Source organism: Homo sapiens, chromosome 1 (assembly GCF_000001405.40).
Source record: "Homo sapiens chromosome 1, GRCh38.p14 Primary Assembly".
NCBI lineage: Eukaryota > Metazoa > Chordata > Mammalia > Primates > Hominidae > Homo > Homo sapiens.
Window position 1 is genome coordinate 13,145,853 of NC_000001.11, and position 70,558 is coordinate 13,216,410.

Below are 70,558 nucleotides of genomic sequence, written 5' to 3' on the forward strand. Positions count from 1 at the left end.
GAAATGATTATTGTTCAGTGTCTTTAAAATTAGTTTTTAAAATCTCATTTGTTTTGACATTTCAAACCAAGTTAAGTATTCTTTTTCTCACCCTCCTTGAGACGGAGTCTTCCTCTTTCACCCAGGCTGGAGTGCAGTGGTGCATTCTCGGCTCACTGCAACCTTTGCCTCCCAGGTTCAAGCGATTCTCTTGCCTCAGCCTCCTGACTATCTGGGATTACAGGCGCCTGTCACCACGCCAGGCTAATTTTTTGTATTTTTCGTAGAGACGGGGTTTCATCATGTTGGCCAGGCTGGTCTGGAACTCCTGACCTCGTGATCTGCCCACCTCGGCCTCCCAAAGTGCCAGGAATACAGGCATGAACCACCACACCTGGCCATTAACCATTCTTAACATATCACGTTGCATTCTTTAAAAGTTCTAATCTTTCATGTACATAAATTACAACACAAATATTTGTACTCTAATAGTATTCACATTATAGTAAATTTTTTTTCATGCTCTGTCACCCAGGCTGGAGTGCAGTGGCGCGATCTTGTCTCATTGCAACCTTCGCCTCCCGGGTTCAAGTGATTGTCCTGCCCCAGCCTCCTGAATACCTGGGATTACAGGCGAATGCCACCACTCCCAGCAAATTTTGTGTATTTTTAGTAGAGACGGGGTTTCACCATGTTGGCAAGGCTGGTCTCAAAATCCCGAGGCTGCCTTGGCCTCCCAAAGTGCTGGGATTAGAAGTGTGAGACACCATGCCCGGCCATAATAATAAATTTTATTTTATCTTTTTTTTTTTGAGACGGACTTTTGCTACTGTTGCCCAGGCTGGAGTGCAATGGCTCAGTCTGAGCTCACCGCAACCTCCACCTCCCAGGTTCAAACGATTCTCCCGCCTCAGCCTATCGAGTAGCTGCAATTACAGACGTGCGCCACCACGCCTGGCTAATTTTTTGTATTTTAAGTAGAGAAGGGGTTTCTTCATGTTGCTCAGGCTGGTCTCAAACTCCCAACCTCAGGTGATCCACCTGCCTCAGCCTCCCAAAGTGCTGGAATTACAGGCGTGAGCCACTGCACCTGGCTCATAATAGTACATTTTTAAAAACACCATAAAATATAATCCTTGCAACACTCAATTATACCATCTGGTCGGATCTATCAGCAGATGGCACCCGAGACATACGGATTGGAAATTTTGATCTTATTATGAATGAATCCAGTCCAGAAATGCCCACCCTGCCCCCTGCTGGCTCCTGGGGCTCTGCTCTTTGGGGGAATCATGATGAAATTGTGGCAGAGAGTAGAAGTTGAGCCCCATTGCATGCCCTGAGTTCTTGTTGCCTCTCTATTATCAGGAAAAGGAGGTGAGATTGAAAGATGAAAAATGCTGGGACTTCTGCTGAGAAGAGAAAAAAGAACAAGATGTATTGATCTTACTGTATGCCAGACCCCATGCCAAGCCCTAAACATGAACCATCTCATTGGATCCTACCTAGGTCCCATAAGCTGTTGGACATCATCATCCTCATTTTACAGGAAGCTGAGGCTCTTGGCTAACATCCCTGACAGCAACACCAGCCCCTGAGTACTCAGCAGGATCCTTCACTTGGATGCCCGCTATGCAGGCTTCCTCAGCACAGGGAAGGTCACTCATCACCCACAGGCCCTTGATCGTTATCCACCCTTTGATGCTGTCAGATTCCAGAACACGCTGCACTAGTCTCTTCCTTCATAGGGAGAGAGGGAAAGTGTTATGAGAAAATCTCTCATCAATCTGACCTAGCTCCCCAAAAAGATGTAACTTTTAAAATGTCAGATGGAAATATTTAAAAAGTGTTACATGCCTGTATAGTTTTAGTATTTTACTTAAAGGGAATGTGGCTGTCTTTACTGGCTACAACCAGTTTAATTCAAGAAGGGCTGCTGGTCATCAGGGGAACAAGCAAGGTTTGGTGCTGCCCAGAGTCTCCAGCTAATACACAATATGGACATACCCTTCCAGGGCAGCGAGAAGAGAGTGGGTCCTTGTGCAGTGCAGCTGACATCCACCAACTAAGGCTTCTGGAAGCATGTGGAGACTCACAGGGAGTGGGCAGGGTCTCAGCATCTGGCTAGCGGTGAAAGACCCTGAGAAGAAGGTGCTTTCCGTGTGGATTGGCTCACTGTTCTTGCCCAGTAATGTTCCAGGCCTTTGGTGTCCACCTGGTGTGTATTAACCCACTGAACAGCCACAGAAACTAACAAGGATTTAACAGACATCTAAAGAAGTGAAGAACTGGAGGAGGCCAAGCCAAGCGTGGTGGTCCACGCCTATACTCCCTGCATTTTGGGAGGCCAAGGCAGGAGAATCACAAGCTCAGGAGTTCCAGATCAGCCTGGGGAAGACAGCGAGGCCTTGTTTCTACTAAAAAAAAGTATCCAGGTGTGGTGGCTCACACAGCTGTAGTCCTAGCTACTCAGGAGGCTGAGGTGGGAAGATCGCCTGAACCCAGGAAATTGAGGCTGCAGTGAGGTATGATTGTGCCACTGCACTGTAGCCTGAGTGACAGAAGACCTTTAAAAAACAAAAACAAAAGCAAAAGCCTGACACAGTGGCTCACACCTGTAATCCCAGCATTTTGGTAGGCCTACTTGCATGAATCACCCAAAGTCAGGAGTTTGAGACCAGCCTGACCAACATAGTGAGGAAACCCTGTCTCTACTAAACATACACAAATTAGCTGGGCACGGTGGTGCATGCCAGTAATCCCAGCTACTTGGGAGGCTGAGGCAGGAGAATCATTTAAACCCCAGGTGGAGGTTGCAGTCAGCTGAGATGGCACCATTGCACTCTAAACTCCAGCCTGGGCAACAAGAGTGAAACTCTGTCTCCAATAAAAGAATGGGAGGAAACTGATTACAATAACCAAATTTCATTTAAATGCCTTGATTTTCTTGGGCTGCATCTTATTGATTGGACAACTCAGTCAGTGCCTTTTGTTTTTTCCATCAATAACTGAAGATTCCTGAGGCTTAAACTGGAAAACAGGTTACTTAATAATAGAGGGCACCAGACAGATTCTGCTCAGTTTTCCTTTATTTCTGATTGTTTCTTTACAACCATCCATGCAAGAGTAACTCCCTCATGTATTCTCAAGCCTGAATTCCACTCTAGACATTCAGATTCCCATTTTCGACTCTACAGGATACACGTTCCCAAAGTCCCATCGAATCCATGGCAACATTTCCCCCAAGTCCTGCCCCTGCTTGATCAGCATTCCTTTCCCACTTTCAGAGCCCATGTGTGAAACGATGGGTTCTGTGCTCCCTTTAGGATGTACCTAAGACCTAGGTTTTAGTTTCCAAGTGTCCAGAAGAAAGCGTTTGACATACCCATCCAAATAGGCAGGCATTCAACAGCAGTATTGATCTGCCTCCAGGTCATAAAATGACCTGTTGCCACAGTCAGGGCAGTAGTCAGTACCGAACAAGATCCTCTTGGGGTGCCTTAAGTCCCTAACTCTCTTCATCAGCTCAGCCCTAATCTGAGTAAATCTGCTCCAGCAGAGAGTACCATCAGCACCATAACTCTCCCGTGGGGCAGGATACAGCTCCAGGCATAAGTTTTTGAGTATGATTGTGTGGCTCAGCAGGTTCTCCAGGGTGGCCATGGAGATGGGATTTCCACAGAAGCTGAAGGTGTTGAGCTCAAAGCAGCGGCTCAGGGCAGGCAGGATGGCGTTGACTTGGGAGTCTATGATGCCACAGTCATCTAAATCCAGGTACTCAAGGGTGGCTGCAACTTTTTCTAGGAGAATTTGGAGAGGCACAAGACTGTAATTGGTCAGTCTGATGCCACTCAGGTCCAGGGTCTTTAGTTGACTGATACTCGGGCACTGGGATAGATGCTTCAAGTCTGATTCCAAAAGCACACAGTTAGTTATTGTGAGGACCTTTAACGAGGTCTTCAGACAGCTGTGGAGAGAGAGCAAGAAGTTAATTCTGGGGAATCATAGGGGTGAGTGGAGGGTGGTGGGGAATGGCTTCAAGGTAATGGATGGAGACCATTTTGCCCAAGTCCAGGATCATTCTCATGGCCGGATGGTCAACACTTCGGATGATGTGTGATGAAGAGCTTTGCCACCGAGGTCAATTCCACTTTAGGCCCGGCCCAGTAACTCACACCTGTAATCCCAGAACTTTGGGAGGCTGAGACTGGTGGATTCCTTGAGATCAGGAGTTTGAGACCAGCCTGCTGAACATGGCAAAACCTCCTCTCTACTAAAAATCCAAAAATTAGCCAGCTGTGGTGGCGGGAGCCTGCAATTCCAGCTACTTGGGAAGCTGAGGCAGAAGAATCGCTTGAACCCAGGAGGTGTAGGTTGCAGTGAGCAGAGATCATGCCACTACACTCCAGCCTGGGTGACAGAGAGAGACTCTGTATTAAAAAAAAAAAAGGAGAAAAAATAATTCCATTTGAGGCTGAGTCATTTCACCATCATTTATAGGAATGGATCAAGTTCACAGAATCCCTAAAGCTCCCTTTCCTCATCTGTCAGGCAGAAAACCACATCCCTGGGCCACAGAAGCCCAGTGGAGATGCAGGCATAAAGGACAAACCCAGACAGGATCCTGCAACATCAGCTGGGGTGGGCGGGCTGCAGGCGTCCCTGACACGCCTGTATCATCAGCAAACCATCTATCACTTTCACCATTCTTTGTGCCTGCTCCCTGACCCTCTGTTTCAGAATCATACATTTCCTAGGTAATTAATTTACCTGGAGCTCAAAAGAAACTTTTACAACAGGGAATTAGAGATGGGATCATTCATGTTCACGGAACTGTGGGGCACAAAGCTGATTTTCTGACATGTGCAGATTTGCTGAGCATTCCCCTCTTCAGTGACCACTTCACTTCCCTACTTCCCATCATCTTCTTAAAAATTATCTTGTTGGCTGGGCGTGGTAGCTCTCGCCTATAATCCCAGCACTTTGGGAGTCCAAGGTGGGCGGATCACCTGAAGTCAGGAGTTGGAGAATATCCTGGCCAACATGGTGAAACCCTGTCTCTACTTAAAATATAAAAATTAGCCAGGTGTGGTGGCCCACGCCTGTAATCCCAGGCACTGAGGAGGCTGAGGCAGGAGAATCGCTTGAACCTGGGAGGCAGAAGTTGCTGCGAGCTGAGATGTCACAACTGCACTCTAGCCTGGACGATCATAGTGAAAATCCATCTCAGAAAAAAAAAAAGTTATCTTGTTTGTTTTTACTTTTATTTCTTCATTTCTGACAGGGGTCTTGGGATGTTACCCAGACTGGTCTTAAACTCCTAGGCTCAAGCTATCCTCTTGCCTCAGACTCCCAAAGTGATAGGATTACAGGCATGAGCCACCGTCCCTGGCCTATTTTTCATCATCTTAACTTAGACACACGTCCTCAGGAAGAATTCAGAAAGGCACCCTCACTAGATCTGAACCCCCCAGTAGCTAGCTTCCTAGTATGGCAACCTCTCTATAGCATCTCCCCTAGCTGATCCCTCTGCCTCTATTGGGATGGTTGCATGATACCCATTTCAGGACAGGGCCGCCAACAGGACAATGTATGGACATTCTAGTGTCCCCTTCACTGTTTCATCCTCATAGGCTGGCTCACAGTAGATGCCCACTAGCGTTTAGTGAAACAGGCTCTGCTGTGGTCTGCAGAGAAAGCTCACCACCCTCCCTCACCTGAGCAGCTGGTCCAGGTGGCCTTCGAGGAAAGAAACAGAGTTCATATAAAGCTTTTGGAGGCAGTGCAGCTTGAGGAACTGAGTGGTGAACTGGGTAACAATCTCCTTCTTCTGCTCTGGGGAAACGTAGCGAGAGACATCCATGTGGGAGAGAACGAGCTTCTGAAGATTCCTCATGTGGCCCAGGTATGGGGTAAACTGTGTCAGGATGGGCAGTACCCACTTGCAATTCACTTCCACCTCCTGGATACAGTCTAGGTTCACCATTTTCAGGATGCTTCTGATATTGCGGAAGGGCATTCCCAAAATTTTCAGCTTCTTACAGCACAGGTGTAGTAAATCTTTCCTCTGCTTGACCCATAGAAGGAGGCAGGTGAGGTGTTCATCCAGAGTCCTGTTCTTGAGCCAAAGTTCTACGAACACAGTCAAGGGCTGCCGTCCTCTCATCCTTGGACAGTCCTGCACTGGTTTTTTGTTCCTCTTGGCATTGAGGAAGCACCCACGGGCCATAGCTTCAGACCAAACCATCCAGAAGTTCTCACAGACATCCTGTAAATCCAGCACTTGAAGTTTCCACCTCCTGTGGGAAAATAGAGGTGAGACTGAGAATTTCAGAACTCATTTCTGAACTTAAACTCCACATCCTGGATAGCAGCTCCTCCCCTCCCTGCTTCTTGTCCCTGTCTCTGACATTTCTCCACCCTGTTTTCCCCTTGGATCCTGCCCACTTTCACATTTTTTTTTTTTTTTTTTTTTTTGAGACCAAGTCTCCTTCTGTCACCCAGGCTGGAGTGCAGTGGTGTGATGTCACCTCACTGCAACCTCTGCTTCCCCGGTTCAAAGGATTCTCCTGCCTCAACCTTGCAAGTAGCTGGGATTACAGGAGCCCAGCACCATGCCCAGCTAATTTTAGTATTTTTAGTAGAGTTGGGGTTTACCATGTTGGACAGGCTGGCCTCCAACTCTTGACCTCGGCCTCCCAATGTGCTGGGAATACATTGTGAGCCACCGTGCCCGGCCCAGTTCTCACTTTTCATGCTGGCTTTCAGTGCCATTAGGGGAGAGGTTCCTGTTACCTCCATGGACCTGGCATGGTCAGCAGTGCTTTCCCTGAGGAGCTGGTGAATGGCCAAGGCCTCTCAGCTTCCTCACCACCACCATCGCCCCTTGGGCCTCCTCACTTCTCATGACCCAGCTGTTCCTTCGGTTGGACACCTGGGCCCTCCCCACCAGCCCACCTGGCCCACCTCACCTGGGACGAACCCCGTGGGTAAGCAGTGCATCAAGCCCATTGAGCACAGCTTGGAAGGTCTCCAGACAAGGCATCTTTATCAGAGGCCTCAGAGGGAGGCGGCGGAAGGGCCAGGCCTGTACCATCAGCTTCAGGGCCTCACAGCGTCTCCTGCTGAAGGCCTCCATGAACAGTGGGGGGAAAAGTTCTGTGGGCAGCTCCTCCAGGGTGGACATGGCCAAGGCTTGGTCCCTCAGCACGCTCCGCCCCGCCAGCTCCAGGAGTCTGGGTGGAGTCCGGATGCTCATCTTCATGAATCTGCAGGGAAAACTTCCAGAGGACAAACCCAGAGAAAAGGCATCACTCTCAGGACAAGCCCATGCAATCTCATCTTCTCCCAGGGCCAAAGTCACTGCTTTGGCAATGGTGAAACAGCCCTCAGTTTACTCCAATTCTACTCAGTACTCAGTGGCCATTAAGCCAGCATTCTGCCTCTGCTGCATCAGCATGAGCGTCTCCGAAGCAGTGAGGAGGCAGGGCCACAACTAGCCCTTCCTTTCTATCCAGTGCTCCATCCAGTGACTAGTGAGTGTGGAGGAACCTGAAAGCAAACCCCTCCGACCATTGGGGGAAATTACTAATTACTCAAGGTTCTAAAACAATGGGAAAGGGAGTGTCACAAGCCTACATGCCCACAATTTCAGTTCCTACAAATAAGCTTGTTGGGAACATTCATGGGGCATCCCTAGAACAGGTTCTATTTGTTTTCTTTTCTTTATTTAAGGTTTCCTTCTCTTTCTCTCTCTTCTTTCCTTCTTTCCCTCTCTCCCTCCCTTCTTTCTTTCTTCCCCCCTCTCTCTCCCTTCTTTCTTTCTTGTCTTCTTTCCCTGCATCCCTTCTCTCATTCTCTCTCTCCCTCCCTCTCTCCCTCACTCTTTCTGACAGGGTCTTGCTCTGTTACCCAGCCTGGAGTGCAGTGGTGGGATCTTGGCTCACTGCAGCCTTGACTTCCCAGCCTCCCAAGCCTCCTCAGCCTCCCAAGTAGCTGGGACCACAGTTATGCATCACCACACCCAGCTCATCTTTTATGTTTTGACTTTTTGTAAAGACAGTGGATTTCACTATGTTGTCCAAGCTGGTCTTGAACTCCTAGTCTCAAGCAATCCACCCCCCTTGGCCTCCCAAAGTACCGGGATTATAGTTGTGAGCCTCCACTCCAGCCTTATTATCGAATATTTCAGTGAGAAGCTTTGAAAGCTATGTGACACTGTTATGCATCATTCGCAAGATAGATGATTCCAATACACACCTCTCGCACATATTCAAAATCAACCACTTTGGCTGGGTGCAGTGACTCACCCGTAATCTGAGCATTTTGTGAGGCCAAGGCAGGTGGATCATCTGAGATCAGGAGTTCAAGACGAGCCTGGCCAACATGGTAAAACCCTACCTCTACTAAGCCAGCAAAAATTAGCCAGGTGCAGTGGTCTGCGCCTGTAGTCCAAGCTACTAGGGAGGCTGAGGCAGGAGGATCACTTGAACCCAGGAGGCAGAAGTTGCGGTGAGCTGACATTATACCACTCCACTCCAGCCTGGGAAATAGGCTAGATTCAAAAGAGAGACAGAGAGAGCTACATTTGATTAGACTTCTTAATCTCTACCCAGTTAATCCTGATTGGATTTTTGGCTTTCTTCCAGATTAACTGATTGAATTAGATATTCATCCATCAAAATGAAAGATTTAGGGATAGGGTGAAAGTCCAAGACTCATTCACTGATTCACTCCACAAACGTGGAGTTTTACTAATATGTGTCCTTCACAGTCCTGAGTGTGAGACAGGGAAGGGTTGAATCTCTTCCTGATATTAGACAGAAAGAAAGAAAACTTGAAAGTATCTGTAGAGGGATCCTTGGCCACATCAAATTTCTCAAAATATTTCAGAGTTAAAACAGTTTTACAAAGACAGAGATGACAGTTCCTAAGAAAACACAATAGTAATCTTCATATATCCAGTGATTACCTGGGTGGCATAATTCTTCTTGGTGTTGAGGGAGCTGAGTCTCACTTCGTTGCCCAGGCTGGAGTGCAGTGGTGCCATCTCGGCTCACTGTTACCTCAGCCTCCAAGATTCAAGCAATTCTCATGCTTCAGTCTTCCACGTAGCTGGGATTACAGGCATGCACCCCCACACTCATGTCTCCATTTGGGTGGAAGAGGATGTGATTGCTTTAAAATTAAGGTCAAAGATCCTTTTTTGTTAAGATGTTGCTTTTGTTTTTTGGACAGGGTCTCTCTCTTTTGCCCAGGCTGGAGTACAGCAGTGGTGTGAGCATGGCTCACTGCATCCTCAATCTTCTGGGCTAAAGTGATTCTCCCACACCAGCCACCCAAATAGCTGGGGCTACAGATGCATGCCACCATGCCCAGCTAATTAAAAAAAAAAAAAAAGTAGAGGCCAAGCACCAGTGGCTCATGGCTCTAATCCCAGCATTTTGGGAGGCCAAGGCAGGTGGATCACTTGAGGTCAGGCGTTTGAGACCAAACTGGCCAGCATGGTGAAACCCCCGCCCCTACTAAAAATACAAAAATTAGCCAGGCATGGTTTCAGATGACTGTTATACCAGCTTCTCTGTATGGAGACTGATGCATGAGAATTGCTTGAACCTGGGAGGTAAAGGTTACAGTGAGTTGAGATCGTGCCACTGCACTCCAGTCTGGGCAACACAGCGAGACTCCATCCCCATCCTCAAAAAAAAAAAAACGTTGTGTAGAGGAGGGTTTTTGTCATGTTGCCCAGGTTGGTATCAAACCCCTGGGCTGAAATGATCCTCCCACTTTGGCCTCCCAAAGTGTTGGGGTTAAAGGCATGAGTCACTGCTCCCTTCAAGAATTTTGAAATGACCTAAACCAAAGCACAATCAACTTTTTTGAAATAAAGACAGAACTCTATTTAGAGGAAAACATTCAAAGCTTCAAATTGTTCATATGAAAAAAAAAAGGACAGGATATAGCTCTGTGCCATCGTAGGCTGCACTGTCACCATCCCAGACCAGCTGACTGTAGGTCAGATGGGAGTGTCCTTACAGAAATTAATGACTTACCAGATCTGGATGTAGTTTAGAAGGTGCTCAGACCTCAGGAAGAACCAGGCAGGAACTCCAGGCTTGAAGACTTTGGGTCTCTCCTGTGGGTCTTTAGAAGCTTTTATTGACGTTTCTAGTCACAACTCCCACCCACGCCCCTCCACGTATCCGCTGCTAGCTTCCAATCAAAAAGTGATATCTGATTGCATTTCTGAAGCTCCAGCCAGTTAATCCTGATTGGGTTTTTGGCTCTCCCCAGATTAATGGATTGAATCAGATGTCCATTCATATCACATATCTATATTCACTTCACGAAGCAAGAAATTGACAGTGTTAGGGATAGGGTAGAAGTCAAGAATACATTCATTCAAGGCCAGGTGAGGTGGCTCACTCCTGTAATCCCAGCACTTTGGGAGGCAGAGGCAGGTGGATTATCTGAGGTCAGGAGTTTGAGAAAAGCCTGGCCGACATGGTAAAACCCTACCTCTACCAAAATTACAAAAATTAGCCAGGTGCGGTGGTCTGTGCCTATAGTCCAAGCTACCAGGGAGGTTGAGGCAGGAGGATCGCTTGAACCCAGGAGGCAGAGGTTGCAGTGAATTGACAATACACCACTGCACTCCAGCCTGGGAAATAGGCAAGATTCAAAAAAAAAAAAAAAAAAAAAAGAAAAAAGAGAGAGAGAGAACTACATTTGTACATTTGATTTGACTTCTTAAACTCTACCCAGTTAATCCTGATTGGATTTTTTGCTTTCTTCCAGATTTACTGATTGAGTTAGATATTCATCCATCGAAGTGAAAGAATTAGGGATAGGGTGAAAGTCCAGGACTCATTCAGTGATTCACTCCATAAACATGGAGTTTTACTAATATGTGTCCTTCAAAGTCCTGAGTGTGAGAGAGGGAAGGGTTGAATCTCTTCCTGACATTAGAGAAAAGAAAAAACTTGAAAGTACCTTTGTTGAGGGATCCTTGGCCACATCAAATTTATCGAAATATTTCAGAGTTAAAACGTTTTACAAAGACAGAGATGACAGTCCCCAAGAAAACACAATAGAAATCTTCATGTATCCAGTGATCACCTGGGTGGTATAATCTAATTTTTTTGGTGTGGGGGAAGCTGAGTCTAACTTTTTGCCCCATGCTGGAGTGCAGCGGCGCCATCTCAGCTCATTGTAACCTCCGCCTCTGAGATTCAAGCAATTCTCATGCTTCAGGCTTCCACGTAGCTGGGATTACAGGCATGCACCCCACACCCATGTCTCCATTCAGGTGGAAGAATTACCGAGAGGATGTGATTGGTTTAAAATTAAGGTCGAAGATCCTTTTTTGTTAAGATTTTGTTTTTGTTTTTTGGACAGGGTCTCTCTCTTTTGCCCAGGCTGGAGTACAGCAGTGGTGTGAGCATGGCTCACTGCAGCCTCAATCTTCTGGGCTAAAGTGATTCTCCCACACCAGTCACCCAAATAGCTGGGACTACAGATGCATGCCACCATGCCCGGCTAATTAAAAAAAAAAAAAGTAGAGGCCGAGCACCAGTGGCTCACGGCTCTAATCCCAGCAGTTTGGGAGGCCAAGGCAGGTGGATCACTTGAGGTCAGGTGTTGGAGACCAACCTGGCCAGCATGGTGAAACACCCGCTCTACTAAAAATGCAAAAATTAGCCAGGCATGGTGGCAGATGGCTGACACCAGCTTCTGAGGATGGAGACTGAGGCATGAGAATTGCTTGAACCTGGAAGGTAAAGGTTGCAGTGAGTTGAGATCGTGCCACTGCACTCCAGTCTGGGCAACACAGTGAGACTCCATCCCCGTCCTCACAAAAAAAATAACGTTGTGTAGAGGAGGGTTTCTGTCATGTTGCCCAGGTTGGTCTCAAACCCCTGGGCTGAAATGATCCTCCCACTTTGGCCTCCCAAAGTGTTGGGGTTAAAGGCATGAGTCACTGCTCCCTTCAAGAATTTTGAAACGACATCAACCAAAGAACGATCAACTTTTTTGAAATAAAGACAGAGCTGTATTTAGAGGAAAACATTCAAGCTTTAAATTGTTCATATAAAAAAAAAAAAGACAGGATACACTTCTGTGCCATCGTAGGCTGCACTGTCAACATCCCAGACCAGCTGACTGTAGGTCAGATGGGAGTGTCCTTACAGAAATTAGTGACTTACCAGATCTGGATGTAGTCTAGAAGGTGCTCAGACCTCAGGAAGAACCAGGCAGGTACTCCAGACTTGAAGACTTTGGGTCTCTCCTGTGGGTCTTTAGAAGCTTTTATTGACCTTTCTAATCACAACTCCCACCCACGCCCCTCCACGTATCCGCTGCTAGCTTCCAATCAAAAAGTGATATCTGATTGCATTTCTGAAGCTCCAGCCAGTTAATCCTGATTGGGTTTTTGGCTCTCCCCAGATTAATGGATTGCATCAGATGTCCATTCATATCACATATCTATATTCACTTCATGAAGCAAGAAATTGTCAGTGTTAGGGATAGGGTAGAAGTCAAGAATACATTCATTCAAGGCCAGGTGAGGTGGCTCATACCTGTAATCCCAGCACTTTGGAAGGACAAGGTGAGTAGATCACCTGATGTCAGGGGTTCAAGACCAGCCAGGACAAAAAGGTGAAACCCTGTCTCTACAAAAATACAAAAATACAAAAATTAGCCCGGCATGATGGCAGGTGCCTGAAACACAGCGACTCAGGAGGCTGAGGCAGGAGAATTGCTTGAACCCAGGAGGCAATGGTTGCAGTGAGCCAAAATTGTGCCACTGCACTCCAGTCTGGGTGACAGAGGGACATTCTGTCAAAAAATAAAAAAATTAATTCATTCATGAACTCCACAAACACTGATGGAACTTTACTAATATGTGAACTTCATAGTCTTGAGTGTGAGGCAGGGAAGGATTTGATCTGTTCCCGACATTAGACAGAAAAATAAAATCTGAAAGTAGTGTTGTTAGGAGATCTTTGGCCACATCAAAATATGAAAATGCTTTATACTTTAAAAAGCTTTATAAAAACAGAGGAGTCATCCCTACAAAATCAGAATAAAAATCTCAATTTATCGAATGGTCTTGGGGATTTTATATAACCTAAGGTAGCAGATTATATGCTCGTTCTGGTGGAGGAGAGGTGCCACTGAGGGCGTGAGTGGTCTCAGGGCTTAGGTTAAGGCTTCTTTGGAAGAAATTGAAACCACAACTATAAACTTCATCAATTTAATCAGTGAAGAAGGGAGGGGGAGAAACAAAAATAAACCAAGCTTGCAACACATTCAGCATTCATCAGGAGGTCAGCTTGCTCTCTGACCTGGTTCCTTATGGTTGCTGGCAGCCTACTGTTCCAAAATCATATAGACCTTAGATTACAGTTCCCCTTAACTTCCCTGCAGACAACAATTTAAGCATTGTGAAACATTAACTTTTTTCATTTGACATATTCTTTCAGATTCTGCATGTCAGTGAAACTACTGATGCCAGCTCATCTAAATGGGCCCTGCAAGGCACTAACGCAAAGAATGCAGTTTCTAGATCCTGTTGACTTCTTCCCTCTTACCGCTACCCCAACTTTCCAGTCCCTTGCTATCCAGGATCCACTGGAAATGCTCAGTACTCCTTGGGGTGATGAATTTGAGGATCTCCTCCTAACTTCTCATTCAGCCACCCTGTGATCATTAAACTCTCTGCTGCAAACCCTGCTGTCTCACAATATTGCTAAGCTACTGTGCAGCAGGCATAGGAACCTGATGGTCCTGTAATAAAGTCATGTCAAAATTACAAATGGAAGTGAGGGTGGAGCTGGTCAGGGTTGAGCTGGGTTTTTAATGGGAACCTGGGAGTGAACCAAGACTTGCTGAACATGTTGGGGGTTATTGAGTGGGTGGAGGATGAATCTATCCAACATTGCATGGATGCCCCTTTGGTTTTGATCCTTATGACCAAGTATGAGTCTTTCAAAACAATTTATATAATCCTCCTTATATTTCCTTTCAAAACCTTCAACTTCCTTTATCTCCCCGAATAATCTCACATCTATTCCCATTTCTTTGCTTACTTCATAATACATTTTTTTTTTTTTTTTTACAGAGTCCTCTTCTCTGTTAAGTAGACCATATATTTTGTTGCCACACAAGATGAGTAACCTGGTTCTATGGACAGAAAGGGTCAAAAGGATCCCATTCCTCAACAGCTGGGGGTGATGTAAAGGCCATGGTTATTCCTTGTCATATCTGCACCTGCATATTGCCAGTGAAAACTTGCAGGGCACATTGGGCAGGCTTCCAAATTAACCACCTGTGGGAAGGTCTTTCGATTGGCTTACATCCTGTCCCTGAGCAAAGTGTCTGATCATGAGTTCATGAGTGCCTCAAACCCCACAACTACTGATGAAGGCTTCACCCACTGACAGTGAGAAGGACGCTGATTTGATTCTGATCATGAAGTTTTGCTGGTTGTCTTGCAAGGAATACGTTTTATCCTGTTATGTTGTCATCTAAAGCCAATGATTGTAACCTCTGTCTTGTCCCGTCCAATGGAAAAAAACAAAAACAAAAACTCAATTCTATTTGAGCCTTGCCAGGTCAATAAGACAAAAGAAAATTTAAAAACAAACTGATAGGAGGAGTCCCATTCCCTTCTTTTAACCTTTCTTACAAAAGCATTCCAACTTGTAACAGACTTTGGAAAACACCCACTTTGTCAGTGTGTGTCTTCCAGGTCAATCCTCACATTTAGCTTCCAGTGAAGCTTTCGTTAATTATTTCTACCTCAACAGCCTTATCTTCTATTGACACAAGGTTGTATGGTAATGGTTTGAATTGGGGTGGGAAGAAAAAATATTTCTATGTCTTTTATAAAGTAATCCTTGCATGTCATCTCCATAGAAGAATGAGTAGGTTCCTCTCCAAATATGTCCTGAGTATTGATGCACCCAATAAACAAAACTAATATTTATTTCATATACTAGAGCTATAGATGCATTCTATTTCCCTCTAGAATCTCCAATGAACCAATATCTAGTTTCAGTAAGTTTCTCTGATTATATGGCAGAGGGTAACATGGTCATGTTCTGATTCTGTGTCTATGTCGATAACTATAGCGTTCCAGCCTTCATAATATGCATCAAACCAGAGTTTATTCTAGTGTGAGTCTGGCACACCATCTAGATTAGACCCAGTTACACTAATGTTTTCTATGCATAGAGATAAGTTACCAGTAATGAAATCAATAATAGTCATAGACCACTCATTTGCACCTATAGCTTCTTCTCAATGCCAAGTCATTTAATTATCAATATTAACCAACCTACCAAAGGAAGGATAACAAATCTTATCATGAATTTAGCATCCTCAATTGCTACCCAACTGTGTACGAAAGCAGGTTGTAGTATTAAGTGTGATCCTTCCCTTTCATCTAAATGACTCCATAGCCAGCAATTGCTTTGGTTAGTGAGAGTGGCTACATTTTGAACAGAAGATCTTAGAAAGTGTTTGGTTTGAGTGGTGAAAGTACCTAACAACATAAAATATAGGTTTGATAATTTTGTGTTAATACAAAACAAAACCAAGTCTCAGTCAATGGAAGAAGATCAAATGGAGTCTTGTTCCATTGTCTTGGAAAAGCTGTCTACCAGGTGATGATGTGTGCTTCTAGGGAAGGCTTTTCCTCAGATATCCTTAAGTTTAAGTCATCTGGTACAGTCCCATCCAATGCTGTTCATGGGCAGATTTCCCTTGGTGTCATTTCTAAAGGATGCAATCTCCAAATGCTAGGGCATGAAGGTCTAAGCATCACTGAAAGCCTCCTTCACCTAGTGGAAATAGTCTTTCAAATACTGCATCAAGGTCTTGCAGTATTGATTCATATTGTTACTGAACGATGGGCTCACTCTTCTAAGTGCATAGAACCCAATACTATGACACCATGCTTGAGAAAAGTAAAAAAGATTCAACCAGGCATGGTGGCTCACGCCTATAATCCCAGCACTTTAGGAGGCTGAGGCAGGCAGATCCCAAGGTCAGAGGTTTGAGACCAACCTGGCCAACATGGAGAAACCCCCTTTCTGCTAAAAATACAAAAGTTAGCTCAGTGTGGTGACATGTGCCTGTAATCCCAGCTACTCAGGAGGCTGAGGCAGGAGAACCACTTGAACCCAGGATGCAGAAGTTGCAGTGAGCCAAGGTAGCACCATTGTACTCCAGCCTGGGCAACAGAGACTCTGTCTCTAAACAAAAAATAAAAAGAATGCAGTCTCCTTTATTGGTTCAGCTAATTTTAGTTTCAAGATACAGTTTGTTCACTCAACCTTTGTAGAATACGAAGGATAATGAAGTTAATATTAGTGCCATTGGATCAGTAAAATCTTACCTGTGTGATAACCTGCCCAGTAACTGAGTTCTCCTCCCATTGGAGATTTCTCCAGAGATGCTCCAGAAAGGAAGCAAATTTTATAATCATTTTTTTTGACTATGACTGTGGCATCAGCCTTTCTAAAAAGGTAATCTACAACCCATCCTGAAAACGGACACACAATCACAAGAATTGTAGCCTTTTTACATGGCTCACTGACATCATTGGTCCACGACAACCCCGTTTCTTGCAGCTATATGTGTGTATGTCTACCTATTCATATCTGTATCTATTTCCATTTATTACCATGATTCACTTCCACTCTCCTTTCCATAGACAGCCACTCTACTCTTTGACCTAGCCTTGAATTTGCTTGTGACCTCATGGAACATAAGTATATGGAAAGCATATAGACTATATACTTGCATTTTGTATGTGTATTTATTTAAATCCACATATATGTTATAGCGTATGGTGCTACAGAAGAGGACCTCACAATTAATTGTCCAGTCCCAGACACTTTGGAGAGAATAGACATGCTGTTATAATAATTATTATTATTTTTGGAGATAGTGTCTGGCTCTGTGGCCAGGCTGGAGTGCAATGGCATGATCTCGGCTCACTGCAACCTCTACCTCTTGGGTTCAAGTGCCTCTCCTGCCTCGGCCTCCTGAGTACCTGGGATTACAGGTGCCCGCCACCACGCCTGGCTCTTTTTTGTATTTTTAGTAGGAATGGAGTTTCTCCATGTTGGCCAGGCTTGTCTTGAACTCCTGACCTCAGCTGATCCACCCGCCTCAGCCTCCCAAAGTGCTGGGAATACAGGCCTGAGCCACTGCACTCGGCCTCTCATGTGCCTTTTTAAATTGATGGGAAAATGACACCCAGGATAATTTATGGCCATTGTGGGAATTATTGGAAATCTTTAAGACTGTTTTTCTTACAAAACCACAATTGTAGGATTAAACAGTCTGAATGGGATGCTAGCACGTAGAGCCTTCTAAACTCTCTTTCTCTTCTTTTTTTGGGGAATTTGGGATCTGCCTACTGATTACAATTAATTGGTTTTCTTAAAAAACTGTTTGGTTAAGATTTTTTTTTTTGACAAGGTCTCACTCTGTTGCCCAGGCTGGAGTACAGCAGTGGTGTGAACATGGCTCACTGCAGCCTCAATCTTCTGAGCTCAAGGGATTCTCCCACCTCAGCCACCCAAGTAGCTGGGACTACAGATCCATGCCACCATGCCCGGCTAATTTTTTAAAAAAGAAGCAGGGCGTTGGTGGCTCACTGGTGTAATCCCAGCACATTGGGAGGCCAAGGCAGGTGGATCACTTGAGGTTAGGAGTTCAAGACCAGCCTGGCCAACATGGTGAAACCCTGTTTCTACCAAAAATATAAAAATTAGCCAGGCATGGTGGCGGGTGGCTATAATCGCAGCTACTCAGGAGGCTGAGGCATGAGAATCGCTTGAGCCTGGGAGGCAGAGGTTGGAGTGAGTTGAGATCATGCCACTGCACTCCAGCCTGGGTAACAGAGCCAGATACCATCCCCACCCCTCAAAACAAATGTTTTGTAGAGATAGGGTTTTGCCATGTTGCCCAGGTTGGTCTCGAGCCCCTGGGCTCAAATGATCCTCCTGCCTTGGCCTCCCAAAGTGTTGGAATTGTAGGCATGAGTCACTGCTCCCACCAAGAATTTTTTTCTTTAAATTCCTGGTTTAATAAGGACTTGTTTATTTTGAGGAAAAAAGGTCCCAAACATGGAGCTGTTCACAAAAATAACCCACAGTATCAACTTTAGAAAACACATTTTAAGAGTATAACACTAATTATTTTTCTGAGGATGCATTTGACATGCCAACTCTCATTCACAAAAATACATTGTTAGATTTTTGTTGAACTGCCCCACACAGCACACTGACATGGGGTGTAACACACATACTTCTAACTCCAAGCTGCTTTCAGGAGCTACTCAACTCAATGAGATTGCCTTTGCAGTTAGGGAAGCAACTATTGAACTTATGTATAAATGAAAAGAACTGTATTCCCTGCATAACAAGAGATTATTTTGGAGACAGTTGATAAAAACCATACATCCTTTTTACTGTTAAGTCATAAGGAGGTATCTAAATTAAAAGCAAAAATTGCAGGGTAAGACTTAAGAAAACTTCTAGGAGCATCAAGGGAAGTGAAAATGGAACTAGGTGCAGGGCAATATGAATTAATGAATGTGGGAAGGACAAGGATGGGGAGAACAGTAAGCATGTGCTGAAGATGCTAAGGGAGAGGATCTGGTGAAAAATTTGATGTTAGACAAGCACCTAGGTAAAGAAACAATGGGATAAGATTTCTCAACCCCACTATGTGCTTAAGAGTCATCCTGGCCATTCGCCCTGTCTCTGTCATCCTCTCCTTCCTCAGCCCCTTTTTCATCATCCTTGATCAACTCCAGCTGGTTGTCCCCCTGATCTTCATTATCATCATCACACAGTAGGTCCCCCTCCTCAACAGAGTCATCTGCACCCCCCTCAGACTCCATCTTCACGTGAGTCTTATCCTTCTTCGAGGAGCTGCTGGTCTGCTCCTCTTCAGACTTAGCATTCTTTACCTCTACTCCTTGCTTGCAATGTTCCTTTTCAATTTTTTCCAGGTTTTCCAGGAGAGAATCCACTTTCTGTTTTATCTGGGTCAACTCCTGCTTAATGGCCTGAAGGTCATCTCCTTTCAGCTTTCCAGACTTGGAAGATCCCCGCTTTCCACTCTTAGAATTGAAGCCACTTTTGCCCCTTCGTGAGGTGTTTCCTGATATGCGCTGGCGTTTCGAGGGCACTACAGCCAGAGCAATGGGAGGAGGAGGAGGTACACGTGCTGGGAAACTGTACATCCCACCATAATAATCCCGTTGCAGGTTATAGTCCAAGTCAAAAGAGGAGCCGTACATCTCTGCTGCTGATCGTTTCACACCTGCGTTTCCTCGGTTCACTTTTGGCTCTGCAGCCAGGTTAATATCTACAACCTGGCTAGCAATCATTCTGCCATCCTCTCCTGCTACAGCAGCCCGGGCATTTTTCTCCTTATCATATTGAACGAAGGCAAAGCCCTTATGAACAGAGCAGCCCGCAATTTTGCCATACTTGGAAAAGATCGCCTCCACATCCGATTTCTTGACAACAAGAGTGTTGAGATTCCCAATGAACACACGGGAGTTCATGGAGTGAGGATCCATCTTGTTGGTAACGTTGCTGGCCATTGTGTTGGATGATAAGGTTTCTCAAAAAGCCAAAAACAGGAGGCGGGAGGGAGAAGAGATTCGATTCTAAGTCTCCTACTGCCGGGTTCTACGTGGAGAAGCTGACTGCGGCTCGAGGCCAGAAATGCAGCCAAACCAGCTCAGTCTTCGTCTCTTCACAAAATGGCTCCCAACAAGAATTCTGAAATGACGTAAAGAAAAGCACAATCAACATTTTTGAAATAAAGACAAAACTGCATTTAGAAAAAAAAATCAAAGCTTCAAAGTGTTCATATGAAAAAAAGAAAAAAAAGACAGGATATAGCTCTGCTCTGTCGTAGGCTGCACTGTCACCATGCTACATCGGCTGACTGTAGGTCCCATGGGAGTGTCCTTACAGAAATTAGTGACTTACCAGATCTGGGCTCAGTTTGCAGGGTGTTCAGACCTCAGGAAGAACCAAGCAGGAACTCCAGGCTTGAAGACTTTGGGTCTCTCCTGTGGGTCTTTAGAAGCTTTTATTGACCTTTCTAATCACAACTCCCACCCACGCCCTTCCACGTATGCACTGCTAGCTTCCAATCAAAAAGCAATATCTCATTGCATTTCTGAAGTTCCACCCAGCTAATCCTGATTGGGTTTTTGGCTTTCCCCAGATTAATGGATTGAACCAAATATCCATTCATATCACATACCCATATTCATTTCATGAATCAAGAAATTGACAGCATTAGGGATAGAGTGGAAATCAAGAATTCATTCATTTAAGGCCAGCTGAGTTGGCTCATGCCTGTAATCCCAGCACTTTGGGAGGCCAAGACAGGCGGATCACCTGAGGTCAGGAGTTCAAGACAAGCTTGACCAATATGGTGAAACCCTGTCTCTACAAAAATACAAAATTAGCCGGGCATGATGGCGGCTGCCTGTAATCCGGATACTTGGGAGGCTGAGGTGGGAGAATTGCTTGAACCCAGGAGGCTGAGGTTGCAGTGAACCGAGATTGCACACTGCCCTCCAGACTGGGTGACAGAGGGAGACTCTGTCAACAACAACAACAACAACAACAACAACAACAGAATGCCTTCATTCACGAACTCCACAAGCACTGATGGAATTTTACTGATATGTCACCTTCATAGCCCTGGGTGTGAGGCAGGGAAGGGGTTGATCTGTTCTGGACATTAGACAGAAAAATAAAACCTGAGAATAGTGTTGTTGGGAGATCTTTGGCCACATCAATATTTTAAAAATGCTTTATAGTTAAAATAGCTTCCTGACCTTCCTTAACCTGAACTGCTTGGTTCCCTAGAAGCAGAAATTGATCATATTAGAACCCAAACTCATACCAACCTTGACCTTCATGAAGTACTCAAGTGTTTCTGCTCTTCTTCCTCATGTGATGTAGAAAGTATTAAAAGTGATGAGTTTAGGCCGGGCACGGTGGTTCACGCCTGTAATCTCAGCACTTTCAGAGGCCGAGGTGGGTGCATCACCTGTGGTCAGGAGTTCCAGACCAGCCTGGGCAACATGGTGAAACTCTGTCTCTACTAAAAATACAAAAACTAGTTGTGTGTGGTGGCCTGTGCCTGTAATTCCAGCTAACTGGGAGACTGAGGCAGGAGAATCACTTGAACCGGGAGGCAGAGGTTGCAGTGAGGCGAGATCGCACCATTGCACTCCAGCCTGGAAAGCAAGAGTGAAACTCCATCTCAAAAAAAAATTAATAAATAAATACATTATAAATAAATAAATTAATTAATGCTTTAAAGAAAAAAGAAATAAACTTTGCCTACAAATTTCATATGCAATTGAATACCTCTTAAATTTTGATGTGAACCGACCAGGCATGGTGGCTGAGGCCTGTAATCCCAGCACTTTGGGAGGCCGAGGCGGGCAGACCACGAAGTCAGGAGATTGAGACCATCCTAGTTAACATGGTGAAACCCCGTCTTTACTAAAAATACAAAAAATTAGCCAGGTGTAGTGGCATGCACCTGTAGTCCCGGCTATTTAGGAGGCTAAGGCAGGAAAATTGCTTGAACCGGGGAGGCAGAGGTCGAAGTGAGCTGAGATCGTGCCACTGCATTCCAGCCTGGTGACGGAGCGAGACTCCATCTCAAAAAATAAATGAATAAAATAAATAAATCAATAAAAATATTGTGACAGGAACCAACATTGCTCAACTTGTACACTAATGTCTTACAAAATCCTTTCCTTGTCACCTTCAAATCTCCATTTCAAATGCTACACTCTGCATAACTCTACCACTTTGTTGCCATTTTCTGATGATGGAGAAGACCATACGTGTGTGTGTGTGGCATCAGAACTATTGACTCCTCCTATTGACGTTTAAGATATTCCATTACACAAACCTGGGTTCATACTTTTTGTTGATAGATCTTATGCCAAAAATGTAGGCAAAAAATGCCAAGCAGGAAATGCTATCACTTCTGAAGATGAATTCATAGAGATGGAAATTCTTTCAGAATTTATTTTTCCAGCTTTTTTCTTTGTTTGTTTGTTCGTTTGTGTTTGTTTGTTTTGAGACGGAGTCTCGCTCTGTCACCAAGTTGGAGTGCAGTGGTGAAATCTTGGCTGACTGCAACCTCCTCCTCCTGAGTTCAAGCGACTCTCATGCCTCAGTCTCTCGAGTAGCTAGGACTATGGGTGGGCGCCACCATGCTCAGCTAATTTTTGTATTTTTAGCAGAGACAGGGTTTCACCATGTTGGCTAGGATGGTCTCAATTTTTTGGCATCGTGATCTACCTGCCTTGGCCTCCTGAAGTGCTGGGATTAGAGGTGTGAGCCACCACCGTGCCCGGCCTTTTTTTTTTTTTTCCTTTTGAGATGGAGTCTCACTCTATTGCCCGGGCTGGGAAAGGGACTCCTCCTATCAATTATTTTTTTAAATTTTCTTTTGTTTTATAGACCTGACAAGGCTCAAATAGAGTTGACTTTTTGTTTTTGTTTTTTCCATTGGAAGGGACAAACAGAGGTTACAATCATTGGCTTTAGATGACAAGATAAAAGAATAAAACATATTCCTTGCAAGACAACCAGCAGAACTTCATGATCACCATCAAATCAGTGCCTTCTCACTGTCAGTGGGTGGAAGCCTTCATCAATACTTGTAGAGTTTGAAGCACTCATGAACTCACGATCAGACTCTTTACTCAGAGACAGGATGTAAGCCAAGCGAAAGACCTTCCATAGGTGGTGAATTTGGAAGCCTGCCCAATGTGACCTGCAAGTCTTGCTTCACTCCCAGGTTCCCATTAAAAACCCAGCTCAACCCTGACCAGCTCCACCCTCACTTCCATTTGTAATTTTGACATGACTTTATTAAAGGACCATCAGGTTCCTATGCCTGCTGCACAGTAGTTTAGCAATATTCTGAGACAGCAGGGTTTGCAGCAGAGAGTTTAATGATCACAAGGTGGCTGAATGAGAAGCTAGGAGGAGATCCTCAAATTCATCTCCCCAAGGAGTACTGAAGGTTTCCAGTGGATCCTGGATAGCAAGGGGCCGGAAAGTTGGGGTAGCGGTAAGAGGGAAGAAGTCAACAGGATGTAGAAACTGCATTATTTGGTGAGTTGGTGCATTGCATGGCCCTTCAGATCAGCTGGCATCAGCAGTTTCACTGACATGCAGAACCTGAAAGAATATCTCAGATGAAAAAGTTAATGTTTTACAATGCTTAAATGGTTGTCTGCAGGGAAGTTAAGGGGAACTGTAATCTAAGGTCTATATGATTTTGGAACAGTAGGTTGCGGCAACCATGAGGAACCAGGTCAGAGAGCAAGAAGACCTCCTGATGAATGCTGAATGTGTTCCAAGCTTGGTTTATTTTTGTTTCTCTCCCTCCCTTCTTCACTGATTAAATTTATAAATTTTAGAGATGTGGTTTCAATTTCTTCCAAAGAAGCCTTAACCTAAGCCCTGAGACCACTCACGCCCTCAGTGGCACCTCTCCTCCACCAGAACGAGCATGTAATCTGCTACCTTAGGTTATACAAAATCCCAAAGACCATTCAGTATATTGAGATTTTTATTCTGATTTCGTAGGGACGACTCCTCTGTTTTTATAAAGCTTTTTAAAGTAGAAAGCATTTTTATATTTTGATGTGGCCAAAGATCTCCTAACAACACTACTTTCAGATTTTATTTTTCTGTCTAATGTCGTAAACAGATCAAATCCGTCCCTGTCTCACACTCAAGACTATGAAGTTCACATATTAATAAAAAAAAAATCAGTGTTTGTGGAGTTCATGAATGAATGATTTTTTTATTTTTTGACAGAATCTCCCTCCGTCACCCAGACTGGAGTGCAGTGGCACAATTCTGGCTCACTGCAACCATTGCCTCCTGGGTTCAAGCAATTCTCCTGCCTCAGCCTCCTGAGTCGCTGTGTTTCAGGCACCTGCCATCATGCCGGGCTAATTTTTGTATTTTTGTATTTTTGTGGAGACGGGGTTTCACCTTTTTGACCTGACTGGTCTTGAACCCCTGACATCAGGTGATCTACTCACCTTGTCCTTCCAAAGTGCTGGAATTACAGGTATGAGCCACCTTGCCCACCAGTGAATGAATGTATTCTTGACTTCTACCCTATCCCTAACACTGTCAATTTCTTGCTTCACGAACTGAATATAGATATGTGATATGAATGGATATCTGACTCAATCCATTAATCTGGGGAGAGCCAAAAACCCAATCAGGATTAACTGGGTGGAGCTTCAGAAATGCAATCAGATATGGCTTTTTGATTGGAAGCTAGCAGTGCACCCGTGGAAGGGCGTGGGTGGGAGTTGTGATTAGAAAGGTCAATAAAAGCTTCTAAAGACCCACAGGAGAGACCCAAAGTCTTCAAGCCTGGAGTTCCTGCCTGGTTCTTCCTGAGGTCTGAGCACCTTCTAAACTACATCCAGATCTGGTAAGTCACTAATTTCTCTAAGGACACTCCCATCTGACCTAGAGTCAGTCAGTCTGGGATGGTGACAGTGCAGCCTACGATGGCACAGAGCTATATCCTGTCCTTTTTTTTTTTCATATGAACAATTGGAGGCTTTGAATTTTTTCCTCTAAATGCAGTTCTGTCTTTATTTCAAAAAAGTTGATTGTGCTTTGGTTTAGGTCATTTCAAAATTCTTGAAGGGAGCCGTGACTTATGCCTTTAACCCCAACACTTTGGGAGGCCAAAGTGGGAGGATCATTTCAGCCCAGGGGTTTGAGACCAACCTGGGCAACATGACAAAAACCCTCCTCTACACAACGTTTTTTTTTTGAGGGTGGGGATGGAGTCTCACTGTGTTGCCCAGACTGGAGTGCAGTGGCACGATCTCAACTCACTGCAACCTTTACCTCCCGGGTTCAAGCAATTCTCATGCCTCAGTCTCCATCCTCAGAAGCTGGTGTCACAGACATCTGAAACCATGCCTGGCTAATTTTTGTATTTTTAGTAGAGGTGGGGTTTCACCACGCTGGCCAGGTTTGTCTCGAACACCTGACCTCAAGTGATCCACCTGCCTTGGCCTCCCAAAGTGCTGGGATTACAGCTGTGAGTCACTGGTGCTTGGCCTCTACTTTTTTTTATTTTAATTAGCCGAGCATGGTGACATGCATCTGTAGTCCCAGCTATTTGGGTGGCTGGTGTGGGAGAATCACTTGAGCCCAGAAGATTGAGGCTGCAGTGAGCCATGCTCACACCACTGCTGTACTCCAGCCTGGGCAAAAGAGAGAGACCCTGTCCAAAAAACAAAAACAATATCTTAACCAAAAAGAATCTATGACCTTAATTTTAAACCAATCACGTCCTCACTGTAATTCTTCCACCCGAATGGAGACATGGGTGTGGGGGTGCATGCCTGTAATCCCAGCTACGTGGAAGGCTGAAGCATGAGAATTGCTTGAATCTCAGAGGTGGAGGTTACAGTGAGCTGAGATGGCGCCGCTGCACTCCAGCCTGGGCGACAAAGTGAGACTCAGCTTCCCCCACACCAAAAACAATTAGATTATACCACCCAGGTGATCATTGGATACATGAGGATTTCTATTGTGTGTTCTTGGGGACTGTCAACTCTGTCTTTGAAAACTGTTTTAACTCTGAAATATTTTGATAAATTTGATGTGGCCGAGGATCCCTCAACAAAGATACTTTCAAGTTTTTTCTTTCTGTCTAATATCAGGAAGAGATTCAACCCTTCCCTATCTCACACTCAGGACTGTGAAGGACACATATTAGTAAAACCCCATGTTTGTGAAGGGAATCAGTGAATGAGTCCTGGACTTACACCCTATCCCTAAATCTTTCACTTTGATGGATGAATATCTAATTGCATCAGTAAATCTGGAAGAAAGCCAAAAATCCAATCAGGATTAACTCGGTAGAAGTGGAATCAAATGTAGTTCTCTCTCTCTCTTTTTTCTTTTTCTTTTTTTTTTTTTTTTTTTTTAAATCTAGCCTATTTCCCAGGCTGGAGTTCAGTGGTGTATTGTCAGCTCACTGCAACCTCTGCCTCCTGGGTTCAAGGGATCCTCCTGTCTCAGCCTCCCTAGTAGCCTGGACTATAGGCGCAGACCACCGCAACTGGCTAATTTTTGTAATTTTAGTAGAGGTAGGGTTTTACCATGTTGGCCAGGCTTGTCTCAAACTCCTGACCTCAGATAATCCACCTGCCTCTGCCTCCCACAGTGCTGGGATTACAGGTGTGAGCCACTTCGTCTGGCCTTGAATGAATGTATTCTTGACTTCTACCCTATCCCTAACACTGTCAATTTCTTGCTTCGTGAAGTGAATATAGATATGTGATATGAATGGACATCTGATTCAATCCATTAATCTGGGGAGAGCCAAAAACCCAATCAGGATTACCTGGGTGGAGTGGAGCTTCACAAATGCAATCAGATATCATTTTTTGATTGGAAGCTAGCAGCGGATACGTGGAGGGGCGTGGGTGGGAGTTATGATTAGAAAGGTCAATAAAAGCTTCTAAAGACCCACAGGAGAGACCCAAAGTCTTCAAGCCTGGAGTTCCTGCTTGGTTCTTCCTGAGGTCTGAGCACCTTCTAAACTACATCCAGATCTGGTAAGTCACTAATTTCTGTAAGGACACTCCCATCTGACCTACAGTCAGTCAGTCTGGGATGGTGACAGTGCAGCCTAAGATGGCAGAGAGCTATATCCTGTCCTTTTTTATATATATATATGAACAATTTGAAGCTTTGAATGTTTTCCTCTAAATGCAGTTCTGTCTTTATTTCAAAAAAGTTGATTGTGCTTTGGTTGATGCCATTTTAAAATTCTTGAAGGGAGCAGTGACTCATGCCTTTAACCCCAACACTTTGGGAGGCCAAAGTGGGAGGATCATTTCAGCCCAGGGGTTTGAGACCAACCTGGGCAACATGACAAAAACCCTCCTCTACACAACGTTTTTTTTGAGGGTGGGGATGGAGTCTCACTGTGTTGCCCAGACTGGAGTGCAGTGGCACGATCTCAACTCCCTGCAACCTTTAACTCCTGGGTTCAAGCAATTCTCATGCCTCAGTCTCCATCCTCAGAAGCTGGTGTCACAGACATCTGAAACCATGCCTGGCTAATTTTTGTATTTTTAGTAGAGGTGGGGTTTCACCACGCTGGCCAGGTTGGTCTCGAACACCTGACCTCAAGTGATCCACCTGCCTTGGCCTCCCAAAGTGCTGGGATTACAGCTGTGAGTCACCATGCATCTGTAGTCCCAGCTATTTGGGTGGCTGGTGTGGGAGAATCACTTGAGTCCAGAAGATTCAGGCTGCAGTGAGCCATGCTCACACCACTGCTGTACTCCAGCCTGGGCAAAAGAGAGACACTCTGTCCAAAAACAAAATCAATCAAAAAGGATCTTTGACCTTAATTTTAAACCAATCACATCCTCTTCCACCCAAATGGAGACATGGCTGTGGGGGGTGCCTGCCTGTAGTCCCAGCTACGTGGAAGGCTGAAGCATGCGAATTGCTTGAATCTTGGAGGCAATCTTGGAGGTAACAGTGAGCCAAGATGGTGCCACTGCACTCCAGCCTGGGCGACGAAGTGAGACTCAGCTCCCTCAGCACCAAAAAAAATTATATGACCCAGGTGATCATCGGATACATGAAGATTTCTATTGTGTTTTCTTAGGGACTGTCATCTCTGTCTTTGAAAACTGTTTTAACTCTGAAATATTTTGATAAATTTGATGTGGCCAAGGATCCCTCAACAAAGATACTTTCAAGTTTTCTTTCTTTCTGTCTAATATCAGGAAGAGATTCAACCCTTCCCTGTCTCACACTCAGGACTTTGAAGGACACATATTAGTGGAAGTCCATGTTTGTGAAGGGAATCGGTGAATGAGTCCTGGACTTTCACCCTATCCCTAAATCTTTCATTTTGATGGATTAATATCTAATTCGATCAGTTATTCTTTAAGAAAGCCAAAAATCCAATAAGGATTAACTGGGTAGAGATTAAGAAGTCTAGTCAAATGTAGCTCTCTCTGTCTCTCAGTTCAATCTAGCCTATTCCCCAGGCTGGAGTGGAGTAGTATAATGTCAGCTCACTGCAACTTCTGCCTCCTGGGTTCAAGTGATCCTCCTACCTCAGCCTCCCTAGTAGCTTGGACTACAGGCGCAGACCACTGCACCTGGCTAATTTTTGCTGTCTTAGTAGAGGCAGGGTTTTACCATGTTGGCCAGGCTCGTCTTGAACTCCTGATCTCAGATGATCCACCTGCCTCGGCCTCACAAAATGCTCAGATTACAGGTGTGAGTCACTGCACCCAGCCAAAGTGGTTCAGTTTGAATATGTGTAAGAGGTGTGCATTGGAAACATCTATCTTGAGAATGATGCATAACAGTGTCACATAGCTTTCAAAGCTTCTCACTGAAATTTTCAATAACGAGGCTGGGGCAGAGGCTCACACCTATAATCCCAGTATGTTGGGAGGCCAAGAGGGGTAGATTGCTTGAGACTAGGAGTTCAAGACCAGCTTGGACAACATAGCGAAATCCACTGTCTTTACAAAAAGTCAAAACATAAAAGATGAGCTGGGTGTGGTGATGCATAACTGTGGTCCCAGCTACTTGGGAGGCTGAGGGGGAAGAATCCTTTGAGCTGGGAGGTCAAGGCTGCACTGAGCTGAGATCCCACCACTACACTCCAGGCTGGGTGACAGAGCAAGACCCTGTCAGAAAGAGTGAGAGAGGGAGAGAGAGAAAGAGAGAGAGAATGAGAGAAGGGATGCAGGGAAAGAAGACAAGAAAGAAAGAAGGGAGAGAGAGGGGGAAAGAAAGAAAGAAGGGAGGGAGAGAGGGAAAGAAGGAAAGAAGAAAGAGAGAGAAAGAGAAAGCAAGCTTAAATAATGAAAAGAAAACAAATAGAACCTGTTCTAGGGATGTCCCATGAATGTTCCCAACAAACTTATTTGTAGGAACTGAAAATGTGGGCATGTAGGCTTGTGACACTCCCATTCCCATTGTTTTAGAACCTTGAGTAATCAGTAATTTCCCCCAATGGTAGGAGGGGTTCACTTTCAGGTTCCTCCACACTCACTAGTCACTGGATGGAGCACTGGATAGAAAGGAAGGGCTCGTGGTGACCCTGCTTCCTCACTGCTTCGGAGACGCTCATGCTGATGCAGCAGAGGCAGAATGCTGGCTTAATGGCCACTGAGTACAGAGTAGAATTGGAGTAAACTGAGGGCTGTTTCACCATTGCCAGAGCAGTGAGTTTGGCCATAGGAGAAGATGAGATTGCATGGGCTTGGCCTGAGAGTGATGCCTTTTCTCTGGGTTTGTCCTCTGGAAGTTTTCCCTGCAGATTCATGAAGATGAGCATCCGGACTCCACCCAGACTCCTGGAGCTGGCGGGGCGGAGCCTGCTGAGGGACCAAGCCTTGGCCATGTCCACCCTGGAGGAGCTGCCCACAGAACTTTTCCCCCCACTGTTCATGGAGGCCTTCAGCAGGAGACGCTGTGAGGCCCTGAAGCTGATGGTGCAGGCCTGGCCCTTCCGCCGCCTCCCTCTGAGGCCTCTGATAAAGATGCCTTGTCTGGAGGCCTTCCAAGCTGTGCTCGATGGGCTGGATGCACTGCTTACCCAAGGGGTTTGTCCCAGGTGAGGTGGCCCAGGTGGGCTGGTGGGGAGGGCCCAGGTGTCCAACTGAAGGAACAGCTGGGTCATGTGAAGTGAGGAGGCCCAAGGGGGATGGTGGTGGTGAGGAAGCCGAGAGGACTTGGCCATTCACCAGCTCCTCAGGGAAAGCACTGCTCACCACGCAAGGTCCATGGAGGTAACAGGAACCTCTCCTCTAATGGCACTGAAAGGCACCATGAAAAGTGAGAACTGGGCCGGGCACGGTGGCTCACAATGTAATCCCAGCACATTGGGAGGCTGAGGTCAAGAGTTGGAGGCCAGCCTGTCCAACATGGTAAACCCCAACTCTACTAAAAATACTAAAATTAGCTGGGCATGGTGGTGGGCTCCTGTAATCCCAGCTACTTGTGAGGTTGAGGCAGGAGAATCATTTGAACCCAGGAAGCAGAGGTTGCAGTGAGGTGACATCACACCACTGCACTCTAGCCTGGGCGACAGAGGGAGACTTGGTCTCAAAAAAAAAAACAAAAAAATGTGGAAGTGGGTAGGATCCAAGGGGAAAACAGAGTGAAGAAAAGTCAGAGAGAGGGACAAGAAGCAGGGAGGGGAGGAGCTGCTATCCAGGATGTGGAGTTTAAATTCAGAAATGAGTTCTTAAATTCTCAGTCTCACCTCTATTTTCCCACAGGAGGTGGAAACTTCAAGTGCTGGATTTACAGGATGTCTGTGAGAACTTCTGGATGGTTTGGTCTGAAGCTATGGCCCGTGGGTCCTTCCTCAATGCCAAGAGGAACAAAACACCAGTGCAGGACTGTCCAAGGATGAGAGGACAGCAGCCCTTGACTGTGTTCGTAGAACTTTGGCTCAAGAACAGGACTCTGGATGAATACCTCACCTACCTCCTTCTATGGGTCAAGCAGAGGAAAGATTTACTACACCTGTGCTGTAAGAAGCTGAAAATTTTGGGAATGCCCTTCCGCAATATCAGAAGCATCCTGAAAATGGTGAACCTAGACTGTATCCAGGAGGTGGAAGTGAATTGCAAGTGGGTACTGCCCATCCTGACACAGTTTACCCCATACCTGGGCCACATGAGGAATCTTCAGAAGCTCGTTCTCTCCCACATGGATGTCTCTCGCTACGTTTCCCCAGAGCAGAAGAAGGAGATTGTTACCCAGTTCACCACTCAGTTCCTCAAGCTGCACTGCCTCCAAAAGCTTTATATGAACTCTGTTTCTTTCCTCGAAGGCCACCTGGACCAGCTGCTCAGGTGAGGGAGGGTGGTGAGCTTTCTCTGCAGACCACAGCAGAGCCTGTTTCACTAAACGCTAGTGGGCATCTACTGTGAGCCAGCCTATGAGGATGAAACAGTGAAGGGGACACTAGAATGTCCATACATTGTCCTGTTGGCGGCCCTGTCCTGAAATGGGTATCATGCAACCATCCCAATAGAGGCAGCGGGATCAGCTAGGGGAGATGCTATAGAGAGGTTGTCATACTAGGAAGCTAGCTACTGGGGGGTTCAGATCTAGTGAGGGTGCCTTTCTGAATTCTTCCTGAGGACGTGTGTCTAAGTTAAGATGATGAAAAATAGGCCAGGGACGGTGGCTCATGCCTGTAATCCTATCACTTTGGGAGTCTGAGGCAAGAGGATAGCTTGAGCCTAGGAGTTTAAGACCAGTCTGGGTAACATCCCAAGACCCCTGTCAGAAGTGAAGAAATAAAAGTAAAAACAAACAAGATAACTTTTTTTTTTTCTGAGATGAATTTTCACTTTGATCATCCAGGGTAAAGTGCACTTGTGACATCTCAGCTCGCAGCAACTTCTGCCTCCCAGGTTCAAGCGATTCTCCTGCCTCAGCCTCTTGAGTGCCTGGGATTACAGGCATGAGTCAGCACACCTGGCTAATTTTTATATTTTAAGTAGAGACAGGGTTTCACCATGTTGGCCAGGATATTCTCCAACTCCTGACTTCAGGTGATCCGCCCACCTTGGACTCCCAAAGTGCTGGGATTATAGGCGAGAGCTACCACGCCCAGCCAACAAGATAATTTTTAAGCAGATGATGTAAAGTAGGGAAGTGAAGTGGGCACTGAAGAGGGGAATGCTCAGCAAACCTGCACATGTCAGAAAATCAGCTTTGTGCCCCATAGTTTGGTGAACATGAATGATCCCATCTCTAATTCCCTGTTGTAAAAGTGTTTTGAGCTCCAGGTAAATTAATTACCTAAGCAATGCATGATTCTGAAACAGAGGGTCAGGGAGCAGGCACAAAGAATGGTGAAAGTGATAGATGGTTTGCTGATGATACAGGCATGGCAGGGACGCCTACAGCCCGCCCACCCCAGCTGATGTTGCAGGATCCTGTCTGGGTTTGTCCTTTATGCCTGAATCTCCACTGGGCTTCTGTGGCCCAGGGATGTGGTTTTCTGCCTGACAGATGAGGAAAGGGAGCTTTAGGGATTCTGTGAACTTGATCCATTCCTATAAATGATGGTGAAATGACTCAGCCTCAAATGGAATTATTTTTTTTCCTTCTTTTTTTTTAATACAGAGTCTCTCTCTGTCACCCAGGCTGGAGTGTAGTGGCATGATCTCTGCTCACTGCAACCTACACCTCCTGGGTTCAAACGATTCTTCTGCCTCAGCTTCCCAAGTAGCTGGAATTGCAGGCTCCCCCCACCACACCTGGCTAATTTTTGGATTTTTAGTAGAGACGAGGTTTTGCCATGTTCAGCAGGCTGGTCTCAAACTCCTGATCTCAAGGAATCCACCAGTCTCAGCCTCCCAAAGTTCTGGGATTACAGGTGTGAGTTACTGGGCCGGCTCTAAGGTGGAATTGACCTCGGTGGCAAAGCTCTTCATCACACATCATCCTAAGTGTTGACCATCAGGCCATCAGAATGACCCTGGACTTGGGCAAAATGGTCTCCATCCATTACCATGAAGCCATTCCCCACCACCCTCCACTCACCCCTATGATTCCCCAGAATTAACTTCTTGCTCTCTCTCCCCAGCTGTCTGAAGACCTCGTTAAAGGTCCTCACAATAACTAACTGTGTGCTTTTGGAATCAGACTTGAAGCATCTATCCCAGTGCCCGAGTATCAGTCAACTAAAGACCCTGGACCTGAGTGGCATCAGACTGACCAATTACAGTCTTGTGCCTCTCCAAATTCTCCTAGAAAAAGTTGCAGCCACCCTTGAGTACTTGGATTTAGATGACTGTGGCATCATAGACTCCCAAGTCAACGCCATCCTGCCTGCCCTGAGCCGCTGCTTTGAGCTCAATGCCTTCAGCTTCTGTGGAAATCCCATCTCCATGGCCACCCTGGAGAACCTGCTGAGCCACACAATCATACTCAAAAACTTATGCGTGGAGGTGTATCCTGCCCCGCGGGAGAGTTATGGTGCTGATGGTACTCTCTGCTGGAGCAGATTTGCTCAAATTAGGGCTGAGCTGATGAACAGAGTGAGGGACTTAAGGCACCCCAAGAGGATCTTTTTCTGTATTGACAACTGCCCTGACTGTGGCAACAGGTCATTTTATGACCTGGAGGCAGATCAATACTGCTGTTGAATGCCTGCCTATTTGGATGGGTATGTCAAACGCTTTCTTCTGGACACTTGGAAACTAAAACCTAGGTCTTAGGTACATCCTAAAGGGAGCACAGAACCCATCATTTCACACATAGGCTCTGAAAGTGGGAAAGGAAAGCTGATCAAGCAGGGGCAGGACTTGGGGGAAATGTTGCCATGGATTCGATGGGACTTTGGGGACCTGTATCCTGTAGAGTCGAAAATGGGAATCTGAATGTCTAGAGTGGAATTCAGGCTTGAGAATACATGAGGGAGTTACTCTTGCATGGATGGTTGTAAAGAAACAATCAGAAATAAAGGAAAACTGAGCAGAATCTGTCTGGTGCCCTCTATTATTAAGTAACCTGTTTTCCAGTTTAAGCCTCAGGAATCTTCAGTTATTGATGGAAAAAACAAAAGGCACTGACTGAGTTGTCCAATCAATAAGATGCAGCCCAAGAAAATCAAGGCATTTAAATGAAATTTGGTTATTGTAATCACTTTCCTCCCATTCTTTTATTGGAGACAGAGTTTCACTCTTGTTGCCCAGGCTGGAGTTTAGAGTGCAATGGTGCCATCTGAGCTGACTGCAACCTCCACCTGGGGTTTAAATGATTCTTCTGCCTCAGCCTCCCAAGTAGCTGGGATTACAAGCATGCACCACCATGCCCAGCTAATTTGTGTATGTTTAGTAGAGACAGGGTTTCCTCACTATGTTGGTCAGGCTGGTCTCAAACTCCTGACTTTGGGTGATTCAAGCAAGTAGGCCTACCAAAGTGCTGGGGTTACAGGTGTGAGCCACTGTGTCAGGCTTTTTTTTGGTTTTTGTTTTTTAAAGGTCTCCTGTCACTCAGGCTACAGTGCAGTGGCACAATCATACCTCACTGCAACCTAAATTTCCTGGGTTCAAGTGATCCTCCCACCTCAGCCTCCTGAGTAGCTAGGACTACAGCTGTGTGAGCCACCACACCTGGATACTTCTTTTTAGTAGAGACAAGGCCTCGCTGTCTTCCCCAGGCTGATCTGGAACTCCTGAGCTTGTGATTCTCCTGTCTTGGCCTCCCAAAATGCAGGGAGTATAGGCGTGGACCACCACGCTTGGGTTGGCCTCCTCTAGTTCTTCACTTCTTTAGATGTCTGTTAACTCCTTGTTAGTTTCTGTGGCTGTTCAGTGGGTTAATACACACTAGGTGGACACCAAAGGCCTGGAACATTACTGGGCAAGAACAGTGAGCCAATCCACGTGGAAAGCACCTTCTTCTCAGGGTCTTTCACTGCTAGCCAGATGCTGAGACCCTGCCCACTCCCTGTGAGTCTCCACATGCTTCCAGAAGCCTTATTTGGTGGATGTCAGCTTCACTGCACAAGGAGCCACTCTCTTCCCACTGCCCTGGAAGGGGATGTCCATATTGTGTATTAGCTGGAGACTCTGGGCAGCATCAACCCTTGCTTGTTCTCCTGATGACCAGCAGCCCTTCTTGAATTAAACTGGTTGTAGCCAGTAAAGACAGCCACATTCCCTTTAAGTAAAATACTAAAACTATACAGGCATGTAACACTTTTTAAATATTTCCATCTGACATTTTAAAAGTTACATCTTTTTGGGGAGCTAGGTCAGATTGATGAGAGATTTTCTCATAACACCTCCCCTCTCTCCCTATGAAGGAAGAGACTAGTACTAGTGCAGCGTGTTCTGGAATCTGACAGCATCAAAGGGTGGATAACGATCAAGGGCCTGTGGGTGATGAGTGACCTTCCCTGTGCTGAGGAATTCTGCATAATGGGCACCCAAGTGAAGGATCCTGCTGAGTACTCAGGGGCTGGTGTTGCTGTCAGGGATGTTAGCCTAGAGCCTCAGCTTCCTGTAAAATGAGGATGATGATGTCCAACAGCTTATGGGACCTTGGTAGGATCCAATGAGATGGTTCATGTTTAGGGCTTGGCATGGGGTCTGGCATACAGTAAGATCAATACATCTTGTTCTTTTTTCTCTTCTCAGCAGAAGTCCCAGCACTTTTCATCTTTCAATCTCACCTCCTTTTCCTGATAATAGAGAGGCAACAAGAACTCAGGGCATGCAATGGGGCTCAACTTCTACTCTCTGCCACAATTTCATCATGATTCCCCCAAAGAGCAGAGCCCCAGGAGCCAGCAGGGGGCAAGGTGGGCATTTCTGGACTGGATTCATTCATAATAAGATCAAAATTTCCAATCCGTATGTCTCGGGTGCCATCTGCTGATAGATCCGACCAGATGGTATAATTGAGTGTTGCAAGGATTATATTTTATGGTGTTTTCAAAAATGTACTATTATGAGCCAGGTGCAGTGAGTCATACCTGTAATTCCAGCACTTTGGGAGGCTGAGGCAGGTGGATCACCTGAGGTTGGGAGTTTGAGACCAGCCTGAGCAACATGAAGAAACCCCTTCTCTACTTAAAATACAAAAAATTAGCCAGGCGTGGTGGCGCACGTCTGTAATTGCAGCTACTCGATAGGCTGAGGCGGGAGAATCATTTGAACCTGGAGGTGGAGGTTGCGGTGAGCTCAGACTGAGCCATTGCACTCCAGCCTGGGCAACCCTAGCAAAACTCCATCTCAAAAAAAAAAGATAAAATAAGATTTATTATTATGGCCGGGCATGGTGTCTCACACTTCTAATCCCAGCACTTTGGGAGGCCAAGGCAGCCTCAGGATTTTGAGACCAGCCTTGCCAACATGGTGAAACCCCATCTCTACTAAAAATACACAAAATTTGCTGGGAGTGGTGGCATTCGCCTGTAATCCCAGGTATTCAGGAGGCTGAGGCAGGACAATCACTTGAACCCGGGAGGTGAGGGTTGCAATGAGACGAGATTGCACCACTTCACTCCAGCCTGGGCGACAGAGCATGAAAAAAAATTTACTATAATGTGAATACTATTAGAGTATAAATATTTGTGTTGTAATTTATGTATATGAAAGATTAGAACTTTTAAAGAATGCAACGTGATATTTCAAGAATGGTTAATGGCCAGGTGTGGTGGTTCATGCCTGTATTCCTGGCACTTTGGGAGGCCGAGGTGGGCAGATCACGAGGTCAGGAGTTCCAGACCAGCCTGGCCAACATGATGAAACCCCGTCTCTACGAAAAATACAAAAAATTAGCCTGGCGTGGTGACAGGTGCCTGTAATCCCAGATAGTCAGGAGGCTGAGGCAAGAGAATCGCTTGAACCTGCGAGGCAAAGGTTGCAGTGAGCCAAGAATGCACCACTGCACTCCAGCCTGGGTGAAAGAGGAAGACTCCGTCTCAAGGAGGGTGAGAAAAAGAATACTTAACTTGGTTTGAAATGTCAAAACAAATGAGATTTTAAAAACTAATTTTAAAGACACTGAACAATAATCATTTCTTCTTTAAAATATATTTAGAATAATACAATTTTAGCTTTGAAAGGAAACATTACAGTTTTAAAAAATATTGAGTTTATTTTATTTTATTTTATTTTATTTTATTTGGAGACAAAGTCTCACTCTGTTGTCCAGATTGGAGTGCAGTGGCATGATCACGGCTTACTGCAGCCTTGACCTCCTAGGCTCAGGTGATCTCCCTGCCTCAGTCCCCCTAGTAGCTGGAACAACAGGCATGCACCATCATGCCTGACTTATTTTTGTATTCTTAGTGAAGACCAGGCTTCACCATGTTGCCCAGACTGGTCTTGAAATTCTGGGCTCAAGCGATCCACCTGCCTCGGCCTCCTAAATTGCTGGGAGTGAGCTCTTATAGGCATGAGCCACCGCACCCAGCCTTGAGTTTATTTATTTATTTATTTTGGAGATGGAGTCTCCTTCTGTCATCCGTGCTGGAGTGCAGAGGTACGATCTCTGTTCACTGCAACTTCTGCCTCCAGGGTCCCAGCAATGCTCCTGTCTCAGCCTCCAGAGTAGCTGGGATTACAGGCATGCAACACCACACCTGATTAATTTTTGTATTATTATTATTATTATTTTTTTTAGTAGAGACAGGGTTTTGTCATTTTAGCTAGGCTGGTCTGGAACCCCTGACCTCAGGTGATCCACCTGCCTCGGCTTCCCAAAATGCTATGACTATAGACGTGAGCCACCACACCCAGCCTATTTTTTCCTTTACAGCAGTTTTAGATTCACAGAAAAACTAAGCAGAAACTGCAGAGTTCTCATCTACCTTCTTCCCCCTTCAATACACAGCACCCCCACAGGATCAGCACCCACACCAGCACAGAGCATTCATCACAACCAATGAGCCACAGGGACACATCATTATCACCCAATGTCCATAGTTCACATGAGGGATCATTGCTGGTTTTGTACATTCTATGGATTTTAACAAAGGGATAATGACATGTATCCACCATTAGAGCATCATGGAGAGTAGTTTTCTTTCCCTAAAATTCCTCTGTCCTCTTCCCATTCATCCCATTGTGCTCCCAACCCCTTGCATCCACTGGGCTTTCTACTGTCTCCTTAGAAAAATGCAAAAGCTTTTTCTGGAATGTCTAACAGGATGAGTCTTTTCAGATTGCCTTCTTTCACTTGTACAATAACGTGCATTTAGGAATTTTTCATGTCTTTTTACAGCTTTATAATAGTTCACTGACTGGATAGATCAGTTTGCTTATCCAGTCACTGACCGAAGGGCAACTTGCTAGCTTCCAAGTTTTGGCGATTATGAGTAAGTTGCTGTAAACATCCAGGTGTGGGTTTACTCACTTCATTAAATATCCAGGAGCATGATTATGGAATTGTAGGGGTATGGTATGTTTTACAATTATTTCTTCTTTCTTGACAATCTCACTTGTTCGATATTGCTGCTAAAGGTCAGGAACTTTGTCTCCATCATCCTGTGTTCCCACTGCTGAGCATGGAACGTGGCACTTGGTAGCAAATGCTGTTGACCACGTGATGCATGGAAACGTTTATCATGGATATAGTCACTAAATTGCTACCTTGGGGACATCAACATTAGCTCACTACCAATAATATAAATAAATTGGATTATGGAAAAAAATGGCCCTTGTGATACTGTGGATACTCCAGGTGTATCATGAACGTCCAGCAATTGACCAGGCACAGTGGCTCACATCTGTAATCCCAGCACTTGCAGAGACTGAGGTGGGTGGATCACTTCAGTCAGGAGTTCAAGACGACTCTGGCCAATATGATGAAACCCTGTCTCTATTAAAGACACAAAAATTAACTAGGGGGTTGAGCCAAGATGGCCGAATAGGAACAGCTCCAGTCTACAGCTCCCAGCCTGAGCGGTGCAGAAGACGGGTGATTTCTGCACTTCCAACTGAGGTACCAGGTTCTTCTCACTGGGGAGTGTCAGAAAGTGGGTGTAGGACAGTGGGTGCAGTGCACCGAGCATGAGCCAAAGCAGCATGAGGCATTGCCTCTCCTGGGAAGTGCAAGGAGTCAGGGAATTCCCTTTCCTAGTCAAAGAAAGGGGTGACAGATGGCACCTGTAAAATCCGGTCACTCCCACCCTAATACTGCGCTTTTCCAACAGTCTTAGCAAATGGCACACCAGGAGATTATATCCCGTGTCTGGCTCAAAAGGTCCTATGCCCACGGAGCCTCACTCATTGCTAGCACAGCAGTCTGAGATCAAACTGCAAGGCGGCAGCAAGGCTGGGGGAGGGGCGCCTGCCATTGTTGAGGCTTGAGTAGGTAAACAAAGCAGCCAGGAAGCTGGAACTGGGTGGAGCCCACTGCAGCTCAAGGAGGCCTGCCTGCCTCCACAGACTCCATTTCTGGGGGCAGGGCATTGCCAAACAAAAGGCAGCAGAATCCTCTGTAGACTTAAATGTCCCTGTCTGACAGCTTTGAAGAGAGTAGTGGTTCTCCCAGCACGCAGCTGGAGATCTGAGAATGGACAGACTGACTCCTCAAGTGGGTCTGTGACCCCTAAGTAGCCTAACTGGGAGGCACCCACCAGCAGGGGCAGACTGGCACCTCACATGGCCAGGTACTCCTCTGAGACAAAACTTCCACAGGAATGATCGGGCAGCAACATTTGTTGTTCACCAGTATCCACTGTTCTGCAGCCTCTGCTGCTGATACCCAGGCAAACAGCTTCTGGAGTGGACCTCCAGCAAACTCCAACAGACCTGCAGCTGAGGGTCCTGACTGTTAGAAGGAAAACTAACAAACAGAAAGGACATCCACACCAAAACCCAGTCTGTACATCAGCATCATCAAAGACCAAAGGTAGATAAAACCACAAAGATGGGGAAAAAACAGAGCAGAAAAATGGGAAACTCTAAAAATCAGAGTTCCTCTCCTCCTCCAAAGGAACGCAGCTCCTCACCAGCAATGGAACAAAGCTAGAGGGAGAAGGACTTTGATGAGTTGAGAGATGAAGGCTTCAGATGATCAAACTACTCTGAGCTAAAAGAGGAAGTTCGAACCCATGGCAAAGAAGTCAAAAACATTGAAAAAAAATTAGATGAATGGCTAACTAAAATAACCAATGCAGAGAAGTCCTTGAAGGACCTGATGGAGCTGAAAACCATGGCACGAGAACCACGTGACAAATGTACAAGCCTCAGTAGCTGATTCCATCAACTGGAAGAAAGGGTATCAGTGAGGGAAGATCAAACGAATGAAATGAAGCGAGAAGAGAAGTTCAGAGATAAAAGAATAAGAGGAAATGAACAAAGCCTCCAAGAAATATGGGACTATGTGAAAAGACCAAGTCTATGTCTGACAGGTGTACCTGAAAGTGATGGGGAGAATGGAACCAAGCTGGAAAACACTCTTCAGGATATTATCCAGCAGAACTTCCCCAATCTAGCAAGGCAGGCAAACATTCAAATTCAGGAAATACACAGAATGCCACAAAGATACTCCTTGAGAAGAGCGACTCCAAGACACATAATTGTCAGATTCGCCAAAGTTGAAATGAAGGAAAAAATGTTAAGGGCAACCAGAGAGAAAGGTCGGGTTACCCACAAAGGGAAGCCCATCAGACTGACAGCGGAGCTCTCGGCAGAAACTCTACAAGCTAGAAGAGAGTGGGGGCCTATATTCAACATTCTTAAGAAAAGAATTTTCGACCCAGAATTTCATATGCAACCAAACTAAGCTTCATAAGTGAAGGAGAAATAAATTCCTTTACAGACAAGCAAATGCTGAGAGATTTTGTCACCACCAGGCCTGCCCTAAAAGAGCTCCTGAAGGAAGCACTAAACATGGAAAGGAACAACTGGTACCAGCCACTTCAAAAACATGCCAAATTGGAAGGACCATCGATACTAGGAAGAAACTGCATCAACTAAAGAGCAAAATAACCAGCTAACATCATAATGACAGGATCAAATTCACACATAACAATATTAACCTTAAATGTAAATGGGCTAAATGCTCCAATTAAAAAACACAGACTGGCAAATTTCATAAAGAGTCAAGACCCATCAGTGTGCTGTATTCAGGAAACCCATCTCACATGCAGAGACACACATAGGCTCAAAATAAAGGGATGGAGGAAGATCTTCCAAGCAAATGGAAAACACAAAAAGGCAGGAGTTGCCATCCTAGTCTCGGATAAAACAGACTTTAAACCAACAAAGATCAAAAGAGACAAAGAAGGCCATTACATCATGGTAAAGGGATCCATTCAACAAGAAGAGCTAACTATCCTAAATATAGATGCACCCAATACAGGAGCACCCAGATTCATAAAGCAAGTCCTTAGAGACCTACAAAGAGACTTAGACTCCCACACAATAATAATGGGAGACTTCAACACCCCACTGTCAACATTAGACACATCAATGAGACAGAAAGTTAACAAGGATATACAGGAATTGAACTCAGCTCTGCGCCAAGCGGACCTAATAGACATCTACAGAACTCACCATCCAAAATCAACAGAATATACATTCTTCTCAGCACCACACTGCACTTATTCCAAAAATTGACCACATAGTTGGAAGTAAAGCACACCTCAGCAAATGTAAGAGAACAGAAATTATAACAAACTGTCTCTCAGGCCACAGTGCAATCAAACTAGAACTCAGGATTAAGAAACTCACTCAGTGTGTGATGTTCCCTTTCCTGTGTCCATGTGTTCTCATTGTTCAATTCCCACCTATGAGCGAGAACATGCAGTGTTTGGTTTTTTGTGCTTGTGATAGTTTGCTGAGAATGATGGTTTCCAGCTTCATCCATGTCCCTACAAAGGACATGAACTCATCATTTTTTATGGCTGCATAGGATAGCATTAGGAGGTATACCTAAGGCTAAATGACGAGTTAATGTGTGCGGCACACCAACATGGCACACGTATACATATGTAACAAACCTGCACGTTGTTCACATGTACCCTAAAACTTAAAGCATAATAATAATAATAAAAGAAACTCACTCAAAACCGCTCAACTACATGGAAATTGAACAACCTGCTCCTGAATGACTACTGGGTACATAACGAAATGAAGACAGAAATAAAGACATTCTTTGAAACCAATGAGAAAAAAGACACAACATACCAGAATCTCTGGGACACATTCAAAGCAGTGTGTAGAGGGAAATTTATAGCACTAAATGCCCACAAGAGAAAGCAGGAAAGATCTAAAATTGACAACCGAACATCACAATTAAAAGAACTAGAGAAGCAAGAGCAAACATATTCAAAAGCCAGCAGAAAGCAAGAAATAGCTAAGATCAGAGCAGACCCGAAGGAAATAGAGACACAAAAACCCCTTCAAAAAATCAATGAATCCGGTAGCTGGTTTTTTGAAAAGATCAACAAAATAGATAGACTGCTAGCAAGACTAATAAAGAAAAGATAGAAGAATCAAATAGATGCAATAAAAAATGATAAAGGGCATATCACCACGGATCCCACAGAAAGACAAACTACCATCAGAGAATACTATAAACACCTCTATGCAAATAAACTAGAAAATCTAGAAGAAATGGATAAATTCCTCAACACATACACCCTCCCCAGAATAAGCCAGGAAGAAGGTGAATCTCTGAATAGACCAATAACAGGCTCTGAAATTGAGGAAATAATTAATAGCTTACCAACCAAAAAAAGTCCAGGACCAGATGGATTCACAGTCGAATTCTATCAGAGGTACAAGGAGGAGCTGGTACCATTCCTTCTGAAACTATTCCACTTAATAGAAAAAGAGGGAATCCTCCCTAACTCATTTTATGAGGCCAGCATCATCCTGACACCAAAGCCTCGCAGAGACACAACAAAAAAAGAGAATTTGAGACCAATATCCCTGATTAACATCGATGCAAAAATCCTCAATAAAATACTGGCAAACCGAATCCAGCAGCACATCAAAAAGCTTATCCACCAATATCAAGTCGGCTTCATCCCTGATCCGCAAGGCTGGTTCCACTTACGCAAATCAATAAACATAATCCATCACATAAACAGAACCAATGACAAAAACCACATGATTGTTTCAATATGTGCAGAAATGGCCTTCGATAAAATTCAACACCCTTTCAGGCTAAAAACTCTAGATAAACTAGGTATTGATGGAACGTATGTAAAAATAATAAGAGCCATTTATGACAAAACCACAGCCAATATCATACTGAATGGGCAAAAGCTAGAAGCATTCCCTCTGAAAACCAGCACAATGCATGGATGCCCCCTCTCACCACTCCTATTCAACATAGTATTGGAAGTTCTGGCCAGGGCAATCAGGCAAGAGAAAGAAATAAAGAGTATTCAAATAGGAAGAGAGGAAGTCAAATTGTCTCTGTTTGCAGATGACATGATTGTATATTTAGAAAACCCCATCATCTCAGCCCAACATCTCCTAAAGCTGATAAGCAACTTCAACAAAGTCTCAGGATACAAAATCAATGTGCAAAAATCAAAATCATTCCTATACATCAACAATAGACAAACGGAGAGCCAATCATGAGTGAACTCCCATTCACAATTGCTAAAAGAAAATAAAATACATAGGAATACAACTTACAAGGGATGTGAAGGACCTCTTCAAGGAGAACTACAAACCACTGCTTAAGGAAATAAGAGAGGACACTAACACATGGAAAAACATTCCACGCTCATGGGTCTGAAGAATCAATATCATGAAAATGGCCATACTGCCCAAAGTGATTTATAGATTCAATGCTATCCCCATCAAGCTGTAATGGAGTTTCTTCACAGAATTAGAAAAAACTACTTAAAACTTCATATGGAAGCAAAAAAGAACCTGTATACACAACACAATCCTAAGCAAAAAGAACAAAGCTGGAGGCATCACGCTACCTGACTTCAAACTATACGACAAGGCTACAGTAACCAAAACAACATGGTACAGTTATCAAAACAGATATGTAGACCAATGAAACAGAACAGAGGACTCAGAAATAATGCCACACATCTACAACCATCTGATCCTTGACAAACCTGACAAAAACAGCCAATGGGGAAAGGATTCCCCATTTAATAAACGGTGTTGGGAAAACTGGCTAGCCATATGCAGAAAACTGCAAATGAACCCCTTCCTTTCACCTTATGCAAAAATTAACTCAAGATGGATTAAAGACTTAAATGTAAGACCTAAAGCCATAAAAACCCTAGAAGAAAACCTAGGTGATACCATTCAGGACATAGGCATGGGCAAAGACTTCATGGCTAAAACACTAAAACCAATGGCAACAAAAGCCAAAATTGACAAATGGGATCTAATTAAAATAAAGAGCTTTTGCACAGCAAAAGAAACTATCATCAGAGTCAACAGGCAACCTATAGAATGGGAAAATTTTTTGCAATCTATCCATCAGACAAATGGCTAATATCCAGAATCTACAAGGAACTTAAGCAAATTTACAAGAAAAAAACAAACAACCCTGTCAAAAAGTGGGTGAAGGATACTAACAGACAACTCTCCAAAAAAACCATTTATCCAGCCAACAAACATATGAAAAAATGTTCATCACCACTGGTCATTTGATTTGCATTTCTCTAATGCAAATCAAAACCACAGTGAGATACCATCTCATGCCAGTTAGAATGGTGATCATTAAAAAGTCAGGAAACAACAGATGCTGGAAAGGATGTGGAGAAATAGGAATGCTTTGACACTGTTGGTGGGAGTGTAAATTAGTTCAACCATTGTGGAAGACAGTGTGGCAATTCCTCAAGGATCTAGAACCAGAAATACCATTTGATCCAGCAATCTCATTACTGGGTATATATCCAAAGGATTATAAATCCTTCTACTATAAAGACACATGCACAAGTATGTTTATTGCAGCACTATTCACAACAGCAAAGACTTGGAACCAACCCAAATGCCCATCAATGATAGACTGGATAAAGCAAATGTGGCACATATACATCATGGAATACTATGCAGTCATAAAAAATAAGTTCATTTCCTTTGCAGGGACATGGATGAAGCTAGAAACCATCATTCTCAGCAAACTAACACAGGAACAGTAAACCAAAACACCACATAAGTGGGAGTTGAACAATGAGAACTCATGGTCACAGGTAGGGGAACACTACACATCAGGGCCTCTCGGGGTGTGGAGGGCTAGGAGAGGGGTAGCATTAGGAGAAATACCTAATGTAGATGACGGGTTGATGGGTACAGCAAACCACCATGGCATGTGTATACGTATGTAACAAAACTGCACGTTCTGCACATGTATCCCAGAACTTAAAGTGGAAAGAAAGAAAGAAAGAAAGAAAGAAAGAAAGAAAGAAAGAAAGAAAGAAAGAAAGAAAGGGAAAGAAAGAAAGAAAGAAAGAAAGAGATGAAGCAAGAAAGATGGAAGGAAGGAAGGAAGGAAGGAAGGAAGGAAGGAAGGAAGGAGAGAGAGAGAGAGAGAGAAAGAAAGAAAGAAAGAAAGAAAGAAAGAAAGAAAGAAAGAAAGAAAGAAAGAAAGAAAGAAAGAAAAAAAGAAAGAAAGAAAGAAAGGAAAAGAAAAGACAGTGGAGGGGAGGGGATGGGAGAGGAGGTGAAGGGAAGGGAAGGGAAGGGAAGGGAGAAGAAAAGAAATACCCATAAAATAGGAAAGCTGGCTGGTCACAGGAGAAGCATGAAAATATCAAGCAGTGATTTCATATAGCAGCAAGAAAAGAGCTTGTAAAATTAGCTGCAAGAATAAGGATAAGCCTTGACCCATAAGATCCGAACAAGCAGGAAGGGGCTAAGCTGGCTGACACTGAATTGGTCAGACATGGCACTGGGTTTGACCCTTGCCCTACCCCAGGCCTAATTATACACCTATTATGACAGTAAGTCACACACCAGCGCCAGGACGGTTCTGAGAATGCCCATATTTAGTATAAAAATAGTTAACACCTAGCCACGTGCAGTGGCTCATGCCTGTAATCCCAACATTTTGGGAACCTGAGGCAGGCGAATCACCTGGTGTCGGGAGTTTGAGACCACCCTGACCAACATGGAGAAATCTCGTCTCTACTAAAAATACAAAATTAGCCGAGTGTGGTGGTGCATGTCTGTAACCCCAGCTACTCCAGAGGCTGAGGCAGGAGTATTGCTTGAACACGGGAGGCGGAGATTGCAGTGAGCCAAGATCGCGCCATTGCACTCCAGCCTGGGCAACAAGAGCGAAACTCCATCTCAAAACATAAATAAATAAATAAATAAATAAATAAATAAATAAATAAATAGGTGACACCTCAGTTCTAAGAAAACTTCACCATTTTTTCTTAAAATCCTAATGATTATTTCAACCTCTCCTTACAGATCCTATAAAATTAGAAACCCAAACTCTCTTGTACCTGACTCGCTCTCCTGAATAAGCCCTCTCTTGAGTGTGTTCCTTTGCTTTGCAATAGACACTTCTTGCCTTTTGCTTCATTCTGCCTACTTCCTAAACTCTTTCTTGCAGCGGTGACAAGAATGTGGACACTGGTTGGTGATTGAGTCTCTGGGCACCTGGAGACGACCTAAGCACTATGGCAATAGTCAGTCTAAAAATCACACAGGATATCACAATTCACTCTCTGGTTTTCTTGGGGGAAAAATCCAGTAACTTTGGCCCCATATCCCCAAGGGGCATCACTCAGCACAAACTGAGAAGCAGCAGTCCTACCGCTGGGTTGTAAGTATGCGGCTTTATTCCGGGGTTCTCTATTCCATTCCATTGGTCTATGTCTCGACCTTCATACTGGCACCACGCAGTTTTGCTTACTGTTGCCTTACTGTATAAATTGAAGTCAGGTAATGTGATGTCTCCATATTTGTTCATTTTGCTTCGGATTGCTTTGGCTCTTCAGGCTCTTCTTCATCTCCATATGAATCTTAGGATTCTTTTTTTAATCTTGTGAAAATGGTGTTTGTATTTTGGTGTATGAAATTTTTAGACTGACGTTTTTAGATTGATGTTTGATGTTTGCAGTTTTTAGATTGCTTTGGGCAGTGTGGTCATTTTCACAATATTGTGTCTGTCAATCCGTGAGCATGGGCTGTTTTTCTACTTTTTTGTTGTCTATGATTTTTTTCAGCAGTGTCTTGTAGTTCATCTGATAGAGATCCTTTACCTAATGGTTAAGTGTATTCCTAGGTTGTTTTTGTTATTGTCACTGTTTTTGTTGTTGTTTTGCAACTATTGTGAAGGGATGGAGTTCTTGAATTGATTCTCAGCTTACTTGTTGTTGGTATCAAACAGTGGTACTTATTTGTACATATTGATTTTGTACCTGAGATTTAAGTGAATTCACTTATCGCATCTATGAGTCTTGGTGGAATCTTTCCAGTTTTCTAAGCACATATGATCACATCATTGGCAAACACAGGTAGTTTCACTTCCTTCTTTCCAATTTAATTATACTTTATTCCTTTTGCTTACCAGATTGCTCTGACAAAAATTTTCAGTCCTATGTTGATTACAAGTGGATAAAGTGAGGATTTTTGTCTGCTTGTAGTTCCTAGCAGGAATACTTTCAACGTTTCTTCATTCAATATGATGTTGCATGTGGATTTGTCATTTTTGGCTTCTATTATTTTGATGTATGTTCTTTCTAGGCATAGTTTGTGTAAGCGTAGTCTATTATTTTACAAGCTCAGATTTGTATTCTGTTTTATCTGAGTGCATTGTGAGATTTGGCATCTATTTTACCTGATATAAGTACAGCTACTCTTGCTGTTTTTGGTTTCCAGTTGCATGGAATATCTTATTCTACCCCTTCACTTTCCATCTACATGTATGTTTATAGGTGAATTAAGTTTCTGGAAAACAGCATATAGTAGGGTTTTATGTTTTTACTCATTCAAAGACCCTATGCCTTTCACTTGCAGAATTCAGATAAATTATATTCATTGTTTTTATTGATAAAGGCTTAGTGCTCCCATTTCATTTCTTGTTTTTTGGTTGTTTAGAGACTTCTCTCTTCCATCCTTTTCTTATTGTCTTTCTTTGTGTTTAAGTAATTTTCTCTTCTGGAATACTTAGAATGTGACTCTTCTGGCCAGAAACCTCTGTGGCTGGGGGCACCTTTGCCAGAGTTTTGATGGGGTTCACTGGGTTCGTTCTGCCCATGCAGCCTGGTAGACTATGCTTGGCTCATGTTTCAAGCCTGGAGCACATGCCTATTAAGGGTGGGTCAGGGCTGGAGTGGTGAGGGGTGTGTGAGTGAGCAGGGGGTCTGGCCACTTTGGACGGTCACCGGCTGCTGCTGCTGCAGCAGTGGGTTGGGCAGCTCCAGGTGTCAGCATGTGTGCCAGATTTCTGCAAGGCTGCAAATGAATCAGGCACAGCACAAACAGCTTCCATGGTTGTCACTGGAATACACAGTGACACCAACACTGAAAGCTTGGAAATGCCAGGAACTGCAGAACCCCCAAAAGGGAGTCACAGCCCTGGCTCAGGAAGCTCCCACATCTGGGCTCCTGGAAGAGTAGTCGCTCTTCTCTTTTTCTCTTCACCTACAATTTGGTGAGCAAGGGGCATGTTTCAGCTTTATTTGTGTTATTGCTCTTTTACCCCACCATTAGGCGGGTCTCAAGTTTTTGTCCTGTGACCAGGAAGAGTGAAATATGCAGACAAGTGGAGGGTGAGTGAGATAAAGAGGAGCTTTATTGAACAATAGAACAGCTCAGAGACCCACAGTGGGTAACTTCTTTCTGCAGCCAGGGCGTCCTGATGAGTGTTTAGTACTGAGCAGAGAGGAGGCCCTGGGGTGGGTGACCCCTCCCTCCTGGCAGGTTATTCCATCATCACCACTGCTCTCAGTAGAGAGAAGGCCCTGGAGTGGGTTGCTGCTCTCTGCAGGAAAGTCATCTCATCATCTCTACAGCTCTCAGCAGAGAAAAGGACCCGGAGGGGGTTGCTTGTCTCTACAGGAAAATCATCCCCACAGTGGGTAGTTCCTCTCTGCCACTGGTCTTCCTAATGTTCTCCCTGAGTCTGGGGTTTTTTTGACATCAGACAGGAGAAAGTATGCACTCATTGGGTCATAGGTGGCCATGAGCAGGCACAGAAAAGGCAACACATGTTCCCACTCTGGTCCATAGGACTGGTGGCCCAGCCCACGGGCTTCAGGCCCTCCTTGATCAGAAGGTGGAGCTTCACCAGTGACCCTCACCTTCCTGTCCAGGATTCTGTCTGCCTCCCACCACCAACCATGGAGCCCAGGTCACTTGTACCAAGGAGCATCCAAAGACCAGTGCTGATCAGTCCGCAACACCCCTCAGCCTCCCTCCTACACTCATCAAGGCCCAAAGTCCAGAGGGTTCAAGACAGCAGTGGGATGGTGCATCAGCACTGACCCGAGTGTGCACAGACCCACCTGGGCTGCGACAGCATCTGGGCTTGACCACAACCACACTCCAAAATTAGAGCAGGTGCCATGAGAGATGAGGCAGTGAGAGCGGACACCCCCAAGCTGCAGGAGAAGGGGGGATCTCCTGGACCCTCGAGAGTACTGGGGGACCTCATTTGGTAACTGTGACCTGGACAACTTCAGTTGCGTCTTTGGAGCTACTGCCCTGCCAACTCAGGAGGACCAGGACTCCCTCTTGTCCCAGGCTCCCATCAGCTCTGAAGTGTACGCAGCCTTGGATGTGCCCTTTCTCTGTGTTTCCCTGCAGAAGTGACAGTTGAGAAGCAGATACACAGCAGCTCTGACCAACCCCGCACAAACAAACCCAATGCTCCTGGGTGTGGTTTAACCAGCCCCAACTGCACTATCATCCAGGAGCTTGCAGGCTAACAGCAGGCAGTGAGCAGTGAAGTAGAGGCTGTGGTGGAGACTCCAGACCTGGGACAAGGTTCCATTTTGCGATGAGAGGGTGTGGGTGGCACAGTTGGCTGCCTCAGGGAAATGGAGCACAGGCCTGGCTCATGACCCAGTCAAGGGGAGTGCCTCCAGGAGTGGTTCATGGTTCCCAGGCCCAGCAATCGGGCTGGTCACCCCTATGGGGGGCGGATCTCGGAAACACAGCCTGGGGTGGATCCGCATAGAACCTCCCTTCAAGACCTGGGAGCTTGACACTGTTAGCAGGATGGGCACAGTGGCCAGATAGCTGGCCAGGTCCTTGAAGCAGGTGCCATTTCTGCTTCTCACCCTGGCCCCCTGATGGATGGCCCCAGCTATGCCTTCTGGGCCTGGCATCCGCACATCTTGTGCGAGCGTGGCACCACCCCATTCCTGTCTTCTCCTTGGGGCCCCTCTCTGCCCGTCCCTTCGCGCCTGACCGAGCTGCTCCCCGTGGGCAAAAAAGTAAGAAAAAAACTGATGACTGAAGAGAAGTAAAGAATGGGTGGAGATCATCTGTATGCCTGTTTTCCCAGCGCTTTGGGAGGCCAAGGTCAGTGGATCACTTGAAGCCAGGATCTTGAGACCAGGCTGATCAACACGGAAAAACCTCATCTCTATTAAAAATACAAAAATCAGCCAGTCTTGGTGGAACGTGCCTGCAGTCCCAGCTATTTGAGTGGTTGAGGCACAAGAATCACTTGAGCCCTGAAGGAAAGGATTGCAATGAGCCCAGATTGCACCACTGCACTCCAGCCTAAATGACAAACTGAGATTTTGTCTCCAAAACAAAACAAAGAACAAGAATGGGTGGGAAATACTTAAAATGATCAAATTTTATTTGGTTGCTTTGATGTTCTACAGCTGAAACTCAATCACAGACAAAGTAGTATTTCATTATTTTTCCATCAGTAACTCAATAACTAGATATTTCTGGTGGATAAATTGCTACAACAGGTTAAAAGTTTTCATTCAGGTGCTCTTTATTTCTGATATTCCTTGGTAACCATCCTTGCAGGGATAACATTCTCATCACTGTAGAACTTTAGCTTCTCTTTCTGACTCTGTAGGACACGGGTCCCTGAAGTTCTCATTGATGTCACCTCAACATTTTCCTCCAGCCTTGCCCCCTGCTGTTATGTTTTCTCCCTCACACTGAGCACTTCCCTGTGCTTCCTTTAAGTTGCATGTGGCCTGGACACAGTCACTCATGCCAGTAATCCCAGCACTTTAGGAAGCTGAGGCAGGAGGACCCCATAAGCCCAGCTGAGGCAGGAGGATCCCAGAGCAACACAGAGAAACCCTGTCTCAAATTGTCTTTAATAAAAATTTTGGAATTATTAAAAAATGAAATAAATAAGAAAAGAGAAAAATAGCTTGCACCTACATAGTAGATTTTAGTGTCCAAGTGCCTGGAAGAGAACTTTGGATTTCTCTACCCCACTGGGCATGCCTTCCCTAGCAGCAAAGATGGAGCTCCAGTTCCTCAGACAGTGATGAGCCACAGGAAGGGCAGGGGGTGGGACCAATGAAGATCCTCTTGGGCTGCCTGACTTCCCTCAGTGTACACATCAGCTCAGCCCGAAGTGGGGTGAAGATCTCCCAATTGACACGAACCAAGGAATTCAAACTCTCCTCAGGGGCAGGATACGTCTCCAGGCTTAACTTGCTCAGCCCACTGGTGTGGCGCAGCAGGTCCTTCAGGGCACCCATAGACATACAATTTCTGCCAAAGTAGAAGGTGGTGAGCTGGGAGCAGCGGCTCAGGCCAGGCAGGATGGCACTGAGTTGGGAGTAGTGGATCTGACAGCCCTCCAAGATGAGGGTTTCGAGAGAGGCAGCAATTTTCTCTAGCAGAGCTCCGAGGGGTTCAAGACTGATGCGGAACAGCAGCACGTAGCTGAGATTCAGATGCTTTAGGTAACCGAGGCTTGGGTACTGGGAGAGACACTTCACATCCTCTTCCAATAGGTAGCCATAAGTTAATTCCAAGTTCTCCAAGGGGTTCTGGAGGCACCTGTGGAGATCAAGAAGTTAGTTCTGGGCAATGGTACCAGTTAGATGAAGGTAGTGCCTTCATCTAGGAAAATGCCTGCGTCAAACAAACACAAGTTTGTTCCCACCATCTGATGATGGTCCTCATGGAAGTTGCTGCATGATGAGGACCCTGATCGTTCAGGGGCTGTCCCATTTTAGAATCAGCCCTTTCACCATTGCTTGTGTGATTGGGTCAAGGCCATAAAATCTCTAAAGCCTTTTTTTTTTTTCATCTTTTAGCAGAAAACTTTATCTCTGGGCCACAGGTACCCGGTGGGAGATGTGAACAAAGAACTCAACTCAGCAAGGTCTAGGGACATCAGCTAGGGCTACATGTCGGCAGGGGCTACCTGACATGCCTGCATCTGCAAACCAACTGTCACTTTTTACCACTCTCACGCCTACTACCTCACCTCCATCCCAGAAGCACGCATTTCCCATGTCAGTTACCTTTCCTGGAGTTCAAAACAACCTTTTACAAACAGGGAATCAGAGACAGGATCATTCGTGATCACTAAGCCGGTGAGGACAGACGTTCTATTGTGAAATGGACAGGTTTGATGCACTTTCCCTCCTTTCATACCCTCCTCTATTATCTCTTTGACATCATATCAACTTGAAACACACTTTGTAACAGGAAATTCACACGTGCACCCCCAATAGAGCTGAAACCCCCACTAACTAGCTTGTACATGATGTCCCTCTCTAGCTTCTACCCCAGGTGACCCCTCTGCCCTTATTGGAGCGATCCTGTGATAGCCACTCCAGGACATGGAACACTGAATGGGACAATGTGTTGACATTCTGGTGTCCCCTTCACTGTGACGTTGCCACTGGCTGGCACACAGTACACGCCTTCTAATGTTTGCTGTAAGAGAACAAGGCTATGCTGTGGTCTGCATAAAAAATGCATGATCCTTCCTCACCTGATCAGCTGTTCCAGGTGCCCACTGAAGAAGGTGATCAATTTTATTTTAAGCAACTGGAGGTGTTCCAGCCCGAGGAACACAGAGCTGAATTTGGTGACTAACCGTCCTTCGAGTTCATTATCTGACGTGGAATGATGGCACCTGGAGAAAACGAGTTTGCCAAGAGTCTTCATCTCCTTCAGGTAACAACGAAGCTTTCTTATCAGACGTGGCCAGGACATGTTGTGAATTTCCAGCTCTTGAATACTATTCAGGTATATTATTTTCAATGACTTTCTGAGATGTTTAATCGGCGTTAGATAATTGACCAGCTTACTACAGCACAGGTGTACTAAACCTCTCCTTTGGTAAACCCACTGGAAGAGGTATCTCAGGCATTCATCCTGGGGTATTTCCTTGAGGCAGATGTCTATGAACACCTTTAAGGGCTGGTGCTCTCCCATCCTTGGACGGTCCTCTGCTGTCTGCCTCTTACTCATGGTCTCTGGGAAGCAGGACAGGGCCCAGGCTCCAGGCCATCTGGCCCAGAAATTCTCGTCAACATCCCGCAAATCCAGCACTTGAAGTTTCCGCCTCCTGTGGGTAAAGTAAGGGAGAGGCTCAGAATTTAGAAGGACAAATCCCTGACCTTTGCTTTCATTGTCATCCCATAAATCAGCTGCTCCTGTCCTCAGTGCTCCCTGTTCTCTTTGTCTTTTCTTGATCCCTTTTCCCTTTGGATTCTGAGTGGTCCCCACTTCTATTCCCTTTACCTTCCACTGAGAAAAGGCAGGTTTCTGTTCCCACAGTGGACCCTGTATGGTGAGCAGTCCTTTCTCTGAGGATCTGGACAATGGCCAAAGCCTCCCTGATCTTCCTCGCCAACACCATCAGAAGACTCTGGGCTACACTTGGGCTACTTCTCTGCCTGACCCTGCTGTTCTTTCCCTGGACACCTGAGCCCTATCTACCAGCCCTCCTGGGTCACCTCACCTGGGGCGATCCTTCTGTGTAAGCAGCATATGAAGCCCTTCCAGCAATGCTTTTAAGGTCTCCAAATGAAGCGTCTTCATCAGTGATCCCAGAGGGAGGCAGGTGAAGGGCCAGGCCTGCACCATCACCGTCAGAGTCTGGAAGTGTCTCCTGCGGAAGGCCTCCATGAAGAGTGGGAGATAGAGCACCCTGGGCAGCTCCTCCATGGCAGAGATGGACAAGGCCTGGTCTCTCAGCAGGCTCTGCCCCGCCAGCTCCAGGAGTCTGGGTGGGGCCTGGATGCTCATCCTGATAGATCTGCAAGGAAAATCTCTAGAAGACAAATCCAGGGAAAATGTATCACTCTCATGGCAAACACAATCATCTGCTTCTACTGGTACCAGGAAGAATGTCTTCCAAACACCAAGGAGGGAGGGGTCAAGGAGACCACTGGCTTATTAATTTTCATCCATTGCTCCACTGAATCCCAGAACCACCGGACAGTGCCACTGAGGATCCTGAAAGCCAAGCTCTACCTCTTTGAGGAAAAATTTCTTGTCACTTACCAACCTAAAGCAATGAGAATGAGAGTGTCCTGTGGCCCCAGACAGCCTCCATTCTCAGTTTACACCATAAACATGCTGGGGGAACACTAAAGGGACTCCCTAAAATCGATGCCATTATTTTTTATTTTGAAAATTTTCTACCAGAAATGGACCAGGTGCTGTGGCTCATGTCTGTAATCCCAACACTGCTGGACACCAAGGCAGGCAGTTCACTTGAGGTCAGGAGTTCGAGAACAGCCTGGCCTACATAATGAAACGATGTCTCTACTAAATACAAAAAAATTAAGAATCATTTGACTCCAGAAGGCAGAGGTTGCAGAGAGCCAAGATCTCACCACTGCTCTCCAGCCTGGGTGACAGAGTTGGACTCAGACTCAAACAAAAACAAATTGATAAATTAATTAATTAAAATGTTAGCCAGGTGTGGTCATGCATGACTGTAATCCTAGCTACTCTGGAGGCAGAGGAAGGAGAATCACTTGAAGCCCAGAGGCAGAGTTTCCAGGGAGCCCAGCTCAGGGCCCTGCACTCCAGTCTGGGTGACACACTCAGAGTACATCCCAGAAAAAAAACAAAATAATTCACTGGAACTGTAAAAGTGGTGTGATGGTATTCCACAGCATTTGGAAGGTATGTATAGAAATGCTAACTGTACCTGGGCGCGGTGGCTCACTCCTGTAATCCCAGCACTTTGGGAGTCTGAGGGGGGCAGATCTCCTGAGGTCAGGAGTTTGAGGACAGCATGGCCAACATGGCAAAACCCTGTGTCTACTAAAAATACAAAAATTAGCTGGGCATGGTGGTGAGTGCCTGTAATCCAAGCTACTCAGGAGGCTGAAGCAGGAGAATCGCATGTAACTAGGAGGCAGAAATTTCAGTGAACCAAACCACACCATGGCACTCCAGCCTGGGCAACAATAGGGAAACTCCATCTCAAAAACTGTAAAAGTGCTACCATGCTATTCTAGAGCACTGTAACTCTGAGATGAAGGTTCCTATAGACATCACTTCCACATACTCACAATTACCCACTTTTTGATGGATCCTAGGGGCAAAGATAAATCCCATGATCTGAGCAAAACTGCACTCTTGAGATTGCTGTGTGGGATACCTTTAAGGATTTTATGAAAATGAAAGCATACTTGGAGAATCACAATAACACCAAGTCTATGAACTGTAATTGAAAGGCACAAAAACAAATAACTTCAAATGTCAAGAAATAAAAATTCATGTCACTGTAAATTTTTAATATATTTTTAAAAAACCTGCTTCGATAAGAATTTTAAAATGACAAAAACCAAGCACAAATCACAATTTGATGGATGAAGACAAAACTACATTTAGAGGAAAAATGAAAGCCTAAATCTGTTCATCTCACGAAACAGACAGAAAAATATTGTGTGCCACTTTGGGATGTGTGTCACCGTCCCTGACTGGCTGGCTGCTGATCAGATGGGCATGACCCTAAGCAGGTGGTGACTTACCAGCGCTGGACTCACTTTGCAGAGTTCTGGGACCTCTCAGGGAACCAAGCAGTAGCTCCAGGAATGAGTGCTGTGGGTCTCTTCTGGGTACCCTCAGGAGCTTTTATAGACCTTTCTAACCCCACCCTTCCCTTCTCAATCACCAGCTTCCAATCAGAAACTGATACCTGATTAGATCTTGCAGTCACACCCAGTTAATCCTGATTGAGTTTTCAGCTTTCTTCTGACTAATCGATTGAATTAGATACACATTTATGGAAGTAAAAGAATAAATAATAGGGTGAAAGTCTAAAACTCATTCGTTCATTTATTCCCCAAATACTGATGAAGTTTGGCTAATACACGACTTTCGTAGTGATGTAGGGAAGGGATTAATCTGTTCCTGATATTAGGCCAAAAAAAAAAAAACCTTAAGGTGTCCTTATTGGAGGATGTTTGGCCACATCAAAATTGTCAAAATGTTTCAGAGCTACAATAGCCTGAAGAAGATAGTGATGTCATTCCCAAGAAAACAGAATAAAAAGCTGTGTATATCGAATGGTCACCTGTGTTTTATGCTATCTAACATAGCAGATCATATGCACATTCAGGTAGAAGAAAGGAACCACTGAGAGTGTGATCTATCTCAAGACTAAGTCAAGGCTTCACCGAAGGAAATCAGGACAAAGTGACCAAGTGAGGTGGGGACTGAGCGGAATGAGACTAGGTGTTCTAATGGGAACCTGCAAAGGAAACAAGACAATGTAAAACATGGCGGTTATCTTGTGGGCATCTAGATGTCAGGACTCAAAGTCTTTTGTCAAGATTGAGTTTATTTATTGATTGTTTGTTTGATTTTCAGACTGGGCCTACATCTGTCACTCAGGCTGGAGTGCAGTGGCACGATTTCAGCTCACTGCAGCCTCAACCTTCTGGTTCAAGTGATTCTCTCATTTCTGCCTCCCAAGTAGCTGGGAATTACGGGTGCACTCCAACAAGCCCTACTAATTTTTGTATTTTAGTCGAGATGGGGTTTCACCATGTTGGCCCGGCTGGTCTCAAACTCCTGACCTCAAGTGATCTCCTCACCTTGGCCTCCCAAAAGGCTGGGATAACAGGCATCAGCCATCTCACCCACCCTAGATTGAGTTCAGAAATTAAAAGGAGAATCATCAAAAGAGATAGGGCAGACTTAAACCATAACATTCACTTTGAAAACACAGGGGGCAGGTATAGTCTTGGCCCTACTAGAAGGTAAAGGGTGTTTACTCACAAAACTGATGGGCTCCTCTCAGAAAACCAGCTTGCAAAGATGGAATCTAAGAATGTGAACTGGAGCAGAGGCCAGAGAGAAGATTGGGGCCAGACCTGGGAAGGGAGGCTCTCCCAAGCTGGAAGCCACCCAGGTAGAAACTGTGGGCTCTACAGGATGTGAGAGAGAAATGAACGAGGGTCCATATGTCCATCATTGTTCTATCATCTGGAGACCTTTCCTGTAGACTCTGGGATCTTCCCACAGTGGAACATTTCCCAGCAACCATTGGCCCCAGTCATTTTCCAGGACCCTTCATCCAAATCTTAATCTCACCCACTCCCTTCCTACTCTAATTTGATAATTCATGTTTCCTCCTTCTTAGAGTCCTTTCCTGTCGCTAATATTGAACATAGAGATTCTTATCAGAGCATCAACATTAGGCCTACAAAGAAAGCTCAGACCCAGGCACAGTGGCTCATGCCTGTAACATCAGCCCTTTGAGAGGCCAAGGTGGGCTGATCATGAGGTCAGTATATCAAGACCATTCTAGCTAACACGGTGAAACTCCGTCTCTACTAAAAATACAAAAAATTAGCCGAGCATAGTGGCAGATGTCTGCACTCCCAGCTACTCAGAAGGCTGAGGCAGGAGAATCGCTTAAACCCAGGATGTGAAGTTGCAGTGAGCTGAGATGGCGCCACTGCCCTCCATCCTGGGTGACGGCATGACACTGTCAAAAAAGAACAAAAGAAAAAGCAAGCAAGCAAGCAAGCAAGCAAGCAAGCAAGCAAGAAAGAAAGAAAGAAAGAAAGAAAGAAAGAAAGAAAGAAAGAAAGAAGAAAGAAGGAAGGAAGGAAGGAAGGAAGGAAGGAAGGAAGGAAAGAAAGAAGAAAGAAAGAGAAAGAAAGAAAGAAAGAAAGAAAGAAAGAAAGAAAGAAAGAAAGAAAGAAAGAAAGAAAGAAAGAAAAAAGAAAGAAAGAAAGTAAGGAAGGAAGGAAAAGAAAGAAAGACCTCAGGCCTCTAATCCCAGCCCTTTGGGAAGCCAAGAAAGGCAGAGTGCTAGAGCTCAGGAGTTTGTGAGGAATATGGGCAATGTGATGAAACCCTGTCTCTAATACAAATACAAGATATTAGCTGGGGGGAGGCAGTGTGCACCTGTAGGCCAAGCTGCCCAAGAAGTTGAGGTGGGAGGATCACCTGAGCCCAGTGAGGCTTCTACTTCCCACGCCCCACTTTGTAAACCTGAGGCTGAGGGTGAGCTCAACACCAATAATGGTTGTGAGAATCTGTGTTCACTGAGCATCCACGAGGCACAACAGACGGCTGGTACTGATCATCCCGGACCTCAGCTCTTCTTCATGGAGAATCTAAGGCACGTTGCTATTTTCCCCATTTCTAACCTGATAAACCTGAGATTTGGCCAGAGAAAAATCTTCCCATGTTCTGGCAGCAAATGATTGGCAAACCCCTCAGGTGAGGGGCTCAGTGGAACCCCCAAGGTGTTCAATAAGCTAAATATTGGAAAGAACTGGCTAACTGACTCCCTCTTCCTGCCCATTTCAAGGGGTGCAGTAGCACCCCCAGGACCCCAGTGAGAATCCTGCACTTGGGGTCTTTTCTACCATGTTCTGTCACCAGTTCTTCTCGAGGTGCTCATCTGCTGCCAAGCTCAGAGCAACCTTCGAAACCCATCTCAGGAAACGACCTGACCTATTCTCCAATCCCAGAATCCACACTGGGATTCCAAAGCTCCTATGAGGCCCTTGCTTAGGCTCTCTAGAATATTCCTGAGCCTCTGTTTTCTCCCTCAGCCTGAGCTGATGGGGCCGGCGTCACTTTATGCATCCCAAGGCCATCAGCCCATCTCTCCTGGACTTCAGAACATGGCCACAATGCAGAGAGACCCAGCAGTAATTAAGAAATTTTCCCCAGTTTATATTGAGTGATGTTGGTGAACATGGCAAGGCACAAAGCAGGAAACTCCACAGCTGCTGCTCTGGACCTAAAGAGGCACCCTGGACTTCTGGGTGGTGACACTGCCTGGCTTGCAGAGGAAGACCTGACCCTTCTGGTCTTCCAAGGCTGTCAGGATGATGACAGAGCCTTGGACAGGTCCCAGCGCAGGGGCCATCCCTTCCCAGGTTCCCCTGGCCCAGCCTTACAGCTGATAAGGATGCACCTGGAATGCACTAAGTATTTTTTTGTCCAAGCCAGGTCTCTTCTTAGCCTTAGGTGAGGCTTTTTTCAGCTGGGTGCTATGGAAGAACCCGAAGCCCAGTGGGCATCACTGCAATGTCCACATGGTAAGTATGTGTGTGTGTGTGTGGCCACCTAGAAAGGCACAACTCTACCTGACAGAGCTGGTTCCATGGAAGAGAAAAGTATAACATCCCATGTCCCTGGTAGGACAACTTCCTCTGGGAGTCCAGCAAGAAGACGTGGAATCTGCGGACAAGAGGTCCCTGGGTAAAAGCCCTCATTTGAGGATAAGAGTAAAGTTGAACCTTAGACCCTGAGGGATCTATGCCCTTCCCACAGGGCTGCAGCAGAGCCAGCCCTGACTCCCAGGCACAATAGCCCAGAGAGATCTTCGAAGGGAAGTAAACCTGCTGGGGCCTCAGGGCTCAGAAAAAGCCCTGGACCTATCTCCCAGTCATGCCTCTCCCACTCCCAAGTGCCTCTGGCCCTGGAACTGTCAGAGACCCCTGTGTCTTTTCCATGTGCTCTTCTTCTCCTTTCACTCAGCCCTGCCTCTGCCAATGCTCCCTGCATTTGCCTCCATGTAAGGCCCCCAACCCCAAGCTCTGGCAGTGGCTGGGGAGCTAGGGGTTTTTGTGCCCACCTGGAGAAAGCCTCACTCAGCATGGGCCCGTGTGGGTTCTGCAGTCTTTTCCTACACAGGGTCACCTACAGGTGTTATGGTTGCATCTCCCCTAGAAGAGCCAATGGGGATGGGTGAGGAATCTGAAATCACTCAGGCACCCCACATACAAATGAGAGCCAGGGTCCCTGCAAGCACAGGCCCCGGGGTAGGTCCTGGCCCTTGTTGTTGCCTTCTGATCCCAGAGGCCTTGGGTTTGTGGTCACAGGAGCCCTACCTACTTCCCATGCACCCCCAGCCCAAGATAAACAAATTCCTGCAGCCTCCCCGGTCCATGTACTTGAGATCTCCAAATCGTGCCACTTCACTCCAACCTGGACGACAGGGCGAGACTCGGGGCCAAAAAAAAAATTAGCTGAGCATGGTGGCAGGCACTTGTAGTCCGAGCTATTTGGGAGGCTGAGGTAGGAGAATCACTTGAAGCCAGGAGGCAGAGGTTTAAGTGAGCTGAGATAGAGCCACTACACTGCAGCCTGGGAAATAGAGCAAGACTCCGTCTCAGGAAAAAGAGACAAGAAAAAGAGAAAATCAGAAGCACCGAGCTGTGTTTTTAATGAGGTCCTGCCCCAGGAAGTCAGGCATCCAAATGAAATTTCCTCATTTTTATCAATTCCCTCCTGTTCTTTACTTCTCTTTACAAATCTGTTACCTCCTGACTTTGTTCTGTGGCTGATCAGTGGGTGAATACCCACAAGATGCACACACAGGGCCAGGAACATTCTATGTGGGCAAAGAGTGTGAGTCACTCAAGTAAAGCCCCTTCTCAGGTCCCTCCCTGCTAACCAGATGCTGAGACCCTGTTCAGTCCTAATGGGCAGATTGAGAAGAATCCATTTCTGACCATTAGCTGTGCTGGGACAGAGATTCACTGCACAAGGCATGGCCCCTGCTTTGGAAGGGGACATTCACATCATTGATTACCTGGAGCTTCAGGGCATCACCAACCCATACCTGTCGTCATGGTGGGCAGTGCTCCTTCCTTAATTAAACTAGTTGTGTCTTATAAAGATATCAAAATTCCCTTTTAGCAAAATACTGCCTACAATATATAAATATGGCTGGGTTTGTTGGCTCATACCTATAATAGTAGCACTTTGGGAGGCTGAGGCAGGAGAATCACAAGATCAAGAGATCGAGACCATCCTAGCCAACATGGTGAAACCCCGTCTCTACTAAAACTACAAAAATTAGCTGGACATGTTGTCACATGCCTGTACTCCCAGCTACTAGAGAGGCTGAGGCAGGAGAATTGCTTGAACCCAGGAGGCGTAGGTTGCTGTGAGCTGAGATTGTGCCACCACACTTCAGCCTCATGACAGAGTGAGACTCCATCTCAAAAACAAAACAAAACAAAAGAAAATAACATATAAATACTAATAATCATATAGACATAAAACATGGTTTAAATATTTCTTTACCACATTCAAAAATCAAGCATGCTTTTTGGGGGCCAGGTCATATTGATGAGAGATCCTTTCTTAACACCCTTCCCATACCTAGCAGACTAAAGAAGAAGACTAGCGTATGCAGGGAAAAGAAAGAGAGATCAGACGGTTACTGTGTCTATGTAGAAAAGGAAGACATAAGAAACTTCATTTTGATCTGTACCCTGACTTTGCCCTGAGATGCTGTTAATCTGTAACTTTAGCCCCAACTTTGAGCTCACAGCAGCATGTGTTGTATAGAATCAAGGTTTAAGGGATCCAGGGCTGTGCAGGATGTGCTTTGCTAGCAAAAGGTTTACAGGCAGTATGCTTGATAAAAGTCATCACCATTCTCCATTCTCAAGTAACCAGGGGTGCAATACACTGTGAAAAACCTCAGGGACCCCTGCCCTGGAAAGCCAGGTATTGTCCAAGGTTTCTCCCCATGTGATAGTCTGAAATATGACCTCATTGGATGGGAAAGACCTGACCTTCCACCCAGCTTGACATCCATTAAGGGTCTGTGCTGAGGAGGATTAGTAAAAGAGGAAGGCCTCTTGCAGTTGAGATAAGAGGAAGGCTTCTGTCTCCTGCCTGCCCCTGGGAACTGAATGCCTCAGTATAAAACCTGATTATACATTTGTTCTATTCTGAGATAGGAGAAAAACTGCCTGTGGTGGGAGGCGAGACATGTTGGCAGCAATGCTGCTTTGTTACTCTTTACTCCATTGAGATGTTTGGGTGGAGAAAAGCATAAATCTGGCCTATGTGCACATCCAGGCATAGTACCATCCCTTGAACTTATTTGTGACACAGATTCCTCTGCTCACATGTTTTCTTGCTGACTTTCTCCCCACTATCACCCTGCTCTCCTGCCACTTTTCCCTTACTGAGTTAGTGAAAATAGTAATCAATAAATACTGAGGGAACTCAGAGACCAGTGCCGGTGTGGGTCCTCCGTATGCTGAGCAGCAGTCCCCTGGGCCCATTTTTCTTTCTCTATACTTTGTCTCTGTGTCTTATTTCTTTTCTCAGTCTCTTGTCCTGCCTGATGAGAAATACCCACAGGTGTGGAGTGGCTGACCCCCTTCACCTGGCGCCCAACGTGGGCCTTTCTCTAGGGTGAAGGTACGCTAAAAACGTGAGCATTGAAGACAGTCAACGAGAGATTCCCAAGTACTTCCACGGTCAGCCATGCGGTAAGCTTGTGTGCTCAGAGGAACCCAGGGTAACAATGGGACAAACTGAAAGTAAATATGCCTCTTATCTCAGCTTCATTAAAATTCTTCTAAGAAGATGGGGAGTTAGAGCTTCTACAGAAAATCTAATTATGCTATTTCAAACAATAGAACAATTCTGCCCATGGTTTCCAAAACAAGGACTTTAGATCTAAAAGATTGGGGGAAAATTGGCAAAGAATTAAAACAAGCAAGTAGGGAAGATAAAATCATCCCACTTACAGTATGGAATGATTGGCCCATTATTAAAACAACTTTAGAACCGTTTCAAATAGAAAAAGATAGCCTTTCAATTTCTGATGCCCCTGAAAGCTGTGTAGTAGATTGTGAAGAAGAGGCAGAGACAAAATCCCGGAAATTAATGGAAAGTTCACATTGTAAAATGTAACAGAGTCTGTAATGGCTCAGTCAACGCAAAATGTTGACTACAATCAGTTACAGGAGGTAATATATCCTGAATCATCAAAACTGGTGGAAGGAGGTCCAGAATTATTGGGGCTACCAGAGCCTAAACCACAATGGCCATCAACTCCTCCTCCAGTGGTTCAGATGCCTGTAACATTACAACCTCAAATGCAGGTTAGACAAGTGCAAACCCCAAGAGAATATCATGTAGAAAAGGATAGAGTCTCTATCCCGGCCATGCCAATTCAGATACAGTATCCACAATATCAGCTGGTAGAAAATAAGACCCAACCACCGGTAGTTTATCAATACTGGCCGCCAGCTGAGCTTCAGTATGGGCCGTCTCCGGAGGTTCAATACAGACCTCAAGCTGTGTGTCCCGTGCCACATAGCACGGCACCTCACCAGCAACCCAGCGGTGTTTAGTCCTACATCACCACCTAGTGGACAAGGTAGTACACTGCATGAAATCATTGATAAAGCCAGAAAACAGGGAGATCTTGAGGCATGGCAGTTCCTTGTAATTTTACAACCAATACCAGCTGGGAAAGGGGGGCAAGCTGGAGCGTCTGTCCAAACTGAGGCTAGATATGAATCTTTCACCATGAAAATGTTAAAAGATATGAAGGAAGGAGTTAAACAATATGGACCCAACTCCCCTTATATGAGAACTTTATTAGATCCCATTGCTCATGGAAATAGACTTATTCCCTATGATTGGGAAATGTTGGCTAAATCTTCCCTTCCACCCTCTCAGTTCCTACAATTTAAAACCTGGTGGATTGATGGAGTACAAGAACAGGCACGAAAAGTCAGGCTATTTATCCCGCTGTTAATATAGATGCAGATCGATTGCTAGGAACAGGTCCAAATTGGAGTACAATTGGCCAACAGTCAGTAATGCAGAATGAGGGTATTGAACATCTAAGGGCTCTTTGCCTCAGGGACTGGGAAAAAATTCAGGACCCAGGCACCTGGGTGCCCCACACACCACTTGCCCAGGCATCACTTGCCCAGGCACCGCTTGCCCTTCTTCTAATTCAATTAGACAAGGCTGCAAAGAGCCATATGCAGACTCCGTGGCAAGGTTGCAAGATGCCTCTGAAAAATCTGTTTCGGATGATAATGCTCAAAAAGTTATTGTAGAAATAATGGCTTATCAAAAGTCAAATCCAGAATTTCAACCAGCCATAAAGCCATTAAAAGGAAAAGGTCCAGCAGGAGTTGATGTAATTACAGAATATGTGAAAGCTTGTGATGGGATTGGAGGAGCTATGCGTAAGGCAATGCTAATGGCTCAAGCAATGACCGGAGTCACTTTAGGAGGATAGTTAGAGCATTTGGGGGGAAATGTTATAATTGTGGTCAAATCGGTCATCTAAAAAAGAACTGCCCAGTCTTAAATAAACAGAGTAAAAATAAAGAGCCACCTGGCCTGTGTCCAAGACATGGAAAAGGAAAACATTGGGCTAATCAATGTCGTTCTAAATATGATAAAAATGGGCAACTATTGTCAGAAAAAGGGGTGAGGGGCCAGCCTCAGTCCCAACAACAAACTGGGGCATTCCCGATTCAGCCGTTTGTTCTTCAGGGTTTTCAGGGACAGCAACCACCACAGCAAATACCACCACTTCAGGGAATCAGCCAATTACAACAATACAACAGCTGTCCCCCGCCACAGCAGGCAGCACAGCAGTAGATTTATGTTCCACTCAAAAGGTTTCTTTACTCCCTGGAGAGACCCCGCAAAAGATTGCTACAGGGGTATATGGCCCACTGCCAGGAGGGACAGTAGGCCTCATTTTAGGGAGATGAAGTCTAAATTTGAAGGGAGTCCAAATTCATACTGGGGTAATTGATTCAGATTATAAAGGGGAAATTCAGTTAGTGATCAGCTCCACTGTTCCCTGGAGTGCCAATCCAGGTAATAGAATTGCTCAATTATTGCTTTTGCCTTATATTAAAATTGGGGAAAATAAAACGGAAAGGACAGGAGGGTTTGGAAGTACCAACTCTGCCGGAAAAGCCACTCACTGGGCTCGTCAGGTCTCAGAGAATAGACCTGTGTGTACAGTCACTATTCAGGGAAAGCAGTTTATAGGATTAGTGGATACCGATGCTGATGTTTCCATTATCGCCTTAAATCAATGGCCAAAAAATTGGCCTAAACAAAAGCCTGTTACAGGACTTGTCGGTGTGGGCAGCGCCTCAAAAGTGTATCAAAGCACCATGATTTTACATTGTCTAGGACCTGATAAACAAGAAAGTACAGTTCAACCTATGATTACTTTTATTCCAATTAATTTATGGGGCCGAGACTTGTTACAACAATGGCATGCAGAGATGACTATCCCAGCCTCCTTATACAGCCCCACGAGTCAAAAAATCAGACTAAAATGGGGTATCTCCCTGGCAAAGGACTAGGGAAAAATGGAGATGGCATTAAAATCCCAATTGAGGCTGAGGGAAATCAAGAAAGAAAAGGAATAGGATATCCTTTTTAGGAGTGGCCACTGTAGAGCCCCCAAAACCCATTCCATTAACTTGGAAAACAGAAAAACCTGTATGGGTAAATCAGTGGCTGCTACCAAAACAAAAGCTGGAGGCTTTACACTTACGGGCAAAAGAACAATTAGCAAAGGGACATATTGAGCCTTCATTTTCGCCTTGAATTCTCCTGTGTTTGTAACTCAGAAAAAATCCAGCAGATGGCACATGTTAACCGACTTAAGAGCCGTCAATGCTGTAATTCAACCTATGGGGGCTCTCCAACCTGGGTTGCCCTCTCTGGCCATGATCCCCAAAGATTGGCCTTTAATTATAATTGATCTGAAGGATTGCTTTTTTACCATTCCTCTAGCAAAACAGGATTTTGAAAAATTTGCTTTTACTATACCAGCCATAAATAATAAAGAACCAGCCACCAGGTTTCAGTGGAAAGTGTTGCCTCAGGGAATGCTTAATTGTCCAACTATTTGTCAGATTTTTGTAGCTGAAGCTCTTCAACCAGTTAGAGACAAGTTTTCAGACTACGTCTTTCATTATGTTGATGATCTTTTGTGTGCTGCAGAAACGAGAGACACATTAATTGACTGTTACACATTTCTGCAGACAGAGGTTGCAAACTCAGGACTGACAATAGCATCTGATAAGATTCAAACCTCTACTCCTGTCCATTACTTGGGAATGCAGGTAGAGGAAAGAAAATTTAAACAACAAAAAATAGAAATAAGAAAAGACATTAAAAACATTAAACGACTTTCATAAATTGCTAGGAGATATTAATTGGATTTGGTCAACTCTAGGCATCCTTACTTATGCCATGTCAAATTTGTTCTCTATCTTGAGTGGGGATCCAGAATTGAATAGTAAAAGAACATTAACTCCAGAGGCAACTAAAGAAATTGAATTAATTGAAGAAAAAATTCGGTCAGCACAAGTAAATAGAATAGATCACTTCACCCCACTCCAACTTTTGATTTTTGCTACTGCACATTCTCAACAGGCATTATTGTTCAAAATACAGATCTTGTGGAGTGATCTTTCCTTCCTCACAGTACGATTAAGACTTTTACATTGTACTTGGATCAAATGGCTACATTAATTGGTCAGGCAAGATTACAAATAATAAAATTGTGTGGAAGTGACCCAGATAAAATCATTGTTCCTTTAAACAAGGAAGAGTTTAGACAAGGCTTTATCAATTCTGCTGCATGGCAGATTGCTCTTGCTGATTTTGTGGGAATTATTGATAACCATTACCCAAAAACAAAAATCTTCCAGTTTTTAAAATTGACTACTTGAATTTTACCTAAAATTACCAGACATAAACCTTTAGAAAATGCTCTGACTGTGTTTACTGATGGTTCCAGCAATGGAAAAGTGGTTTACACCAGGCCGAAAGAACGAGTCATTGAAAATCAGATTCTGCATATGTAGTACAGCTACAAAGGATGTTGAGACAGCCCTAACCAAATATAGTATGGATGATCAGTTAAACCAGTCCTTTTATTTGTTACAACAAATTGTAAGAAAAAGAAATCTCCCATTTTATATTACTCATATATGAGCACATACTAATTTACCAAGGCCTTTAACTAAAGCAAATGAACAAGCTGACTTGCTAGCATCATCTGCATTCATAGAAGCACAAGAACTTCATGCTTTGACTCATGTAAATGCAACAGGACTAAAAAATAAATTTGATATCACATGGAAACAGGCAAAAAATATTGTACAACATTGCACCCAGTGTCAAGTCCTACACCTGCCCACTCAGGAGGCAGGAGTTAATCCCAGAGGTCTATGTCCTAATGCATTATGGCAAATGGATGTCACACATGTACCTTCATTTGGAAAATCATCGTTTGTCCATGTGACAGTTGATTCTTATCTGCATGTTGTATGGGCAACCTGCCAGACAGGAGAAAGTACTTCCCATGTTAAAAGACATTTATTATCTTGTTTTGCTGTCATGGGAGTTCCAAAAAAAAATTAAAACACGTAATGGGCCAGGATACTGTAGTAAAACATTTTAAAAATTGTGAAATCAGTGACAAATTACACATACAACAGGAATCCCCTATAATTCCCAAGGACAGGCCATAATTGAAAGAACTAATAGAACACTCAAAGCTGAATTGGTGAAACAAAAAAAGGAAAAAGACATTAAGGAGTATAACACTCCCCAGATGCAACTTAATTTAGCACTCTATACTTTAAATTTTTTAAACATTTATAGAAATCAGACCACTACTTCTGCAGAGCAACATTTTACTGGTAAAAAGAACAGCCCACATGAAGGAAAACTGATTTGGTGGAAAGACAACAAAAATAAGACAAGGGAAATAGGGAAAATGATAACATGGGGGAGAGGTTTTGCTTGTGTTTCACCAGGAGAAAATCAGCTTCCTGTTTGGATACCCACTAGACATTTAAAGTTCTACAATGAACCCATCGGAGATGCAAAGAGAAGCGCCACCACGGAGATGGAAAACCCGCAATCGAGCATCATCGACTCACCGGGTGAACAAAATGGTGATATCAGAAGAACAGATGAAGCTGCCATCCACCAAGAAAGTGGGGCCACTGACCTGGGCCCAATTAAAGAAGCTGACACAGTTAGCTGAAAAAAGCCTGAAGAACAAAAAGGGTAACACAAACTCCAGAGAACATGCTGCCTGCAGCTTTGATGATTGTATCAACGGTGGTAAGTCTCCCTGTGACTGCAGGAGCAGCCACAACTAATCATACTTACCGGGACTGTGTGCCTTTCCCGCCCTTAATTCAGGCAGTCACATGGATGGATAATCCTATTGAAGTATATGTTAATAATAGTGCATGGGTACCAGGCCTCACAGATGATCGTTGCCCTGCCCAACCTAAAAAAGAATTGATGATAAATATTTCCACTGGGTATCATTATCCTCCTATTTGCCAAGGGAAGGTGCCAGGATATTTAATGCCTACAACCCCAAATTGGTTGGTAGAAGTACCTACTGTCAGTGCCACCAGTAGATTTACTTATCACATAGTAAGTGGGATGTCACTCGGGCCACAGATAAAATAATTTACAGGACTCTTCTTATCAAAGATCATTAAAATTTAGGCCTAAGGGGAAGCCTTGCCCCAAGAAAATTCCCAAAGAATCAAAAGGCCCAAAAGTTTCAGTTTGGGAAGAATGTGTGGCTGATACTGCGGTGGTATTACAAAACAATGAATTTAGAACTATTATAGACCGGGCCCCTCGAGGCCAATTTTATTATAATTGTACAGGCCAGACTCTCTCATGTTCACAGCCCCATCCATCTGGCCCATTAATCTGGCCTATGAGAGTGATTTAACTGAAAGGCTGGATCAGGTTTATAGAAAGTTACAATCACCCTATCCATGGAAATGGGGTGAAAAGCGAATTTCATCACCTCGACCAAAGTTAGTTAGTCCTGTTACTGGTCCTGAACATCCAGAATTATGAAAGCTTACTGTGGCCTCACACCACATTAGAATTTGGTCTGAAAATCAAGCTATAGGAACAAGAGATCGTAAGCCATATTATACTATTAACTTAAATTCCAATCCGACAATTCCTTTGCAAAGTTGTGTAAAACCCCCTTATATGCTAGTTGTAGGAAACATAGTTATTAAACCAGATTCCCAAACTATAACCTGTGAAAACAGTAGATTGTTTACTTGCATTGATTAGACTTTTGATTGGCAGCACCGTATTCTGCTGGTGAGGGCAAGAGAGGGCATGGGGATCCCTGTGTCCATGGACTGACAGTGGGAGGCTTCCCCATCTGTCCATATTTTAACAGAAGTATTGAAAGGAGTTCTAACTAGATCCAAAAGATTCTTTTTTACTTTGATTGCAGTGATTTTGGGTCTTATTGCAGTCACAGCTACTGCTGTGGCTGCTGGAATTGCTTTACACTTCTCTGTTCAAACTGCAGAATATGTAAATAATTGGCAAAAGAATTCCTCAAAATTGTGGAATTCTCAGACCCAAATAGATCAAAAATTGGCAAACCAAATTAATGATCTTAGACAAACTGTCATTTGGATGGGAGATAGGCTCATGAGCTTGGAATATCTTTTTCAGTTACAGTATGACTGGAATATGTCAGATTTTTGTATTAAACCCCAAGCGTATAATGAGTCTGAGCATCACTGGGACATGACGCCAACTACAAGGAAGAGAAGATAATCTTACTTTAGATATTTTAAAATTAAAAGAACAAGTTTTTGAGGCATCAAAAGCCCATTTAAATTTGGTGCCAGAAACTGAGGCAATCATGAAAGTTGCTGATGGCCTCACAAATCTTAACCCTGTCACTTGGGTTAAAACCATCAGAAATTCAACTGTTGTAATTTCATATTAATCCTGGTATATCTGTTTTGTCTGTTGTTAGTCTACAGGTGTATCCAGCAGCTCCAAAGAGAGAGCGACCAGTGAGAACGGGCCATGATGATGATGGCGGTTTTCTCAAAAAGAAAAGGGGGATATGTAGGGAAAAGAAAGAGAGATCAGACGGTTACTGTGTCTATGTAGAAAAGGAAGACATAAGAAATTTCATTTTTATCTGTACCCTGAACAATTGCTTTGCCCTGAGATGCTGTTAATTTGTAACTTTAGCCCCAACCTTGAGCTCACAGAAACATGTGTTGTATGGAATCGAGGTTTAAGGGATCTAGGGCTGTGCAGGATGTGCCTTGTTTACAAAATATTTACAGGCAGTGTGCTTGATAAAAGTCATCGCCGTTCTTCATTCTCAAGTAACCAGGGGCACAATGCACTGTGGAAAGCCGCAGGGACCTCTGCCCTGGAAAGCCAGGTATTGTCCAAGGTTTCTCCCCATGTGATAGTCTGAAATATGACCTCATGGGATGGGAAAGACCTGACCGTCCCCAAGCCTGACACCCGTGAAGGGTCTGTGCTGAGGAGGATTAGTAAAAGAGGAAGGCTTCTTGCAGCTGAGATAAGAGGAAGGCCTCTGTCTCCTGCCTGCCCCTGGGAATGCAATGTCTTGGTATAAATCCCGATTGTACATTTGTTCCATTCTTTGATAGGAGAAAAACCGCCTTGTGGCAGGAGGTGGGACATGTTGGGAGCAATGCTGCTTTGTTACTCTTTACTCCATTGAGATGTTTGGGTGGAGAAAAGCATAAATCTGGCCTATGTGCACATCCAGGCATAGAACCTTCCCTTGAACTTATTTGTGACACAGATTCCTTTGCTCACATGTTTTCTTGCTGACCTTCTCCCCTCTATCACCCTGCTCTCCTGCCACGTTCCCCTTGATGAGATAGTGAAAACAGTAATCAATAAAAACTGAGAAAACTCAGAGACCAGTGCTAGTGCAGGTCCTCCGTATGCTGAGCGCCGGTCCCCTGGGCCCAA

General features: G+C 44.9%; 4 protein-coding genes across 5 annotated transcripts; 1 reads left to right on the top strand and 3 right to left on the bottom strand.

Annotated features, from left to right (window-relative positions):
* Nucleotides 1-3,054: 3,054 nt before the first annotated feature.
* On the bottom strand, nt 3,055-10,157 carry PRAMEF26 (PRAME family member 26). The gene is made up of 4 exons (NM_001306072.3): nt 10,032-10,157; nt 6,951-7,259; nt 5,697-6,278; nt 3,055-3,946 (listed from the first exon to the last, which is right to left on the bottom strand). The coding sequence occupies exons 2-4, from the start codon at nt 7,241-7,243 to the stop codon at nt 3,385-3,387; spliced, it is 1,437 nt and encodes a 478-aa protein (NP_001293001.1). The 5' UTR covers nt 7,244-7,259; nt 10,032-10,157; the 3' UTR covers nt 3,055-3,384.
* Nucleotides 10,158-18,061: 7,904 nt separating this feature from the next.
* On the bottom strand, nt 18,062-19,779 carry HNRNPCL4 (heterogeneous nuclear ribonucleoprotein C like 4). Its single transcript, NM_001302551.2, has one exon. It carries the CDS (start codon nt 19,613-19,615, stop codon nt 18,734-18,736), a length of 882 nt encoding a protein of 293 aa, NP_001289480.1. The 5' UTR covers nt 19,616-19,779; the 3' UTR covers nt 18,062-18,733.
* A 6,216-nt stretch (nt 19,780-25,995) lies between these two features.
* On the top strand, nt 25,996-33,607 carry PRAMEF9 (PRAME family member 9). The gene is made up of 4 exons (NM_001010890.3): nt 25,996-26,680; nt 29,413-29,721; nt 30,389-30,970; nt 32,719-33,607. The coding sequence occupies exons 2-4, from the start codon at nt 29,429-29,431 to the stop codon at nt 33,278-33,280; spliced, it is 1,437 nt and encodes a 478-aa protein (NP_001010890.2). The 5' UTR covers nt 25,996-26,680; nt 29,413-29,428; the 3' UTR covers nt 33,281-33,607.
* Nucleotides 33,608-50,335: 16,728 nt separating this feature from the next.
* PRAMEF13 (PRAME family member 13) lies at nt 50,336-55,557 on the bottom strand. Of its 2 annotated transcripts, NM_001291380.1 has the most exons (4): nt 55,480-55,557; nt 53,451-53,762; nt 52,476-53,054; nt 50,336-51,529 (listed from the first exon to the last, which is right to left on the bottom strand). In NM_001291380.1, exons 2-4 carry the CDS (start codon nt 53,735-53,737, stop codon nt 50,971-50,973), a joined length of 1,425 nt encoding a protein of 474 aa, NP_001278309.1. In that variant the 5' UTR covers nt 53,738-53,762; nt 55,480-55,557; the 3' UTR covers nt 50,336-50,970. The 2 variants fall into 2 exon arrangements, with proteins under 2 accessions (NP_001278309.1, XP_011539760.1); XM_011541458.1 differs by lacking the exons at nt 52,476-53,054; nt 53,451-53,762; nt 55,480-55,557 and adding an exon at nt 52,000-52,292 and having other exon boundaries at nt 50,971-51,529.
* Between the last annotated feature and the right edge of the window lie 15,001 nt (nt 55,558-70,558).

What these genes read in the sequence shown, in the direction of transcription:
- PRAMEF26 (NM_001306072.3), bottom strand. Translation starts at nt 7,243, where the DNA reads ATGAAGATGAGCATCCGGACTCCACCCAGACTCCTGGAGCTGGCGGGG. An exon ending in ACCCACGGGGTTCGTCCCAG is followed by an intron (nt 6,279 to 6,950) that starts GTGAGGTGGGCC and finishes ATTTTCCCACAG; the next exon opens with GAGGTGGAAACTTCAAGTGC. An exon ending in CACCTGGACCAGCTGCTCAG is followed by an intron (nt 3,947 to 5,696) that starts GTGAGGGAGGGT and finishes CTCTCTCCACAG; the next exon opens with CTGTCTGAAGACCTCGTTAA.
- HNRNPCL4 (NM_001302551.2), bottom strand. Translation starts at nt 19,615, where the DNA reads ATGGCCAGCAACGTTACCAACAAGATGGATCCTCACTCCATGAACTCC.
- PRAMEF9 (NM_001010890.3), top strand. Translation starts at nt 29,429, where the DNA reads ATGAAGATGAGCATCCGGACTCCACCCAGACTCCTGGAGCTGGCGGGG. An exon ending in ACCCAAGGGGTTTGTCCCAG is followed by an intron (nt 29,722 to 30,388) that starts GTGAGGTGGCCC and finishes ATTTTCCCACAG; the next exon opens with GAGGTGGAAACTTCAAGTGC. An exon ending in CACCTGGACCAGCTGCTCAG is followed by an intron (nt 30,971 to 32,718) that starts GTGAGGGAGGGT and finishes CTCTCTCCCCAG; the next exon opens with CTGTCTGAAGACCTCGTTAA.
- PRAMEF13 (NM_001291380.1), bottom strand. Translation starts at nt 53,737, where the DNA reads ATGAGCATCCAGGCCCCACCCAGACTCCTGGAGCTGGCGGGGCAGAGC. An exon ending in ACACAGAAGGATCGCCCCAG is followed by an intron (nt 53,055 to 53,450) that starts GTGAGGTGACCC and finishes CTTTACCCACAG; the next exon opens with GAGGCGGAAACTTCAAGTGC. An exon ending in CACCTGGAACAGCTGATCAG is followed by an intron (nt 51,530 to 52,475) that starts GTGAGGAAGGAT and finishes TGATCTCCACAG; the next exon opens with GTGCCTCCAGAACCCCTTGG.